Here is a 72089-nt window from a genome sequence, read left to right as displayed (position 1 = left end):
TCTTTATGCTTTTAGTCATCAGTATAGTTATGGATCCTTAAAATGCACTAACAAAAGATACAGAACTAAAATATTATTTAAAACCTGGGTATAACACAACATTTTTTTTCTTTTTAAAAAATATTCTCTGTCCATATTCATTCACTATGTACTTCAATAAAACTACAGTAAATCAACAGAAAATGTAATATATTTTAAAAGTATTTTATATTGTAAAAAGAATACTACATAAGGATCTTCCATCAATTACAAACTCAAAAGTTTTATCTGGAGTCAGGAATTTCATAATCTCTGTGAATGATTTCTCAGTGATTCAGTCATCTATTTAAGCCCTGAAGAATATAACTTTGTGCTACAAAAAAAAAAAAAGAAAAAGGCAGGCAATGGTTGAATTTTGTTTTATAATAACACTTTAAACCTTCTGTTGTCAAAATGTAACACTTTTTAAAGTTGTTATAGTGTTGAACTTCAGTATTATTGTTGGTTTTAATTAACCCTCCCTTTTAATGTCTTCAAATATCTCCTAGATGTTGACTCTATATAAGGCATTATTTTACGTGTATATATAGTAAATCTGTAGTCATATTGAATCCTAACTTTTATACTTTCTATTTCCTAAAAAATATTTTAAGAAATTTAGTAGGTCACAAAGAGATGGTGTTTGGAGAGTCCAACTGCCAGAAACCCAATCTGAGCTAACTTCTGCAAGAAGAGAAGCACCATAGCTGGAACGCAGGTGAAACAAGAACCATGAACGGGAACAGCCTCGTGATTCTGTATCTTATGTCTCTGTTCCTACCTGTCCTGCTTCCTCCTTCTCCCACAATGCAGATCAGTTTTCTTCACATAGGAGAAAACATGGTCATAACTGCTCCCAGTTTTCTATCTCACTACCTCAGGTACCGGAGACAGGCTTTCGTAAAGCTCTTTCTGGTACTGATTCTCCAAATCCTCACGAGGGACTCCTTGCCTTAGGTTAGGTGCTCATCCCTGGAGCAATGAACAATGTCCATGGGCCCACGATTTTGTCAGTGCCTTGCAGTTCCCAGTGAATCCAAATAAGAAAGGGGAGAAGTACATTTTTCTGGAAGAGGATATAGATGTACAGGTAGATTTCTCTCATTAAACTTAATTGACCTGGGTTTCAGTCTACCAGATTATATGTCATTTGTCAAGCGTTCAAAAATCAGTTCCACTTGAAAACAAATCAGAGAAATAGAAGCATCTGTGAAACTGACTTATTTAAGTCAATGGCAAAAATGAGATTCCATTAACAAAAACCAAGTTTAAAAACAACTTCATAGAAACATAAATTTCATATAAAGTAATGCAGAATTAACAGGCTGTTAAATAGAAGTTTAACAAAGATACCAAGAAAACATATGTCCTATTACAAAATGAGCTGCAAGGCCATAAAGCAGAATTCCCAAAGGAAGTGGTGGTAGAAAGTGAGTTTTGTGGCCCTCGAAGCCCTCACCCACATTGAGAGTAAAAGGGGTTGGGTTTAAAGAGGATATTTGGAGAGAGCTGCTGCTGTACCGAGGGCCCTCTTCTACTCACCCCCACCTCCCACCCAGGGGAAGGGATACCTGCCCCTCACCTGCAGCCTAGGGCAAGGAACTCCAGTGAAACTATCTGAGAAGTTTAAGTCTCACGGATTTTGAGGACACAGTGGTCTGCTGTCTGATTCATGTTTAAGAAGCGTGTGCTAACCATTCTCACAATAAAGTGAAAGAGAACCTGTTGTCTTAAGCAAGTTACACTCCCAGAGTTTGTGGAAACCAAGAATATATGAATATTTCTCCTGTACCAGAGTGGGCTGTGAAAAGAGAGCCAAGGTGGAGTTATCTTAGATTCTGCATAAAGGGACTAAAGTGCTGTCTGAAGAGATAAACTTCAGCAGAAAAAAAAAGGTGGAGACACCATCAGAGGTCTAGAGACTGAAGGAGACGTAAGTGACCAGCCAGGGAGAGTGCATCTTATCCAACAAGAAACTACAAAAGAGAGTTTCCCAGTATCTGGGTGGGACTCCAAAGAACCCAGAAAAGAACCAGTAAGACAAAGAAAGAGCTGGACAAGATGTCAGGGCAGAAAACTCAGTGCTGCTCATGACAGTATGAATCAGGTAAGAACTAACCCACTGGCCCTTTCCTCTCCTTTCTAGTCTATTGTGACTCCAAAGGGGTTAGCAAGCTAAAGAAAGTAAATCCTGCAAGGGGTTAAAAAGAGAAGCCAAACATGCCCTGTCTCTCATTACAGGCCTTTCTTTGTCCGCAGCAGGCCTGAGCAGAGGGAGAGGGAGACATTTTACCTTTAAATAGAGATTGAAATTTTGATTATACTGGGCCAAACATATTAATTACTTTTTTGAAGAACATTTTATTAACTGAAAGTGATAAGAAAAGTTGTGGTACTTGTCCTAAATTTCATCTAAAACAAGGGAAGAACCAGTCCCAAAAATGAGTTCAGAGTGACTCTGGGAAACGGTTACAAAGGCCTAGTAATTACACCCCACAAGTTATGCTTGTTTCCATACTTAAAATATTCAGCTACAGTACCACCTCACACCTGCTAGAATGGCAATCATCAAAAAGACAACCCGTAACAGGGTGCTGGCAAGGATGCGGGGCGGGAGGTGGGGAAGGGAGCCCTCCTGCACTATCAGTGGGAGGTGGTGGGTGTAGCTCAAGTGGTAGAGCACATGCTTAGCATGCAGGAGGTCCTGGGTTCAATCCCCAGTACCTCCTCCAAGAATAAATAAATAAGCCTAATTACCTCCCTGCCCAACCTCTCACCCCACCTCCCCCCAAAAAACACTATTAGTGGGAATGTAAACTAGTACAGCCACTATGGAAAACAATGTGGAGATTCCACAAAACATTAAGAATAGAAAATAGGATTACCATATGACCCAGTTATCCCACTTCTGGGTATTTATCCAAAGAATGTAAAAACACTAATCCAAAAAGATATATGCACCCCTATATTCATTGTAGCATTGTTTAAAATAGCCAAGATGTGGAAACAACCTGAGTGCCTATCAGTGGATGAATGGATAAAAAAGATGTCGTACACACACACACACACACACACACACACACACACACTCTCACAATGGAATATTACTCAGCCATAAAGAAAAATGCATGGTGATAGAAGGAAACTAAACTTTAGTGGTGAGCACACTATAGTGAAGACAGAAGAAGAAATATATGTTGTGCACATAAACTTATATGTTATCAACAAATGTTACCTCAGTAAAAAATAAATTCAAAACATATTCAGCTACAACTATCTCAGAGAATGCAGAAATATTTAAGAGAAATTAATGGAGGCAGCTGTTAGAGAAACATCCTAAATTCTAGATACTTTACATATATTATTCTCATTTAAGTCTCATCACAATCCTCCAAAGCAGGAATTCATACCCCTTTTTCACATATGTGAAACCTGACTATTAACAAGATTGAATGACTTTCTCAAGTAACAGAGTCATGACTCATGTTCATATTTATCTGGTCCCAACAAACGTGTACTTTCTAAACATCGTCTTAGTTCCCATTTCCTTCTCTTAGAGGTATTTAACGTCCAGCAAGTTTATCTAAAAATCTCTGAGCTCTAGTTTCTTTTGACAAGATTGGATTAAAAATGTCCACTTTGCCTTCCTCCAAGGGCTATTGGAAGAATCATGAGATAATATACTATAAGAGAAGAAGAGCAATACCTTATTGTTCCTTCTTTTGCAGACAGAAGAACTGTATTGGAGGTAATCATATTTGGGGGGATTATAAATCATAATATAAATTGTTCAGATACTACACTAAAAGCCATTATACCTTCTCTGAAGAAATATTCGAAGTAGAAATGATCTAAAAACATAACACCATTACCAATAAAAAAAAAAAACAAAGGTAGAGAATGGAGATCATGTGTTTTCATTTGCACCAGTGAATCAAAAAATGTATTTGGAGTATACAAATCATCGCCAACCAAATCATCTTGGTTAAAGTAATGCACATTGCACATGAATGAATTGGAGTAAAGCTGGCCACTACGTGCATCTGTTTGAATTTTCTTTGGCCAAATTTGTTAGACCTCAGAAGAACTTCCTGTTGTCTGCACGACATCCTGCACAGACTTCCTGGTAGCCTTCTGTGATCTGACAGGGTGAGTAACTGAACATTAACAACACTTCAGTTTGCATTGAGGCATTACCAACCTCTCCCTAGGAAAACAAAGTTTATAATAAAGGGATGATGACTAAGAAAGTCAATTACTATGAAATTACTAAATTTTTTAAAAGTGTATTAAAATATGCCTATTTTATTCTGTTCAAATGCTATTTAAGGCACTTAATCTTAAATACAAGGCCCCATTAGCCACCTGTGTTATATTAGAATTTTTTCAGCCATCTTAAAATTCTCTCCTTTATACCAACTTGTTATTTTTAAATGACCTATATAATTTCATTTCTGATTACAAAATGATACATATTTATTGTATGGAAAATAGCAGAAGGAAAAATACACATGCTCTCACTGTCTAGAGATTTAATTTAGATGTGTAACCTTTCAGTTTCTCTCTCTCCCTCTCTCCATCTCTCCCTCTCTCTGTCTCCCCCTCCCTCCTTCCTTTCTCTTTTGTATAACTGCTTTATTGCATATTCCTTTTTTGATTAAAGTAAACTCAGATTATATATACTATCTTGAATACTGGTTTTCCTAGTTGATATCCTGTAGAAAATTTCCCATTTCATTAATATTCTCCTATATCATTTCAGAGAACTGCTTAATATTGTACTGTGTTAGATTTAAACTAATATTTTGTTAAACATATTATTACAATTCTTTGCTATAATAAACAATGAAAAAATAAGCACTTTCTAAAAGGTAACTCTTTTTTTAATATCCATGATGACTTCCTTGAGATAAATTTAAACTGCTCCATTACGGCTTGTTCTGTTTTTGCTAAGTGTTGTCAAACTGCCTTCTAGTAAGTTTGGACTAAGTTACAGTTCCATAGACAGTTTTATTTAATTAAAAAATGCAAGTACAAGGCACTAGAATATTACAAACTTCCTTAATTAAAGAGATGAAAACTGTGTCTTACTTTAATCCACAATACTTTGAGTAGTATTGCTTTAGTTTTTACGTAAATCTACAATCTACTTCAGCAAAACTTTGTGTATCATGTAAGGCAGAGGCATCGGGGTTCATATTATTCTATATGGATATCCAGTTGTTCTAGAGCCATTTGCTGAAAAGACTATTTTCCCCCATTGAATTACCTTCGCACTTTATCAAAAGTCAGTTGACCACGTATGTGGAGGCCTGTTCCTAGGAGCTCTCATTTGTTTCATTGATCTGAATACCTATCCTTATGCCAATACCACCCTGTCTTGTTATGGTAGCTTTAGAGTAAACTTAAAATCAGATAATATGAATCCTCAAACTTTGTTCTTCAAAATTGTTTAGGATAGTCTAGGATATTGAGATCAGAGAACATACTTTGTATAATTTTTCTTCTTTTTAAGTGTATTGACCTCCTTTCTGACCTAGCATGTGGTCTATCCTGGAGAATGTTTCATGTGCACTTAAGAATGTATACACTGCTGTTTTTGAATGGTGTGTTCTATATATGTTAGGTCTAGTTTGTGTATAGTGTTGACCAAGTCTTCCATTTCCTTGTTGATCTGCCTAGGTGTTATATCCTTTATTGAAAGTGCATATTCAAGCATCCAACTATTATTGTTGAATTGCCTGTCTCCCTTCAGTTCTTGCTTCATATCTTTTGGGGCTCTGTTGTTAGGTATATATGTTTTTGATTGTTACATTATCTTGATAAAATGACATATTTGTTATGAATGTTCCTCTTTTATCTCATTAACATTTATTGTTTTAAAGTATTTTGTCTGATACTAGTATAACCACTCCAACTCTGTTATGATTGCTATTTCTGTGATGCATCTTTTTCCATCCTTTTACTTTCAATCTATTTCTTATCTTTGGATCTAATGCATGTCCCCTTACAGACAGTATACAATTGTATCTTTCAAAAATTTAGTCTAATAATCTTTGCTTTTGATTGTTTAATTCACATTTTATATTATTACTGACATAGTTGGATTTACACCTGCCACTTTACTTCTGTTTTCTAGATGCCTTGTGTCCTATTTGTTCCTCTACTCCTTTTTTACTGCTTTATTTTGCATTAAGAGAATATTTCCTACATAAAATGCTCACATCTTAATAGGGTGTTAGTCCTCTAAAGGATTTTTCTTTCATTAGTTCACTAAATACTCAAGAAACTTGTATTAAGATAGGCTATATTGCTCTAACAAGTAGGCCCAAAACTGTAACTGCCCAAATTTAAAAGTAATTATTTATAACTCATATAATAATAATACACAGGTGTTTCATGTCACAGGTAGCTCTCCTCCATGCAGAGTTTCAGGATATCTAATTTCAGCCCTAAAAGTTGAACACATCACTTCCATTCACATTCCATTGGAAATAACTTAGTCACATGTCCATCCTAACCACCAGGGATGTTGAGAAATGTTTAGATGTAGTTTAAGGAAGAAGAGGAGACTAAATTTTTTTTGGACAGCTAGATATCTCTAACTTAGTACTATAAAAAAAAGTGAGGAAAATTTTTCCTTTGTATAGTTCAATATTCTGGAATTAACTTTACAATTTACAAGCAAAAATCTGTAGGAAGTTTTATTTAAAAAAAAAAAGAAGCATTAAGCAATATATATTTTTGCAAAAGCAAAATTATAGTAGGCTAAAGTACTACAACGCCTTAAAAAAATTTTAGAGACTCACAAAATTTAGAGTAGGCTTTTCTTTCTAGGATCACCTGTATGAGCTATTCCACTAAAGACTTTTCTATTACTTTCTGCTTCATAGTGTGTCTGCTGCACCACTACTTTGGCTATGCTTACTCTATCCTTCCCTGGTGTGGCTCCTGTACTATGAGGTTATTACACTCATATGGCATTCCCTTGACATAATCTACTTTCTTATGGCACAGTGTTCTATTGATCTGACTTTCTCAGTGACAGGTTGAAATTTGATATTTTCAGACAGCCCTGTGTTTCCCTTAACCAGAGTCTTCTTTTAGCCATTCACAGAACCCACAGCTTTTGTAGAAGAAAGGGGCTTTTTCATATCCCTTCCTTTCAGATATTTTCAGTGATCATAGTTATTTTAAAGGAGATATAGCAGATGTCAGGTCAGAAATTAATTCCCTCCTCTTACGGCGTTTTCTCTCTGATTATAGACTAACTACCTTTGCTAAGGAAAAAAGTCTGCCAGGGCTTGCATCATAGTGTCTTCTAATAAAATAATTTTAGTTTTCTTAAAGCTCAGTTTCTACTCTAGACAGCAAAGAAAGTCAACTACACTAATAGTTCACAGGAAAATCACACCAATGACAGTTTTCTCTTGTCTTCCCAGTGATAGGTCAGAGAATCCCACCCCAAGTGTATTACTCTCAGCTATTCAGGAGTTGCTCCCCACCTCCCTCTGTAGTTTATTATTAATATTCCATCAGCAATATTATTAATATAATTAGTATCATTATCATTATTACAATTATGAACTGGGCAGAAAATCAAATTATCTAGTGAAAAGATTTCACTCAAACCCTGTAGCAAGTGAAATAATGTCCTTAGATTTTTTTTAATGTATGTGCATCCCACTTTACCTTTAATTTTTCTAAGTGAATAAGGAGAGGGAAGATATCAGAGCTTCAAGTATGGGACCAGCTCAGTAGATGCTCAATAAAAGTAAAATCACCTCCTAGGGAGCAACTTGTTAAATTTGTGGGGGAAATTTTTTCAACTACTTTTTAGTAAAAAATTAGCTTTAGAATAGTTTTAGATTTACAGGAAAGTTGTGAAGATAATACAGAGAATTCCCAGGTTTCCCCCATGTCCAGCTTCCCCCATTATTAACATTTTTAATTAATAGGGTAATTTGTCACAATTAAAGCAACGATACTGATAAACTATTAACTAAAGCCCATACTTTATTCAGATTTCCTTAGCTTTTAGCCTACTGCCTTTTTATTTTCCAGGATCCCACCCAAGATACCACGTTGCATTTAGTCATTATGTCTCCTTAGCTTCCTCTTGGCTTGACTGTGAGAGTTTCTCAGACGTTTCATTTTTTGATAACCTTGACAGTTTTGTGGAGTACTAACCAAGAATTCTGTAAACTGTCTCTCATAAATTATTTGGAATTCTTCTGCAGAGAAGATGTCTATTCTTCCCCATTTATTTATTTTGTTCAATCATTTATTTACATCAGTATGGACTCATGAATATTTATTTTATATTTTGGGTTATAATCCAATACTACTTCATTAATTTTGTTGCTTAGATTTTTCCAGCTTTGGTGATTGGGAGCTCTTTCAATGAAGTTCTGAGCCCCTTTGACAGATCTCCTTCAAAGAGTGCATGTGTGGGGGTTTTGGAGTGTTGCTTGATTTGGTTGTGTGAGCACTTCTTTACTTTCTGGCACTACAAGGTGCTTTAGGCTCATCATAGATATTTACTTCTCCAGTCCTAGAATCAGTTATTTCCCCAAGGAGTCCTGCTTCCTTTACTGGAGAACAGTATTAGAAACCAAGATCTGGGCATTAGGTATGCTCCTTGCTAACTACAAATGTTCCTTATTTGTAAATATCTGTATCTATATTAAGATAAACATGAGTTCTTACTGATGCCTCCAACACTAATCCTTACCACATAGAACTTTCTAGCCTCCTGCCCTTGTTTATCTATAAACTCCTGCTCCAACAGTGATAAATGTGGCCCCCCACCATCTGCCATCATTTGCTTAACTGTTACATTTCAGTATTTACATACAGTGGTTTCAGAATTGTTAACCATTGCCCCTGTGGGAAGCAACTTTTATTAACCAGAGTACAGTGAGTACAGTGCTTATGTGCAGTCCCTTTTCCCCCTAGTAACACAGACTTGTGGGAGAACTTCTGATTGTCATAATGTTTGTAGGGGTGGCTCTGACATTTAGTGGGAAGGGCTCAGGAATACTAAATGTCCTGAAATATGATCCACAATTCTGCACAAAACATTGCATACGGGCCTTTTAAATGTCCCACTGAACATTTATGCAAGTAAAAATCTGTTTACTATCTATTTTTGCACTGTTAAAATTTTCATTAAACATTTCAAGAATGTAGCTATCATGTAAATCAAAGGGAAATTATACTTCTTTTGTTCAGAATGTTACCAAGAAATGTTTGTCATTTTGGAAAACAATATCACTGATGGCAGCACTGCTTGTGGTATTTGAGCTGCCAAAGCAACATCTCTGTGTTACTCTGCACCTGTTGTTGTCACACGTGCAATAATTCTATGTATATATACAAATATGCTCATTTATCCTTTATTTCAAGATGTTGACTACAAAGAAAAAGTGTCTGAATATTCCACTGAATCTATTTTGTCTTACTTGGAGTTCTGGGTTCCACTGGAATGATGTAGATGCCAAGTTGTGAAATGTCCTACTTCTCCTAGAAACATGAGGAAAAGGAAATAAAATCCTTCAAACTACATTTCAGTGAAAACAGGAGGCAGGGGAAATCTGAAACTCAAAGTTGGGAACGAGTGCTGCCAAAAGTAGGGCCCCCGAGAAGCTGGCATAGGAGTTGGTGAGGCATGTCCTAGGGAAGAACAGAGGACCAGAAGCAGGAGATCTCAGAAAGCGCAACAAAATGTTGTGTTTCCGGAAGAGGGCCCTATGCGGAGAAGAAACTACTGTGGGCAAGACTGAAGCTGGATAGGACAGCACGGGGAGAGGCCAGCAGAGAATGCTCAGAGAACACTGCTGGGTTGGGGCTCTGAAGGGGCAGAATTCACAAAGGTGTCACACACTAAAACTTCTGAAAGTCAGTGCAGCAGCCTAGAAGGTGATTACCTTGTTTCTTGCTGATGAAAATCTACAAAGAATGTGTGGGAGCCCAGGAGTCCTAAACTAGGCTGGGTTCTGAGAGCAAGAGGGGATACGACTGTGTGAAAGGCAGCTATTTTAAGTTGTTCCCCTTAGCTATGAAGCTTGGAAAGCTATACTGGCTTCCCCTATCAACTCCATTGGGACTTCTAATTCTAACACAGAAATTTCCATCTCATTCAACTATGATTAACAAAAATGAGTATGCTCAGCATTTAGACTAAGGTATTACAGGCACACCTTGAAGATATTGTGGGTTCAGATCCAGACCACCACAATAAAGTGAATATCGAAATAAAGCAAGCCTGCACCCCAGAGTTTATAGCAGCAATAACCAACACATGGAAGCAACTTAAATGTCCATCGACAGATAACTGGATAAAGAAGTTGTGGTATGTTTATACAATGCCATAAAAAAGAATAAAATAATGCCACTTGCAGCAACATGAATGGACCTAGAGATCGTCATTCTAAGTGAGGTAAGCCAGAAAGAGAAAGAAAAATACCATATGATATTAATATGTGGAATCTAAAAAAAAGAAAAAAGAGGACACTAATGAACTCATCTACAACACAGAAACAGACTCCCAGGCATAGTAAACAATCATGATTACCAGGGGAAAGCAGGTGGGAAAGGATACATTTGAAAGTTTGAGATTTGCAAATGTTTGCCATATATATAAAAATAGATTTTAAAAAGATTAAAAAACAAATTTCTTCTGTATAGCACAAGGAACTATATTCAATATCTTATAATAACCTTTAATGAAAAAGAATATGAAAATGAATATACATATGTATATGCATGACTGAGACATTGTGCTGTACACTAGAAATTGACACATTGTAACTGACTGTACTTCAATTAAAAAAAAAAAGCAAGAATAAAGTTTTTGGTTTTCCAGTGCATATCAAAGCTAATGTTTACACTATACTGTATTTATTAAATATGCAATAGCATTATGCCTTTAAAAAGTACAGACCTTAATTTAAAATACTTCATTGCTAAAAAAATGCTAACCGTCATCTGAGCCTTCAGCGAGTCATCATCTCATTGCTGGTGAACGGTCTTACCTTGATGTTGATGGCTGCTGACTGATCACGATTGTGGTTGCTGAAGGTGGAGTGGATGTGGCAATTTCTTAAAATAAGACAGCAATGAAGTTTGCCACATCGTCTCTTCCTTTCACGAACTACTTCTCTGTGGCATGCAAGGCTGTTTGATAGCATTTTACCCACACTAGAACTTCTTTCAAAATTGAGGTCAATCCTCTCAAACCTGCTGCTATTTTGTCAAATGAGTTTATGTAGCATTCTAAATCCTTTGCTGTCATTTCAACAGTCTTCACAGCATCTTCACCAAGAGTAGATTCCATCTCAAGAAACCACTTTCTTTGCTCATTCATAAGAAGCAATCCCTCAGCGGTTCAAGTTTTATCATGAAATTGCAGCAATTCAGTCACATGTGCAAGCTTTACTTCTAATTCTAGTTCTCTTGCTTTCCACCATATCTGCAGTTGCTTCCTCCACGGAAGTCTTGAACCCCCTAAAGTTATCCATTAGGGCTGAAATCAACTTCTTCCTAACTCCTAGTCAATGTTGATATTTTGACCTCTTCCCATGAATCACAAATGTTTTTAATGGCATCTAGAATAGTGAATCCTTCCAGAAGGTTTTCGATTTCCTTTGCGCAGAGCCATCAGAGGAATCACTATCTATGGCAGCTATAGCCTCACAAAATGTATTTTTTAAAGAATAAAACTTGAAAGTTGAAATTACTTCTTGATCCATGGGCTACATAATGGCTGTTGGGTAAGCAGACATGAAAACAATATTAACATCCCCATCAGAGCTCTTGAGTGACCAGGTACATTGTCATTGAATAGTAATATATTGAAAGGAATCTTTTTTTTTCTGAGCAGTAGGTTTCAATGGTGGGCTTAAAATATTCAGTAAACCATACTGTAAACAGATGTGTTATCATCCAGACGTTGCTGTTTCACTGATAGAGCATTGGCAGAGTCAATTTAGCACAATTCTTAAGGGCCCTAGAATTTTTAGAATGGTAAATGAGCATTGGCTTCAACTTCAGGACACCAGATGCATTAGCCCAGCCCCTAACAAGAGAGTCAGCCTGTCCTTTGAAGCTTTGAAGTCAGGTATTGGCTTCTGCTCTCTAGCTGTCAAAGTCCTGGATGGCATCTTCCTCCAATAAAAGGCTGTTTCATCTACACTGAAATTCTGTTGTTTAGTGTGGCCCCGTTCATAATTATCCTAGCTAGATCTTCTGGATGACTTGCTGCAGCTTCTCCATCAGCACTTGCTGCTTCACTTTGTACTTTCATGTTACGGAGATGGCTTCTTTCCTTAAACCTCATGAACCAATTGCCCCTTATTTCAAGGTAACATTCCTACATATATTTTTAAAAGAAAAAATATAATGGAGGAATTGAAGAAAGACTAGAATAAACAGACAGAAAAAAATGGGAAACAGACGGCCAAACAACGGGAGGTTGTGACTAGATGACACAAAAATGTGAAGTGGGAATCGACATAACTCAAGAAAGGAACAAAAGAAAAAGACTAATTTTGGGTTTTAATTTGAAGGCAGTGGATATTAATGCTGCCGTCCTGAACTTGCCTGTCCTGGTTTCTCAACCTTTTTCCCTACTCAAGGAGTTTAAGGACATTTTGAAGATCTGTGTGGCCTTCTCTGCCAATGCTGCCTGCTCTGCTCTTCTGTTCTTACCTGTAGTAGTCAGCTCAGGCTGACACGACAAATAGCAGAGACTGGGTGGCTTAAACAACAGAAATAATTTTCTCACAGTTCTGGAGGCTGGGAAGTCCAAGATGAAGCTTCTGGTTAGTTCAGTTCCTGGTGAGGACTCTTTTTCTGGCTTGCAGACATCTACCTTATTATTGTGCTCTCATATGGTAGAGAGAGCAAGCTCTTCCTTTTCTTATGAGGCCACAAATCTTATCAGATTAGAGCCCTATCTTGACCACCTAATTTAACCTTACGTACCTCCTAAAAGCCCCATCTCCAAATACAGACACATTGGGGGTTAAGGCTTCAACATAGGAATGTTGGGGAGGGCACAATTCAGCCCATAGCATTACCCATCCTTGGAAACTCACTAGCCTTCAAAAACAACTTTTTCTAGACTTCCACACTGGAATTTTTATAAACAAAAATTCTTGGATGAAGCAGAGCAAATGATAAGCTGCCCAGCCTCATTTCTGTTCTAAGAGTCTAAAACAATCCCCCAGGACTTATGTTAGATCATTGTACTACTGTATATAATAAGTATATACAAAGAGCACTAGCTTTGTATCAACAGAACTGAATTTTAATTACTGTGTTACTTTGGATAAATTACTTATCTCTGAGTCTGTCTTATTTGTAATATTTATGAAATATTATGAAATAGTGGTTCCCTATTTTATATACATTTTGAGAGAATTAAATGAGACAAAGTATGTTAAAAAAAAAAACCTGGTGGGATTGCAATAAATTGCAGTTACCTTTTAGTTTATAAAGAAACAAAGATTCAAAAGAAACAAGTTCACTCTATGCAGAGTCAAAACTTAGTTATTAGTGGTAAGGGAGCTCTAACAGACTAAGTTAGACTAACAATTTATTTCCCTCTATCTTAGGAACATTTTAGGCCAATGTCCAAACTGACTGCTGTCTACCTAACATGAGAAGAAACAGGAAATAAACAATGCCCTCAAGTCCATGACATGGACCTCAGATGGAAAGAACCTTGCAGGTGAAAGACAAAAATGTCAGGTATAAATACTCTGCCTGCAGAGTAGTCAGTCATTGTGAAGCCGGGCCCCTCAAAGTGATCCAGCTCCAGTACAGTTCTCCCCTGTGCCTGCCAAGTTAAGACCTGGCTCCTTCCTTGCCAGACAATGGCTTACCAGGGGGCGACCACCTTGGTACATAAGTGTACATTACATAAATGATCTAGATCATAACCAGTATTACAGGTGCCTATTTTTGAAGTCTAAGTATGTCTTACTAAGTCCACATGTATTCTCGCCATACTGGATGGATTAATAAAATGAGACTTATATGGCTGTTCATATATTATGAAGCAGTTTCATATTCTGTATCTCATTTGGTTCTGAAAACAATTCTATCAATAAGGTTTATAAAAGGCAATATTATTGTCCTCACTTAAAAAATATGGAATCTGAGACTTAAAGATTAACCCAATCTCCAAATAGCAAAGATAAAGAATGATAGAAACAGGACTGGAATTGAGGTCTTCCTGAATCAAAGTATCCTTACTTCCTACCTCAGCACAATACACTATTTCCCCTAAAAGTATAATATTCTTACATAAGGTTTGTAATTTCCAAAAGACTTTCATATTCCTTATCTCATTTGAGCCTCACAAGAGCATGCATATGGCTACACAGAAAAGGAACATGAGACCTTGGGTCTGGATAAGGTGAAGGTTAGAACTGAGATCCGTGCATAAAGCTGTAAACCTCAAAGGGCTGTATCTGCAGATGAAGAGTCAGGTTCAATTTATAGCTATCTATCTGAGATGAAGTCAGAAATTTCAGAGGAGGAGAAAAGGCTCTCAAGTCCTCCAGTAACAGGGTAGGCGCCAGACAGCTGGCTGAAGTACAGGGCAGGTCTCTTCCCAGGTGCCAGAGCAGAGGGGAGCCAGACAGACTGCTCCCCCGTGTCCCACCATTCCCATGGTGGTGTATGGTGGACAGCTGTCAGTTTAGAGAACTATGAGGCTTCATGCTAAAGCTTCTACTGTTCTTCATACACCTGACTTGGCATAGCACCTGGCATGTATGTGTTGAACTATAAACCGACTGACCCCTGGTGGGAGACTAGTGGTGAGGATGTTCCCGCTGTTCTGCCAGTCTGGACTCCTTTTGTTCTGGGGCACATCAAGGCTGCTTCCATAAGGCTGATAATCACTAAGAACATCTAAGAAGGGACTCAGACAAGGCAGACACGGACACCCTCTGAACAGCTTCAAGGGAAATTCATTACTCCAGTTTCATCCATCAGTCTACCATGATCATCCCCAAGGAGATCCATCCCTTTATGAAAAATGGAAGTAGAGAATCATGCAGTGGACTGATTAACCCCCTGTAAAATTACAAAGAACTTGAAAAGTTCTTTATCAAAGATTTTTTCCACATACCTACAACAGATTCACTAATGTCTGAAACTGGATTATTGACAAAATTAGACCCTAATCTAGAAATGAGAGTAATAAAAATAGTCTGTTTCCTGAAATGTTACAGACTTTGAGAACCTTTGGGTGCTTTTGGGTTTTACAAGGGTTTATAACCACCTTTTCAGCATGTTATGATCAACATGCTATAATTTTCTCAACTTCTCTCTCCAAAGTGAATAGAATAATATACTGTTTTTTTAATACGCAGTCTGAGGAGAGTGAGAACACAAAGAAGTTTTGCTGTGCCTTCAGGAACACAGGCTTTGCACAAAGCTAGAGAAGTAGGTGCCCTGCTAGAGGACTCGAGCTCTTAAGGCTTACTGCTCTCCTGCGGACTGCGAATAAATTCCTGAACGGCCTCTGTGATTATCTGGGGAGTCCTTTACCTTTCTGTGTGAAGTCCAAGGATTTCTTGGAGTCAAAAATTTCAAAGGACACTTAATCCCAAGGATCTCCAGATCATCATTTCTGCTATGGTCCTTCTATCTTTAATTCATATTACTAAGTCTTTTGTGTAACCACTCCCTAACCTATCCAGTAATCTTAGTTATATCCTATAACATGCTCTTAACCCTCCGGAGACCATGAAACAGAATTTCACTCATCTGCATCACAGCACTGCAAGGTAACCCACGAAGGGGCAGATCTTTAAGCTCTAATGGTATCTGAAAAACTGCAGAAGGGTGCCTCAGTGTTAAATTCAACTTCTGACACCATAGATCCTGTAATATTGTCCAGGTATTTTCTTCTGTGGCAATCAGGCAAGATCTCTGGTGTTTCTTCAAGATTCACTCCAACTCCCAAGTTTCATTGTTCGAGGTACATTGTGATAACAATTTTTACATAACGGTTACCCCTCAAGCATCCTCAGTATCTAAAAGCAGGCCTAGACTCAACCTCAGAGAACTGAGAGGCTGTACCCTAAGGACAATGGGCTAAATCATCACTTCATCACTTCAAGAGATTTTATAAAATATCTAGGCCATAGCTGAGGTCCTGGCTGACAGTAGGCCTTCATGTAAAAAAGAGGCTGGCTCTGAGGGTGTAGCATGAGCGCAATCCTTAAAGAGGGAAGAAATGTTAGGTGATCTGTTCAAGGCACTTGCCTCTATAAACTTAGTTTCCTCATCTGGAAACTAGGATAATAATCTCAACGTTCTATTGTTAGAATTAAGCAAAAGGACCTGTAATAGTGCCTTGAAATAATACCTGGCACATAGTAGGTACTAAATAAAATGCATTTTAATTTTTTTATGTTAAAAAAGACAGCCTTTGACATTGACTTCTGATACAATAATTGGGTGTATTTAATCTAAAGAAAAGCCCTCAGAAGCCAGGATTTTATAACTAGGGGTATGGTAATAACATCCTCGTTGGCCTCACTGGCTCTACTATCCCCTCTTTCAATGGCCTTGTTCTGTTGTCAAAGTTATTTTCTTACACCAGATCACATCGTTATCACATACAATTCAAAGTTCAGGACTTGGCACCAACCTACAGCAGTAGCCTCACACCTCACTGTATCTTTCTATAAACCAGATGTTCGAAAATGACCAGGTTTCTTGCAACTTCCCCAGTGCTCCATGAGCCTCCCCTTTCCATGTCATTGCTCAAGCTGTTTCGTCAATTTGGAGTGCTTTTAAAAAGCCTATCTGCACAACCGCCACAATCTCTCAACTTTCTTACACATGCGCTTCCAGGACTTCACGTGAGATTGGCCTCCCTCCTTTCTGGCAATCTGTGGCTTGAAGTTCCACAATTCTCTCCTCTCCTACATCAGGTCTCAGCTCCTCTCCCTTGTATACATGGTTTCCGACTCTTCCCACCTTAAATGGGACTGGTCTGAGGAAAACATTCCTCAAAAACATCTTCCTCGCTAACTCCACATCAATCTTCTCATTACTTATTTGGTTTTCAGGGTACCTTGATACCAGGAAAAGATGTGCCCGGAGGAGGGGTGAAAGTATTCTGGTTAGTGGAAAGCATTAAGCTCCACTATAAATTAATAACCTTGCATTGTGATATAAATCAAGACTCAGTCTTGTGAGTAATTTCAATTAACCTATCACCAAGAAACTGATCAGGTTGAGAAAATTAATAAAGTCAGATTTTTGGATCAGCAAGGCTAAGGCTCAAAGCCTGGAATCTAGCCTGTTTAGCTAGGCAGTTCTTCATTTGAGGCCTACGCTGGCCAACCAGCCCATTGCCACACTCTTTTTCAACTTCAACAAAGAATGGGATTTTTTTTTTTTATATAAAACTAAGGAGAGAGATTTAGAATTTCAGTTGATTCAATGAACTAAGTTGAAGTAAAAATTATTTCAACAAGTATGAAATAATGGATTTAATTTTAAAAACTCTCTCAAACGTTTTCAACCAGAAGATAAAAGAAAATTCATCTAATGCTGATTTGTTCTCAGTGCTGACTTCCTGATAACATCTGAAAATATCAAGAATAAAAACGAACCAACAGTATTGATATTTACAAATAAAAGTACCCAGAAAAGTAAGCAAAATGTTATCATTATTCCATCCACAATCTGATAGAAGGAATTATGAAATCCGTGTTCCATTTTGCTTAAAAAAGGAAAACAGACTTTGATCATTCACTATAACATCATTTTAAATACACTGACTCTGCTTTTAGCGTATAAAACATTTTCAAACTCTGCTTTTAAAAAATTTGTTTAAATACAGAAAGGTTAACACAAATTGCTACAACTGACCAAGTGTTTTATAGTGTTACTATGGTTAAGTTCAAACTCAACAAAAACAAATTTCAAGTTAATACTGAGGGAGAGAGGTTGGAAATGTAAATTGAATTCTGTGGATATGAAGGATTTTGAATTATTAAAGAACGTTACCAAAATGATTATTTACTTTATAAATTTTATAATAGATAAAGAGAAAATATTTTAATAATTATCTGATACTTCTTTTCTTTCAGGAAAAGATAAATTTCTTTTTACAACCCAAGTATTATCTTGCAGTCAAGTGATTATAGTAATGACAACAGTTTGATATTTATCTTCTAAATTAATCCCAAATGTCCTTTCACTTTTTCATAAGTCACACAGCTGATGCCTACTGCAGGAAGCACCTTTATGATGTTTGGGGTGAGACCCCTGAAAAACCCCCTTTTTCCTTCTTTGTTATATATATCTTGAATGAGATGAATCATAGAAACTGTTGCTCCTTTTTCCTTCAGTGCTATAAATTGGAAAAAAATTAATATAATTCAATATTTAATCTTTATACATTTAGTCAAATGGTTAATAAGAATTTATAGAGGTTGCAATTACACCTCTCTCCCTACCTACAGAATAGTCCTGTGCAGTCCAAATGGTAGTCGCTAGACACATGTAGCTACATATTTAAAGTTAATTAAAATTAAGTAAAACTAAAAAATCAGTTTCTCAGTTGCACTAGCAACAGTTTAAGTGCTTGACAGCCTGTGTGACTAGTGGCTACCATCCCGGACAGCACAATATAAAATATTTCCATCACTGCAGGAAGTCCTATTGGACAGCACTTGAAATTCTTTCATAAGGGACCTTAAAGGAGTATCTGGAACTCGGTAATGACATTATAGTTTGATAGGGGGGTGGATGGATAGAGAGATTCTCCACCTGAATTGCAATATAAATAAATCCAAAAATCTTACTAAAAAGGGGAGAAAAAGAATGTAAAAGAATATCACTTACCATATGACCCCTTGAATAGTTTACTCGGGAAGATAAGAAGATTATGTTGGGGTTTTTGTCTTATTGAAAAGTGACAGCGGGGGGAGGGTGAAGCTCAGTGGTAGAGCACGTGCTTAGCATGTACAAGACCCTGGGTTCAGTCCCCAGTACCTCCATTAAAAAAATAAAAACCCCTAATTCCTCCCTGTCAAAAAAAAAAAAAGTGACAAAGGTGTTCTCTTAACATCTAAATTCCTAACATTTCAATTGAGAGGAACAAAACAGAAAGCCTCCTTTCTGCTTAGTATCTCCTTGCTAAGTAGATTGGAATAAAAAAATACTGCATTCAATTCCACAAGTACTATATTAAGTTCCCAATGCAGAATATATGACAAAAAGAGCAGAACTAGGGGCAAATTATATGTTCATACTGAGTAAATGCTGATTCAATTTGAAGAAAGCAAAATCTTTTCTGTTGTTCTGCTCGGTACTTCCTAATCATAAATTCTATAGAGATCAATCATCAGTAACTGAAGGAAATGTGTAGAATTCCAAATAGAACTTTGGAGAGGAAATAAAATATAAAATTCACAAAAGACTCCACAATAAAACAATAAATTCAAGATTCATGCTTTAAAAATCAGAGAGCTAGCTTCCGATTTATTAGTTGTACAGTTTTTGTTTTTGAAATCATTAATTTCTACTCATTTAAAACAACTTATTTTTAACTACTTTTTAATTTAGTTTTTATTATCACTTCATTAAACTTATTGTAAATAATTTTTTAAACTTATTATTACTTCACTTAAAAAAAAAAAACTCACCTTGAGCCTGCATGCGAGTTCTAATAAGGTTCAGAGGGAAGCTGACCATTTGACCACAAGTGTGAGACAATGTACCACATCCCAGCAAAATCATTATCCCAGGGTCTAGAGAGCCTCTTGCATAATGTTCTAGCCAATAATTCTTCAAAAACTGGCAGAGAAGAATAGTAAATATCCTTTAACTACTATGCAAGTCTAAGTAGAATAAAGTTAATTGCTCTCTCAATTCCAATAAACATTGAATAGCTTCTTGATTCAAGAATTATAGAGACCATTTTCATAGATGTTACAGAGATACTGTCTATGAAAATGCTCTAAATGTTATCTCCATTTTATAAATTTTATAAATGAGAAAACAAATTCAGAGAGACTAAGTTATCAGATCACAAAGCTGATTACTGGCAGTCAAGCTTGGTCACTTGATTTTAATAACTGTTCTTCCCAAAATCTTTACGAAAGATTGTTCCTCTTCTTCCTTGTACAAAGGGGACAATCTCTGCTGCCCCATCAGGCACAGGGTGCACAGATGTTTTCAAATAAACATATTCAAACAATCTCAGTTTGAGTTCTCCTGTGTTTGTTCTCTGTGCATGTTTTGTTTATTTTGTTTTGCTTGATTGTTTCAGTTTGTAATAATATTCAAAGACCAAACCAAAATTCTGGAGATTCTCAGAGAGACTAATGGAACATTGTAGAAAAGACTGCATAATCCACTCTAGGTTAACAAAACCACATTTTCTCAAATTTTAAGAAAGATTCATCTTTCCAAATTTGCTTTTCCTTGAATAAAAGTGGCTAGAAGAAATTATATAGAAATAATGGGTTTAAAATATCACTAGGTGCTTTTAGAATTACTCATTTATTAAAGGATACAATTATATACTGAGGAAATTACTAAGAAATGTATAATTTGATGCTTCTTAAAAAAATAAATTTAAAAATGTCCTTACTCAGCGTGCATTTACTACAGTCATGCAACAATAAAGAGAGAAATGTGTGATGGCACTCTATTATGATAGCAAAAAGATATTTAACTGTAGAAATAAAAGAATGGAGGGAGCTCAACATAAACAGGATTGATGAATTTATTTTAATAAGATCACAGAAGCAAGAAAGCAAAAAAGAAAATAAATACATGCTATAATATTCAATACTTTTAAACTTCTACAAAAATGTAAGTATATTTCTTTAAATGCTAAATGAAATTAGCTATTCGCATAATAGTGGTACCACTTGCCAAAAATACCACTGGGCTTGTGCCTAAAGAGCTAGCCTTCCTGTACTGAGAATGAATTTAAGTTAATCTAGTCATACACTCTCACCTCATCCTTATGACCAAAAGATATATGGTTAAGATGGTCTACCTGAAACAGATATATGGCAATAAAAGTGAAATGAATGGCTGAATGGGGAGTAATCTACACTACACTAGAAGGAGATCTGCTATCTCTATGCTGCCTCTCCTCTCATAGTCCCCAGTTACTCTTCTCAATTCTCATTTTCACAACTGTGCAGTAAGACCTCAGTTTTCTCAGTCTTAGCTGTACATCAGATTCTTCTATGGAGCTAAAAAACCTGAATCCCAGGCCTCTTCCAAGTTAAATCAGAATATCTTGGGATATAGTCCAAGAATCTTATTTTTTAAAAGATCCATGTTCAGGTGATTCTGATATGCATCCAGAGTTGAAAACCATTATTTTATCAGCATTTAAGTCTTTAATTATTTCTTTCAGACCCCGCCCCTAGAACTATGGCTCCTATTCCTATAGCTTTTAATGTTACTTGTAATTCACAAACATAGATATTTCCTAATTCTTCTTCATGGGGGTGTTTCAAGTTTAAAATCATTGATGGAGTAGAAAACTGGGAGACAAATTATAAAGAGAATAATATCCTAGGTAAAAAATGAAGTGACAAGTGCAGGCAGTGAAATGTTTAGTATTTGGGTAATTGCCACAAATAGCTCTGGAGTATGTTCAGCTCAGTTTGAGGGTTTCTTCTTTTTCTTTTTTTTTCAATTGAATTATAGTGCCTTTACAATATTGTGTTAGTTTCAGGTGTACAGCAAAGTGATTTGTTATATATATTCTTTTTCAGATTCTTTTCCATTATAGGTTATTATAAGATATTGATTACAGTTCCCTGTGCTATACAGTAAATCTTTGTTGTTTATATATTTTATGTATAGTGGTGTGTATCTGTTAATTCCATGCTCTTAATTTATTGCTCCCACACCTTTCCCCTTTGGTAACCATAAATTTGTTTTCTATGCCTGTGAGTCTGTTTCTGTTTTTTAAATAAGTTCATTTGTCTTTTTTTTTTATATAGTCCACATATAAGTGATATCATATGGTATTTTTCTTTCTCTTTCTGGCTTACTTCACTTAGAAGGACATTCTCCAGGTCCATCGTTGTTGCTGAAAATTGCATTATTTTATTATTTTTATAGCTGAGTAGTATTTCATTGTATAAATATATCACAGCTTCTTTACCCAGTCACCTGTCAATAGACATTTAGGTTGTTTCCTTGTCTTGGTATATTGATGTATATGTGGCTGTCCAGCTTCCCCAACATGGCTTGCTGAAGAGGCTGTCTTTTCTCAATTGTATATTTTTGCCTCTTTTGTCAAAGATTAACTGTAGGTGCGTGGATTTATTTCTGGGCTCTCTGTTCTGTTCCATCATTGATCCATAGGTCAGTTTTTGTGCCAATACCACACTGTTTTGGTTACTGTAGCTTTGTAGCATTGTCTGAAGTCTTGGAGGTTTATCTAGCTTTGTTCTTTTTCCTCAACATTGCTTTGGCAATTCTGGTTTTTTTTTTTTTTTGTCTTTTTTTTTGTGGTTCCATGTAAATTTTATGATTATTTGTTCTAGTTCTGTGAAAAATCTCCTGGGTAGAGTAATAGAGATCACATTAAATCTGTAGATTACTTTGGGTAGTACAGACATTTTAACAATGCTAAGTCTTCCATTTCAAGAGCATAGGCTATCTTTCCATTTCTTTGAATCATCTTCAATTCCCTTTATCAACGTTTTACAATTTTCAGCATGTAGCTCTTTCACCTCTTGGTTAAGTTTATTCCTAGATGGGGTTTTTTTGGACACAATTTTAAATGGGTTTTTTTTTCTGTTTCTGATATTTAATTGTTAATTTAAAGAAATGTAACATATTACTATGTATTAATCTTGTATCCTCCTACTTTGCTAAATTCATTTATTAGTTCTAATAGTTTTTGTGTGGAGTCTTCAGGGTTTTCTATTACAGTATTATGTGCATATAATAACAATTTTACCTCTTCCCTTCCAATTTGGATAACTTTTATTTCTTTTTCTTGCCTGATTGCTGTGGCTAGGACATCTAAGACTATGTTAAGTAGAAGTGGTAAGAGTGGGCATCCTTGCTTTGTTTCAGAATTTAGGGGAATGTATTTTAGCTTTTCACCACTTCAGCATTATACTGGCCATAGGTTTGTCATAAGTGGTTTTTATTATGTTGAGATATTTTCCCTTTATATCCACTTTGGTTAGAGTTTTTATCATGAATGGATGTTGAATTTTATCAAATGATTTTTCGGCATCCACTGAAATGATCATGTGTTGTCTGTCTTTTCTTTTGTTGATGTGGTGTATCACACTGATTGATCTGCATATGTTGAACCATCCTTGTGACCCTGGGATGAATCCAACCTGATCATGCTTATGATCCTTTTTCTGTGTTGTTGAATTCTGTTTGCTAATATTTTGAGGATTTTTGCATCTATTTTCATCCAAGATACTGACCTATAATTTTCTTTTTTTTTTTTCTGTAGTGTCTTTGGTTTTGGTATCAGGGTGATGCTGGTTCGTAGAAAGGTCTTTAATTATTATTACCAAAAACTCATTCACACACAAAAAAAACCCACCAAACAAAAACTTATTATTAGAACATCAGATGACTAACATATAAAAAAGCCAAATAAAACAATTCAATTTACTTCTTGGTTAGAAGCTACTTCATGAAGTCATTTATAACCAGATTTTTAGAATAAAAACTAGTATTGAACCAAATTTTCAAATCTAACACATAATGTCATATTATGAGAATAAACTCACCTCATAAACAGCAAGATCTACACCTGCATAAGGTATAATGCCTAGAAAGTTAGGAATGTAACCTTTGCAAAAGGCTCTAACACCTTCTTGTTTCAGAAGCTTCTTGCCACAATCAATCATCCCTGAATACTGTCCAGTTTTGCCTACAGCCAGTCTGGTTTTCAGAACCTAAATGTGAAATAATATAATAAAAACATATTGATCAGTTTCACTCAACTCTTATAGCAGTCTAGTAAATTGCATTATATCACAACACTTACTGATTATCATAGAAATAAAAAAGAGAGCGCTTTAAACATAATTTTAATTTTTCACTAAATGACTCAATTATGAACAACTGATACAGTACAGAGTTTTTAAAAAATTATTTAAATATGAAAATATATTTAATTATTGTGGCTTTGATTGATACACCTACTCAAACCCCTTTAATGTGGTATAAGTCAACATACTCTGAAACAAATCATTCGAGATAGCATTATAGCTTTAAAATAAAGCAACTATAGCCAAAATCCAAGTTTAAAACTATTTAGTCATCGTAAAATGAAGAACCAATATGGAAAACACATTCTATATATGCTTAAAATACATACTCTGGGAACTATTGTAACAGTGAGGCCTATAAGCTGTAATTCAATATAACTTGGGTTCATTTTGTGCTCATAAAGTAATAATATAACAAGGGTTATGAGGACAACATAGGTTCCAGTAGGCTGTTAGAGATGTAACTCAGACATAACTCTCCTAAACACTTGGCACAGAACCCAGACAGCACTTTGCCATCCTCCTTTCCCTTTCTCCTGTTTTCCACCTCTCAAGTTGTCAGGTCTCAAGGCAGCTCTAATGTGAGTCAATTTCTCCTCATCAATTATCACATTTCAAGCTCTTATTATTACTTCCCTGAATGATAGCAACATCTTGTATCTAACCGTCTCATTTCTCTAGCCTCTCTTGCTCTAAAAAACTTTACCAGGATTATACTTCAAGATCCACTGTCTTTAATACCTTCTCATTTTTTAAGAAATTAAAATTAAATTTCTTGAGTTGCATTCAAGAGTCTTTCTGATCTGGCCCCAACCCATTATTTATGGTATTGCCCTATCCAAACCTAAATACCTACTCTTTTATCTCCGCTCCTTTGCTCAAGTCATTATTTCCACTTAAAATACATTTTTCCCCTGTCATGTCTGAATATCCAAATTCTAAGCCAAAGTCACATACTCTCTTCATGTACTTCATGAAATCCCTGACTGGAATAATTTTCCCCTTCTGAATTTCCATAGCACCTCATATCGATCTTTCTTCTAGAATTTACATTTCATATTTGGATCATCATTATTAATGTACATGTTTTATCTCCCCTCTAAACTATAAACTCCGTGACCAAAGTGCCCAACTGACTCATCTCTGTATCTAGTTTAACTACTTTAAACTTTGTGGGTACACAATACAAATTTAATTTGATTAATGAATAACTGATTCTATCAATCAATTAAATAATCAGTCAATGAAATTATTTATCTTCTTGGCATATCTATAAAACTACCTTTATCCTAAAACAAGATATTAAAAAATCCAAGTCCTACTGACACTTGATATGAGACGCAATCCTGTAGGTATAAAGCTGTTTATTGTACAAAATCCTGATCTGGGATTCATTTATTTTTTATAAATTATAATTCACATTAAAAGCATTACTTTAGTTAAAATTTTATAATAATACATACCTCCATGGGGTAAATACAGGTCTGGGCAGTTACACCAGCCAATGAACCAGCTATAAATCTTTCCATAATTCCTATTTTAGCATCATCAAAACTAAGCCATTTCTTATACTGTATAAATAAAAGTATTGAAATGTATAACATTACTGAGATGGAATATATATATTGTTTCTAAGTTTACAACATTAATGAGTAGTAAAAATTATTTTTAAAAGTATTTCAGACACCAAACATTAGCATCTAGTAGAATACTTGATTTTAATTTTTATGCAAGTAATTGTCTAAGATAATAAGTAATAAGACAAAAAGATAATAAGTAAGACCCCTCTATTTGGCCTCCTTTTCCGTTTTTTTTTTCCCAGAATAAGTTAGCAATATTAAATCACTTATGCTACTAATGAATGTAGTATTTCATAAAGGGCATGCAAGTAACACGAAGGTCAGGCTTCACAGGAACTAAACCAAGTCAAGCTTCTTGCAGACTGAAACTGGAAATTCATTTAGGATCCGAGATAGCTTAGCAAGCAGGTTGTCTTGTCACGTCCTGGGCAAAACGCTTTTCTGTTTGCCTCTTCTGGTGGTCTTCCATCAGTATGATTCAGCTGCTCTCTATGAACTAACTCCCTGGTTCTCAGATCAGTAACTCCCCATCAGAAGGTGTGACTGGTTCAGTTAATGTATCAGAGTGCCATCTGTTCCCAGTACCGATTACCTTTTTCTTCCTTTTGGTAACAGAGTTGACACCTACAAACCACATATTCGTCTTCTCACTCGCAGCTAGGGTGTGTGGCTAAATGACTAACTTTGGCTAATGAGATGTGAGGGAAAGCTGGATATGTAAATCCTGAGACACTCCCTTAAAGATACTTGTCCTGAACTCCTCTTTCTTCCACCTGAGAAATGGCAAAGACGGGTGCAACCTTGGGACATGTGTATTGAAGATGGCAGAGCTGTACTGCTAGCCCTGGACCACTTGCCATTACCTTATTTAAGCTAGTGTATTTTGGACTGTCTTTGCTACAACAGCTTAGACTGAACCCTAATAAGTACAGAAATTGGTCACTAGGTGGAGGGTGATGCCATAACTAAAACCTAAAGTATGTGGCACTGGCTTTATTACCAGGACACAAATACTATAGTCTTAGAAGGTGATCTTCCCATTGCTTTGTGGAAATTCTTAATAAAACTGCCTCCTGTGATAACTGGGAAGGTAGACCATGTGCTTTTTGAGCTTGAAGTTCTAAGAAAACCGACTGTAAAACCTCAGAATGTTGGGCAGTGTTGCCTGCTCCTTGCTGCTTTTAGGAAGATCTGAGAAATGAGCTAATGCATCTCTCTGCTTGTCTGCCTTGAGGTCTTCTCCAAAGCCAGTTTGCAAGCAGAGGTGGAAGGGAACAGAGCTCTCCAAAAGGAGTTTTCTTTGTCTGGCTTGGCAGTCAAGAAATGAAGAGCTTCCAAGTCAGAAAAGCCACCAGCTTTGGCGCTCCAAGGGAAGGAAACAAGATTGTCCTAAAGAGTTTGCCTATCTGCAAAATTCAGATTGAGGATGTTGTCATATGATATCAGCCTATGTTTTCAGTTGACATCAACGTAGCCTACTATAAAAATGAGAAAAAGAAGGAATGACTGAGCACAGAAGCTGGAAAATAAAATATCAGGAGAGATATTTTGGGATGTAATTACTTCATGTGGTATTGACTGGAAGCAAACAGACAAATATAAGAAGTTTTTGAAAGAAAACCCATAAGCATAGCCTATACAACCCTGTATTTTATTGATCTCTACACCAACTCTCAGGCCCCTAAACCTAAGCAGGCAGACAGCTGGCCACAGCAGACATACCCAGAGCCCAGCATCACATCTGGAAAGCTCTGTGCAGACTCTCACTGGAAGAACCCTATCCAAAGCAAAGTCTCTCATCTCTCTACTTTTCTGCCTGAGGGCCTTCTCCAAAGCTATGGTAAACTGTCCAATCAAGAATTCTGGGAGAGTTTACGTCCAAGAGTATTCCTCAAATAATTTGGGATAGAAACTGGTAGATGAATGTCTCAGCTCCCTTCCTGAGATAGAAAATTCTGGATTAGGCCTCAGACAGCCCAATGAAGAAATACAGCCTTTGTTCTTGGAATAAATAGCATTCTGGCCAAATTGCTGTAGGACCTGACTAATACGGACTGGAAGGAGCCAGTCAAACATATATAGGAAGTAGATCGTAGGAGTGTTGAGTAGTGGAGGTTTGGGGATGGAATATATTGCTGGAAAGGTGAGACTTTATTCAGGTTGAACACTCTCTAAGGACACAAACCTGAAACCTGTCCTAATATGCTGCTGGGCTGGATCTTTAACGCTTGGACATAATTATGCCTGACAGCAAATGAGGCAGAGATGCCAAAATCTTGGCAAAGTGCTGAAGAACGGATCAGTAGACTCAGGAAGGTGGAAACATTAGAATGAATTTTTTTTAATTTGTGTTTTATATTTTGGGGGGAGGAGGTAATTAGGTCTGTTTGTTTGTTTTTAATTTAATGGAAGTACTAGGGATCGAACCCATAGCTCGTGCATGCTAAGCATGCACTCTACCACTGAGCTATACCTTCCCCACCTAGAAAGAATTTTATAATGAGGCTGGAGAACCTACCAGTTGACAGTGTTTCTAGGATAAAAGGAGAGTCCTTGTTGAGCAGCTCAATGATAGCTGTTCTCAGGGTTGATGAGAACAGCTATCATTGAGCTGCTCAACAAGGACTCTCCTTCCAGCACAGAGGATGTTGCTATGGAACTAGGTTCACTAGTATCAATGAGGATGGTAAATTCCAGAACAGATGGTAAATTCCAAATGGTGGCACTTAATCATCAGAAGCAAGATGAATATAATCATCTTAAGAGATAAGCCCAGGGTTGTAACCAGGGTACCCTGACCCACAGGGATAATCTGGTGGCTAATTGCCCATGGACTTCCTAGGGGCCAGATAATGGGCTATACTCACACAGTACATAAACACAGACCAGAGTACTGTTGGACTTGTATAACCAGACAAAAAGAATTTCACCCGGACCCTTTGCTGCCAGCAATCTTATTTAATTTCTTCTAGCCATTTGCTTTTCCACTCTCCCAGAATACTATTTCATACCTCCTCCTCCTTCCTCACATCTCATCTCCAATGTATCTTTGCTTCCCATTTCACTGAAGAAACTGAAGCACCAGGAAGAATGCTTCCACAAACCTGCCTGCATCTGTGCCCACTTAGTAGAGCGTCTCCTCTGACTACTGAGGAAGTGCCTAACCAAGGCCAGCCCTTCCAGGACAGCCAGTTCCCATCTTCCCTCACCCTCTCAGAGACTCAAGGATAATCTCCTTGCAGTACTCTCCCCTCTTTCCTGTCATCAGTGGTTCCCTCTCTACTGTATCATTCCCCTAAGCATACAAACATGCTGTTGCCTCTTCCATTTTTAGAAAAGTCTCTTCTCAATTCCACATCCTCTTCCAGTCACCATTCCATTTCCCTTTTCTCTTCACAGAAAAACTTCTTGAAAGAGTTGTCAATTCTTAAACTATCCCCATTTTCAACCCTCTATTTTCTCCATAGCATTCATCAACATCTGGTGTACCATATACCTTATTTGTTTATCGGTCTCCTCCAACCTATATGCTAACATAAATCCTATGAAGGTAGGTAGGCTTTTTCTCTTTTTTCTGTTTTGTTTGCTGCTATATCTCCAGCACCCAGAACAAGGTCTAGAACACATTAACTGCTCAAGAGACATTTGTTAATGCAAGAAATATTTGTTGAATGAGTAAGCAAATCCCTATTTCAGTAAGAGATGCATGTTTTTAAGATGCGCGTTACAACTAAGTCTAGTATTCTATTCATCCATTCATTTGCTTTTCAATGATTTAGGTTGAGAAAGGATATTATTTATATTTTACATTTTCTTAAAATTTTGAGGTCTTCTGACCTTTTCTGTGAACCAAGTTTCTACGAAAAGAATCAATTTAATGATATATACTATAAAAATGTTTAAAGAAAAGTAATTACTACAAGATATACAGTGCAAATGGAAAACTTGAGATGCACAGAGAACATTCAGACTCTTATGTGATGTCAATAACTTATATTGGTTGAAAATAAATACAGCTCATCTCAAAGTGAATTATTTAAGCAAAAGTAAATTCCTAAATCAGATTAACAAATTTTAAATCAAACATTCAAATTGTTCAAAGGAAAAGCAATACTGAAATGTTTTGTGAGGGCCTCTTACACTGTGACACTGAAATTCAAAGAACTATAATAGAAAATATGATAGATTATATTATACTTAGAAAGTAATCCATGGAACACCTCATGTTAACAAAAATGAAAATGCATATGAAAGTAGCAAAAATGAACAAGCATAAACAAAATCACTTATAGTCACACTGACATCTATTGCTTGCACACTCCAATTTTCTCTTTCATAAAAACCTACATTTTAAAATTAAATTTAAAATTGGATCTTTATTATAAAATTCCACAGACAATAACACTTTACCTGTTCATAGGCCCCGACCTTGAGTGCTGTCTCAGGTACAATTTTTAAAACATTTATACCATTTCCTCTCCAAAGAGAACGAACTCCTCCTTCTTTTATCATCTGCTCAAACCCAGCTGACAATTTCATCTTCCTTGACTTTAAACTATGAACCTAGAAATAAACAGCAAATTTATCTATTTTTGAATTTATTTTGCTGGTATTATGGCATTGACATCATTATTGCTATTAAATAATGATACATATGTGTATAAATTCATGATCTTCAATACCACTTTTATTTTCCTTTAGAGACATATAAAGTTGATACTTAATTTTTTGCTGTCCCCAAATACATATGTTAATTAACCTCACATATCAAAGAAAAGAATAAAGAAAACTGGAGTAACTTAGTTTCCAGATAATTTTCTCATATACAAGATGTGTTACTCCTGCTAAAATATTACAAGATTATTTATTAAACAGTGCACAGAAATATGCACTGAAATGGATGAAAACACACCATACTTTCAACAGTGGGTACTTCTGGGTAGAGAGGTGTTATGGGTTGAATTGTGTCCGCCAAAATTTATATTTTGAAGTCCTAATCCCCAGTACCTCAGAATGTGACCTTACTTGGAGATAAAGTCTTTACTAAGATAATCAAACTGAAGTAAGGTCATAAAGTGGGCCCTAAAATCTAATTTGACTAGTGCCCTTATAAAAAGAGGAAATTTGGACACAGAGGAAACAAGTGAAAAGACATGGAATATGCTCATCTACAAGCCAAGGAGAGAGGCATGGAACAGATCTTTCCTTCACAGCTCTCCAGAAGAAACCAACCCTACCAACACCTTGATCCCAGACTTCTAGCCTCCAGAACTGTGAGACAATAAATTTCTGTTGTGTAAGCTAGTCAGTTTGTGATATTTTGTTACAGCATCCTTAGGAAACTAATACACAAGGATCACAGGTCATTTTAATATCTTCCTTGATATTTTCTGTATTTTCCCATTTTTCTAACATATTAATTTATAATAAGAAAAATGTTATTTTTAAGAAAGTGAAAAGAAAATTAAAATATTAATAAAATACCCTCCTGTCTATAACATAAATATTATAGAATAATAATGGGAGAGTGAAATGGACATTCTTATCTATTGTGGGCAGCAAAAGTCTGGAAAACCATTTAACTATATAAATGTGTATATATATAACATATATATAGCTGTTGAAATGTTCTTAAATTTCTCAGAATTCATTCTAAATAAATAATCCTGAATATGAAAAAGAGATTCATAAACTATTACAAATATTAGCGTTTAAAAAAATTTTTTAAGTACAGTCAGTTACAATGTGTCAATTTCTGGTATACCGCACAATGTCCCAGTCATGCATATACATACATGTATTTGTTTTCATGAATATTAGTTTTAAAATAGCTTTAAAAGAGTTTTTAAAACCACCTACATGTCCAAGAATAGAAAAAAATGATAAATAAATTATTACATCCATGTGAATATTACACAGTCATTAAAACTGTATTTAAAGAATATACAAACATTCAAAATATTTGAAGAATATTTTATGTAACATGAGAACATGCTCATGTTATACTGTTAATCACAAAAACTATAAACAGGATATAAATTATTTATAAAGTAAGCACTACTATGTAAAAAGTATATAGGAAAAAGGACAAGAAGAAATGCACTAAAGTGTTAATAATGATCATTTTGGGTGGTGAGAAGATATGTAACTTTTCTACTTTCTACTTTTCTGTTTTCCAGATATCTCTTAGTAGGCATATATTCATTTGATTTAAAAAATACAATTTTTAAAAGACCAAATAAGTGACTGCAGGAAGTTTAATGTGGCTTTGATAAAACAGTAATAGTGCTATTTATTCATCTTATTTCTCCACAAAAATTATAGCTCCCACATCTGGAGCGCTGACTACAGGCCAGGCATTATGCTAAGTACTTTATAAAATCTTATTTAATCCTTAAAATAACCCTGGTATTATAATCCTCATTTTTATAGACCCAAGATCAAATAACTTGCCCAACTATGAATTAAGGAGCTAAGTCAGAATTCAAACCCAGGGCTCTCTGACTTTAAAGAGATCTGCTCTTAGGCTGTGGTAAACTACCTCTAACCACACAACACTTGTCCTTCTCCAGTTCACAGTGCTCCTTCCCACTGTGTGAAGCTCCCAAAGAAGTACTTTAATCGATAAAGAGGACAAGTTCCAGTGAACCCATTTCACTGTCAAATACATGTGTAAAGGAACACTACGAGATTCAATCCAGAATGGCACGAAAAGGGCAGAGGCTCTCCTTCTTCTTGCTTCTCATTGCTCTTCCCTCCCATTTCTAACCCATTTTTCATCTAACATAGTTCCTCTTCTTTTTCATTTAATTTCTTCTCTGCTTTCCTTTTCCATCTTTCAGTCTCCTGTCCTCGTCCTACTCCTGTCCTTCCAGTTCTCTTATTCCTTTCTTTTTTTTCACTCTTTCTAGCAGTACTCCCCTATTTGCTCCGTACTTTTTCATTCTGTCTAACCCACTGGCCTATTTTCATTCGCTGGCAGAACTGATAATCCCTACTCCATATCCCTACACTACCCACATGCACCTTTCTGTCTGGCACAGAGTAAGTACTCATACGTGACCGTGTCATCATCATCACACAGGTATGCTGCTTTTGTCTCCGTAAGGTTCTGGGGTATAAGGAATATGCTTTTCACCCAACACCTAGCATATAATAATAGGCATTTAACAAATACATTTTCTTTCTTTATTTTTCCTCTGGGTCCCTTGTCCACTTTTTCATCTCCTTATATGTCTCCATTTCTGTGTAGCTCTGTACTGTGTCCATATATTTTTCCTTCACACCTCATTTCTTAAAAATTTTCTAACAGACCGAGTCACTGAGGAAGCTCGCTTTTCTATTTCTACCTGCAAAAGAGGACTTTCAGTTCCTGCTCTTTCCTAACAGCTAACTGAATTTAGTCACCTGACTTAATAAACATAGGTTACATATGGAATCAAACATGCGGAAGAATGGTAGGTTATTTGCCTTACTATCTCATGCCATTCAAAGTGTATTCCCTACACTTACCTCATTAAATTAAAAGGTTTTTATTTCCATTGGATGCATTAACCAAAATATTACCATATATTTATGTGAGAAATAATAGGCAGAGAGGAAATGATATTTACTCCTTGGTGTTCCCTGGTACTACGTGTATCCTATATCTGGGTATACAGCATTCATTTCACGTTTTATTATTACTTGCCTAATCATCTATTTTCCCTGATAAACTTTAAGTTCTGTAAGTATGGAATGTTTACCTTGCTACCATAACTCCCAATGCCTACTGTATATTAGTAGGACCTAAGTAAATATTTGTGCAATGAATGAATGAAGTCTTTGGAAATAAAGGCTTCATTCATTCATTGTATCTTTCTAACAACCTTTATTTTCCAATAATGACATCCATATAAGTGTATTTCTTTGTTAAGATGATTCAAATCTTTTTTAATAAGGCAGAAGTATAAATAAGTTAAATAGTTCTTAATTGTGTAACATAATAGTTATTACATAACTAATTCACATTGTACTATAATAATAACTATTCAGTTCTTTTTTGTAGTATCTTGGGGGTGATCAGCTGCTTCAAGGTGAAGATGAACATTTCCTTCCCAGCCACTGGCTGCTACAAACTCCTTGAAGTGAATGATGAACACAAATTTCCTATCTCTGAGGGAAGTATACGGCCATAGAAGTTGCTGCCGATGCTCTGGGTGAAGAAGAATGGAAGGGTTACATGGCTCAAATCAGCAGTGGGAATGACAAACAAGGTTTCCCCATGAAGCAGTGTGGCCTGACCCATGGCCATGTCCACCTGCTACTGAGTAAGGGGCATTCCTGTTACAGACCAAGGAGAAAGAGAAATCTGTACAAGGTTGCATTGTGGACGCCAGTCTGAGTGTCCTCACCTTTGTTATTGTGAAAACGGGGCAGGAGGAAATTACCGAACTAACTGATACTACTGTGCCTCATTGCTTGGGGCCCATAAGAGCTAGCAGAATCTGCAAACTTCTCAGTCTCTCTAAAGAGAATGATGTCCACCAGTGTGCTGTCAGCAAACCCCTGAACAAAAAAAGTGTGAATCCCAGGACCAAAGTGCCCAAGATTCAGCACCTTGTTTCTCCGTGTGTCCTACAACACAAACACTGCCATATTGCTCTGAAGAAACAGCATACTAAGAATAATAGGGAAGAGGCCACAGAATATGCTGAACTTTTGGCCAAGACAATGAAGGAAGCCAAAGAAAAAAAAGCCTGGAGCAGACTGCCAAGAGATGGAGGCTGTCCTCTCTGAGAGCTCCTACCTCTAATTCTGAGTCAGTTGAAAATTAGATTTTCTAAGAGTTACAAATAAATACAATCAGACAGGAACCAAAAAACACTATCCATTATCCATTACCAAATATCACCAATGTTACAAAAAAAAAAAAGACAATAAAACACCAAGGTATGAAAATTTAATTACAAACTTAAATCCACTTCATTGTGAATTACTAATTTTTATATCATCACAAAGAAAGTATTCAGCAAAAATTAAATTTTAACTATGATACTTAACAGATTAAGCCATGCAGTATTTTATAACTACTGTTGACAATCCATTAGTCAGTAAAATAAAGGTAATTAGATAGCATTACATCTAATGAGGTATTAGTCAGTAATACACTCCAAGGAACTTATTTTCCAATTTTTAGAAATATTCTTAGTACTTAGGTAGTAGAGTAGAACCGTGCTATTATGTTGGCATTGGGAGCTAGAGATAACTAATAAATTAGATTAATGGTATCTTACTACTTTGTTAGCAGGTTTAATTATAGTTCTGAAAAAACTTCTAATAGAGTGGTTCTATTATTATTCGAAATAAAATTAGTTTTAAAAGCATACAAGAATCTTTAAGAAAATTAAGAAATATTTCAATATTGAAAATAAGAAGATTCATGTTTTCAGAAAAATTTTAAACTTCAATGAGAAATAATATGAAATGTGCCAAAACACTTCTTCTGAAAATTATCAAGAATTTTTCAAGTTAGTTTCATGCTTAAGGGCTGAAGTGTGCAAAGTACCTGCATCATGACTTTCAAGCGGTCGAAAGGTGCTGTGCATGTCCTTGCAACTCCGCCAGCTATCCCTCCTGCCACCAGACGCTTCCACCAATCTCCAGAACGCATTTCTTGTTCAGTAAAATCATCTGGAATAGCTATACTCTCCCCTATGTCAACTATCTGATAAAATGTAAAAAAGATTTAGACAATAAAGTGTAAATACATGATAAATTTAAAAGATAACTTTGTTCACAGACCAAAAACCTGAAGATTATTTTTTGTATCTCACCTTCTACTAATGAAGATTGACAATTTTCTTAGCACTTGCACTAGACCAAATGATTTCTAACAGCACATTCACATATAGATTTAATGTAAAATCAATTCCCATAAAATTGGAGTTTTTAATTTCAAATTCTCAAACTATTTAGCTTAATCACTTCATGAAAAAGGTAAACACTCAGTGTGGGGATGATGTCTTAGTCACACACCATAGTGTCTGCCACACAATAGATAAGGAATAAATCTTTATAAATTTTCCCCATTTTGTTTCAAATCCTCTCAAATTCCCCTGCACAAGTCCTTAACCTGAGTGAGAATTCAAGAATAGCATATTATATGCTTTGATTAATTTCTCTCTATTATTTACATTGCCTCTTTCTTCATATGCCAATTTTCTTTTTAAAAATCTGAACTCTAACAAGTTTTGCATTTCAGTTTATTTTCAGTAATCATACATGATTTTGCTAAAACTATCCATTTTTGCTAAATGTTGAGGTAGCGTGGCTCAATAGAAAGAATGCCAAATTGGACTTAGAGGATCTAGGTTCCATTACTTGTCAATCATGGTGGACAAGCCACTTCTCTGCTTCTTACTTTTCCCACCTTCATTTATTCATTCACTGAGTGTCCCCCTTTCCAAGCACCATCCCACCTCTGGACCTTGGTTCTTGATTTTTCCCCCTGACTAGAACATTTCTCGTTGGCTCTTTTCATGGTTTCCTCCCTAATACTTAGCACAATCTTAATTAGTTCATTTCACTCTATTGCTTGCTTTCTCCCCTGGAAGGTAAGGCTAATAAGAGCAGCAAACGGGTCTCTCTTGTGCACTGGTAAGACTAGCACCTTGGTCAGTGGAAATAGTGCTCAGTAAGTGTTTGCTGAGTTAATGAATTAAGGTGCAAGGACCTGGGCTATCAGTAATGCAATGGTACAGAATTAGTTTCTGCTCTCTAGGAGCTCACAGTGTAATAAGACAGACTGGAAAGGAAACAAGTAATTATAATACAGAGTAATAAGTACAATAACAAAGCACAAAGAAGTGTCTTAAGAACTTAGTACAACGTTGCCAGGACAGTGGGCACAGGTTGGGTACTTCTGCTGGGGAATGGAGCCTGAGTGGGACCGTCAGGGAACACTATCCAGGTGAAGTGTCTTAGAAGTAGTAAAGAGGCAATATAAATCCAGGCATTCTGACTTCAGAGGCCACCTTCCTGTCCATCATACTCTACTACATGTCTAAAGAAGTAGGAATTTAACCAAAGGAATGTTTTAGTCAAAGAAAATAAGTCTGTTTGAAGATATTACATACTCTAAGAACTGCAAGACTGTATGCAGGGGTGGAAGAAGGATAAAGGAAAGCTCAAGATCTCAGAATAATGTTGAGGTTGCTGGCTTGGTCAACCAGGAAGGTGGTGGCACTATTCAGAGAAACAGGAAAAGAAAGCTCTGGGGGACAGATGATGTGTTTGAGGTGTCCAAATCGATGTCCAACAGGTGCCTGTGTATGCAGAAGGGGTAAAGACAAGATTTGAAGCAATTAATTGGCCTATACTTGGTAATTCAATCTGGGAAAATAAGTTGGATGGCCTAGAAAAATATATACATAGAGTGAAAGACAAAGAAAGCTGAGGACAGAACATAGAAGAAAATTAAGATGTAAGACACAGACTGAGGAAAAGGATCCTCAAGGGAGACAGGAAAATAATGACAGAGCAGTGGAAAGAAAATCAAGAGAATCCAGTGCAAAGAAAGCTGGCTGGAGAGAACATTTGAAAAAAAAAAAAAGAGTGGGAAGATCTAGAAAAATATCCATTGAACTTAACAATGGAAAGACTGGCTTGGTGAAAGAATTTTCATCAAGCGGAGAAAGCAAAACCAGATTGCAGTTGGTCGGGAAGTTAATAGTAAATGCAGCTGTGAAGCGAGAAAAAAAGGTAAGGCAGCTAGAGGGGACATCAATAGGACTGTATTTTTAAAGTGGTACTGAGTTAAATATGTTAAACATGTGACTTTTAAATACAAGAAATAACAGGGATAATGCAGAGAATAAAGCCTCTGAGAAGGAGAGAAAAGGGATTCAAAGTACAGGGAGAGATTTTAATTTTAAAATTGGAGACGTCTATTTGTTACGACAAGATGGGGAAAAGGAAATCTTAGGGGTAGGTAAGATGCATACCTGAGAAACGAGAAAGCTAAAGCAGCTCTGAAAACCATGTGTTAAAGATTTCACAACAATCCAAAGTAAGAGAGAGAAACAAACTTCTGTTCTGGCTAAGCCACTGTGTTGGGAGTGGGGAGTCTCTTTACTACGGTAGCTTAGCCTTTACCCCAGCCACGACAGCAGAGACAGGTGTTTTAGATTGGGCATTCAGGAAGGCCTCTCTGAGTAAGTGGACATTTCATCAGGGAGCTGGTTTAAGTGAAGGGGAGAGACACGTGCAAATCTGGGATAAAAACATTCCAAGTAGAGAGAAAAGGAAATGCAAGTCTCTGAGGCTTCAATGATCATGGCAGATTTGAGAAATGGCAAAATGGCATAGTCACAGGCACAGAAAGAGCTAGCAGAGCAATGTGGTACGAGATGAGGTTGGAGAAGTAGAAGGAAGCCTAATTAAGTAGGGCTTTGAAAACTACAGCTAAGGCTTCAGATTTTGTTTTCAATATCATAGAAAGCTTTTAGAGAGTTTTTACATTTTCATAAGATCACCTGGCCTCTGTGTGGAAAGACTATAAGGGGACAGGAGTGGAAGTGCGGAAACTATTTAGGGAGCTGTTGTAACAGTTACATAAAGAAAAGACAGTCGCTTTGAAGTGGGATAGCCATAGAAGTGGTGAGAAATGATCAGATTCAGGATACACTTTGAAGCAGAGCTGTAGGATTTCCTGATACATGTCAGGAATGAGGGAAAGAAAGGATCAAGGATGATTCCTAGGATTCTGGTCTGCTAACCTGTATGATCACTGAGTTGGGTTAAAAAATAGATTGAGAGGGTGGATTACTGGAATTAATCATTCTGTTGTGGACAAGTTAAGTTTGGATAGTCTATTGGATAGCAAAGTGGAGTACTCAGTAGGCAGCTGGATATACAAGTCTAGAGCGGAAAAGAGGTCAAGGTTAGAAATATCAATTTGGAAGTCACCAACACAGAAATTGTATTCAATACCCTGGGACTGCAAGAGATTGCCTAGAGAGAGAGTGTAGCTAGAGAATCAAAAAGGTCCAAGGACTGCCCTGGAATGCTAACGTATTTAGAATTCAGGTGCATTCATTTGCCAGGGCTGTTATAACAAAGTACTACAAACTCGGTTGCTTTAAGCAGCAGAAATTTAATTGTCTCACAGTTCTGGAGACTAAAAGTCAAAAATTGAGATGTCAGCAGGGCCATGTTCCCTCTGAAACCAGTAGAGGAATCTTTCCTCACATCTTCCTAGCTTCTGTTGGTCTGTTGGCAGTCATTAGTGTTCCTTGGCTTATAGCTGCATGACTCCAATCTCTGCCTACATCTTCACATGGTGTTCTTCCCTATGTGTCTCTGTCTTCACATGGTTGTCTTCTTACAAAGACACTGGTCATATTAGATTAGAAGCCCATCATACTCCAGTATGACCTCATCTTAACTAATTACGTCTGCAACCACCCTATTTCCAAACAAGATCACATTCTGAGGTACTGGAGGTTAGAACTTCAAAGAATCTTTTTGCAAGGATATAGAATTCAATCCATAACATCACATAGAAGAGGAAGAACAAAGGAGACTGAAAAGGAAAGAACAGAGTGGCAGCAAGAACCAACAGAATGCAGTATCCTAGAAGTCAAGTAAAACAGGTATTTTAAGGATGGAGTGATCATCCAAATCAAATGCAACTGAGAGAGCAAGTAAGTTGAGACGTGAGAATGGACTACTCGAGTTGGAACATGGAGGTCATTGCTGATCTTGACCAGCTTCAGAAGTCACTGAAAAGAAAGCCTGTGAAGTTTCAAGGCAGAATGGGTCCTTTTCTTTTCTCTTTTTAGATTCTGCATATGAGTGATATGATATAGTATTCTTCTTTCTCTTTCTGGCTTATTCACTTAGAATGATGATCTCTAGGTCCAACCATGTTGCTGCAAATGGCATTATTTTATTCTTTTTTATGACTGAGTAATATTCCATTGTATAAAAAACCCACAGCTTCTTTATCCAGTCATCTGTCAACAGACATTTAGGTCGCTTCCATGTCTTGGCTACTGTATATAATGCTGCTATGAACACTGGGGTGCATGCATCTTTTCAAATTAGAGTTCCCTCTGGATATATGCCCAGGAGTAGAATTGCTGGATCATATGGTAAGTCTGTTTCCAGTTTTTTGAGGAATCTCCATAGTTTTCCATAATGGCTGCACCAAACTACATTCCCACCAATAGTGCAGGAGGGTTCCCTTTTCTCCACACCCTCTCCAGCATTTATCGTGCATGGACTTTTTACGATGGTCATTCTGACTGGTATGAGGTGATTCTTCATTGTAGTTGATTTGCATTTCTCTGATAATTAGCAATAATACTGAGCATTTTTTCATGTGCCAATTGGCCATTTGTAGGTCTTCACTGGAGAATTGCTTGTTTAGGTCTTCTGCCCATTTTTGGATTGGGTTGTTTGTTTTTTGTTATTAAGTTGTATGAGCTATTTATATATTCTGAAGATTAAACTTTTATGAACTCATCTACAAAACAGAAACAGACTCGCAGACATAGTAAACAATCTTATGGTTACCAGGGGCAAGGGGGTGGGAAGGGATAAATTTGGGAGTTTAAGATTTGCAAATGTTAGCCACTATATATGCAATGTCTTGAACTATATTCAATATCTTATAATAACTTTTAATGAAAAAGAATATGAAAATGAATGTATGTATGTATATGCATGACTGGGACATTGTGCTGTACACCACAAACTGACACATTATAACTGACTATACTTCAGTTACAAAAAAAAAGATAGGATGGGATCCATCAAATTATTTTCAAAATCATTCAAATTAAAATTACAATGATATTTAATATTCACAAAATTGTCAAAACCTTTAGTGAGACAATACCAACTATTGGTAAGGAAATAGAGCAGGGGTAATTTTAATCCATCACTGCTGGAAACAAACAAACCATAAAAAATTTTGTAAAATACTTTGATGTTACCTAGTGAAAGTGAACAAACACTCTACAAAACAGCAATTCCATTCCCGGGTGTATGCCCTAAATTCCTAGAAAAAGTCTCATTCATGTACACCAGCAGACATGATAAGAAAGCTTATAGCATCATTACTTATAATGGCAAAAATCTAGAGAACACAAACGTTTAACAACTGTAAAATTGATAAACGAAATACATATATTCATACATTGGTATACTATATGAGAGAAAATGGATAAAATACAATCACATACATCAATATAGTTGAATCTCAATAAACAGAATGTTAAAAAGCCTATAGACTTCAAAAATAGGCAAACTCAAATATATTCCTCATACATACACAGGTGCTAAAACTATAAAGAAAAACTAGAAAAATACTGAAAATTCCATATATTGGTTAACTCTTGGTAAAAGTAGAGGGATATGACTGAGGAGGACACAAAGAACTTCCAAAGAAGAATGCCTATTTCTGAACCTGTTAGTGAGTACACTAGTACTAATGATATAATTTCTAATTGTAATTATGTTATTTATTTTTGTATATGTGCTATTTATGTCACAATAAAAAATAATTTTATCAGAATGAAAAGGAAGTCTATACTGATTTCTGTGCCACTTGGCATGTGTTACTGCCAGACCAGCTCTTACTTTCAGATAATAGCACTGAACTATGATAGAACATAAGACTAAGTTCGGTGCAATAGCAAAAAGAAAAAGAGAGGGAGGATGTGATGACAGTTTAAATAGGCAACTCTTCAGAAAAGAGTTGCAATGAAAGAACGCAGAGACACGGGCAATCACTAGAGGAGGAGGCATGAGGCATGGTCAAAGGTGTATTTTTTAAGGGGAGAAATTGCAGTATTTTTGTATACTACTGGGAATGACACAACAGAGATGGATAAATTGAGTGTGACTGAGACTGTTTGTTCAACAGAATCCATTCTCTTTCTTTGTTTCAGTAGTAGTACAACCCAGTCACATCCACATTCTGAGTTTTGCCTGGCCACTCAAATAGAAACAATATTTCCAAACTTCCTTAGGGGTTTGGTGTAGACATGAGTCTAGATTTTGGCCAGTTGTCAGGAGCAGAATTAATATGTACAACGTCCACTTCACATCCTTAAAAATGAAGCAATGACCAGCTTCAACTATACAGACAAGGATAACACCTTGGGGAATGGAAAGAACCATTGGATTCATCAATACCTTCATTAAACAGAGGTATCCTACCAACTTAAGGGAGACTTACTATTACCTGAACAAGAAACATATTTCTATCTTAGTTAAGTCACTGTCTTTTGGGGTGATGTTGCTAAAGTTCCCTATCTCATATATTGATGATGCAGGAGAGAATGGACAATAGCAGGGACACAGTAAATGAGTAGATGATAGGAATCCAATCCAATGCCCAAGAGTTTGACATGGGAAATTTACCATATACCACACCATAAATACGACATCAGTGAGGTAGAAAGAATACTTATGCTATAGAACGGGTGCCAGGGAGGAACCCTATGTGGATGGGTCCAAAAAAAGAGAAGGACAAAGAATATTTAGAGCAAACAGCACACTCTATCTCACTGGCTTACGGCAGTGTTATAACTTCAAATTTTGAGACACCCGGGAAATTTCAGAAAGCATCTCCTTGATCAAGGCATTATAAAATAAGTAGATACAGTTGAGTTAATTAACTGTTCATCCAACTGTAATATATTAAGGTAATGGTATTATGGTGACAAATAATAATAACACATTTTAGTTGCCACGTCCTTATTTTGTGCCAGGACTATTCTAAATTAGTGGTCTGTTAATTAATTTAATGTATTAACAAAAGAGAAACCTAGTAAATCATGTATTCTTGGAGAAGATGAAGAGATGACCAAGACCTGCGTCCCTAGAACACCAGCTGACTTTCTCCTGAAGCAGAGGTTTTGCAGAGGTGGTATTATAAGCAAACACACATTGTTTATTATAAGGCAAACAGAATTCAACAGAACATTAAAAAGATCACATACCATGATTAAATGGGATTTATCACTGGGATGCAAGGATGTTTCAACATATGCAAATCAATAAATGTAATACACTACATTAACAGAATCAAGGATAAAAATCATGTAATTATCTTAATAGATGCAGAAAAAGCATCTGACAAAATTCAATACCCTTTCATGATAAAAAATTTCAACAAATGAGGTATAGAATGAATGCACCTCAACACAATAAAGGCCATATATGACAAGCATACAGCTAACATCAAACATACTCAAGGGTGAAAGGCTGAAAGTTTTTCCTTTAAGATCAGGAACAAGGTGATGGTGACCACTCTTACCACTCTTATTCAATATAGCAGTGAAAGTTTTAGCCACAGCAATTAAGCAAGCAAAAGAAATAAAGGGCTTCCAAATTGGAAAGGAAGAAGTAAACTGGCTCTTTTGCAAATGACATAATTTCATATATTAAAAAAAACTAAGGATGCCATAAAAAAACTGTTAGAACTAGTCAATGAAATCAGTAAAGTTGCAGGATACAAAATCAACATTCAGAAATCACTAACAATAAAATATCTGAAAAATAAATACAGAAAATAATCGCTTTCATAATAGCATCAATAAAACACTTAGAAATAAAGTTAACCAAGGAGGTAAAAGATCTATACATTGAAAACTGTAAGACACTGATGTAAGAAATTGAAGACATAAAATGAAAAGATATCCCATGCTCATGGATTACAATAATTAATACTGTTAAAATGTCCATACGACCCAAAGCCATCTATAGATTCAATGCAATCCATATCAAAATTCCAATGGCATTCTTCACAGAAATAGGAAAAAATCCTAAAATGTGTATGGAACCACAAAAGACCTCAAACAGCCAAAGCAATCTTGAGACAGAAGTACAAATCTGGAGGCATCACACTCCCGGATCTCAAACTATACTACAAAGCTATAGCAGTCAAAATACATAGTACTAGCATAAAAGTAGACACAACATAACCCAATGTGACAGAATCAAGAGCCCAGAAAGAAATCATTCATAAATCATTCCTACAACCAACTAATATTTGACAAGAACACTCAATAGGGAAAGTATAGTGTTTTAAATAAATGGTGACAGGAAAACTGGTTAACCACACACAGCAGAATGAAATTGGACTCATATACCACTCACAAAAATTAACTCAAAATGGATTAAAGAATTAAAATGTAAGATTTGAAACTAAAAACTCCTGGGAGAAAGTCCTCGACATTGGTCTTAGCGATGATCTTTTGGCTATGACACCAAAAGCATAAGTAACAAAAGCAAAAATTAGTGCGTGAGGCTACATCAAACTAAAAAGCTTCTGTACAGCAAAAGAAACAATCAGCCATATGAAAGGCAACAAATAGAATGAGGTAAAATATCTACAAATCATATATCTGATAAGGGGTTAATATCCAAAATATGTAAGGCACTCACACAATTCAATAACCAAAAAAAAATCTGATGAAAAAAACGGGCAAAAGAACTAAATCGATATTTCTCCAAAGAAGACATACAGATGGCCAACATGTATATGAAAAGATAGTCCATATCTCTAATTACCAGGGAAATGCAAAAAAAAATCACCATGGAATATTACCTGACACTTGTTAGAACAGCTATTACCTAAATTCTGGTGAAGATGTGGAGAAAAAGGGAATCCTTATACACCGCTGGTAGGAACTTAAATTAGTACAGCCACTGTGGAAATCAGTATGAACTACTAAAAACAGAACTATCACATGGTCCAGCAATTCCACTTCTTGCTATTTAACCAAAGGAAATGAAATCAGGATCTTAAAGAGGTATCTGCACCTCTGTGTTTGTTCCAGCATTATTTATAATAGCCAAGATATGGAAACACCCTAAGTGTCCGTCTATGGATAAATGAATAAAGAACATTTGGTGTGTATACATATACACAATGGATTATTATTCAGCCATGAGAAAGAAGGAAATTCTGCCATTTGCAACAATATAGATGGCCTTGAGGGCATTATGCTGAGTGAAGTCAGTCAGACAGATAAAGACAAATACTGCATAATATCACATATGTGGAATCTAACAAAGCCAAATTTATAGAAACAGAGTAGAATGATGGTTGCTGGGAAGTGGAGGAAATTAGGAGATGGTGGTCAAAGGGTACAAACTTTCAGTTAGAAGATAAATACATTTTGGAGATCCAACGTGCAGCATGGTGAATATAGTTAACAATACTCTATTATATACTTGAAAGTTGCTCAGAGAGTAAATCTTAAATGTTCTCACCACAAAAATAGAAATGGTAATTATGTGAGGTGATGAAGGTGTTAACTTACCCTACTATGGTGATCATTTCACAGTATATAAGTGTATCAAATATCATATTTTATACCCTAACTTACACAATGTTATATGTCAGTTATACCTCAATAAATCTGGAAAAATAGACAAGGATATAAGCAGACAAGTCATAGAAAAGAACATGTGAATACCTAATATTTCTATGAAGAGATGTCTGAAATGCATTAGGAATCAAAGAAATACACATTGAAACAATAAGATACCCTTTATACCTAACAGAATGGCAAATATTAGAAAACTGGGTAATACCAAGCAGTAATATATGTAGAGAAATATTTATGCATTGCTGGTGGGAGTGTAAGCTGGTATAGCAAGCCATTCTGAGAAATAACATGGCTATATTTTATAAAATTAAAACTGGATATCCTAGGAAATTTTACAAATGCATTACTCCTTTTGACTCAGAAATTCAGGTAAAATTCTTTAAAGTACACAAGAGGAAGGCATTTTTTTGTGGGTGAAGAGTTGAAGAAAACCTATAAATCTATTACCAGGGGGATTTTAAGTGCATACTATGTTGTAGTCAGAAGCAATAAACTAGATGAATGCATAACAACAAAAACAAATCTTAAGATCACAATGTAGAGTAAATAAAACAAGAAATAAATGTAGCCCTTAGACAATACTATGTATGTAAACTAAAAACACATGCATGAAACAATATTGTATGATTCCTAAGAATATAAACACAGTCAAAAATACAAAAGTGACTGTTATAATAAGTAACATTTTTGAGCATATATATAACCTGCTCAGTCTTTTTCTAAATACATTAACTACTAATTTAATTTTGAAACTCTTACCATTATCATCCTCCAGTATATAATTGAGGAAATTGAGGCACAGAGGGATTATATAGCTAGTGGGTGGTAGATGTGGGATTTAAACCTAGGCAATCTGACTTCAAAGCCTTGCTCTTAGACTGTCCCTATACTGTATATGAAGAGAAGGCAAAAAGTCACAAGGGTGGATGCTAATAGTATGCCATGAAAACTGACTGACAACCTGCTGCACCTGAGATCTAAAAAAGAAAAAAAAAAGCTTTTAATTACAAAATCTCATTTGTTCCTCACAACTCCTGGTCAAGTGCTTATATAAAAAGAGCAGATAGATTATATATTCGATACTTTCTAGTTCTAAAATTTTTACTCTCAATCTTTGACTTTACATTTCCTATGATAGAAGGACAAATGAGTATATTATGTCTGAGGAAAGAGAGAAGCATTTTCTTTTTCCGCTTTTCTAGGACAGTTAACTATATCAGAGTAATTTATTCTCAACACAAACTAGGCCCTGTCAGCAGACTGGTATCTATTTTAAGTTTTAGGCTTTAGCAAACAAACAAATTGTGGAAGCTGTGTTTGTACATGTAATACTAACACTTCTTGCTAAATGAGTAGAGCACTATTAGGAGAGATTACTGTTACTTTAGCAACTGAGGCTGGAAGTATTATAGGGATTATATGATCATAATAAATGCTATGACATTTATGGAAAAATTAAAATAAAGTAAAACAGAAAGTAATCTTACAGTAGAACGTTTCCAGAAATGAGCAATTTCACTGATACTTGTTGCAGGATGAAGGTAAAAGTAGTACTTCCATTCATCCCAGTCTATTGTCATTGTTCCATCACTATCAATGCTGAAATTTAAAAAACATTTATAACAAAGTTAGCACCGTTATAAAAATTAATTAAATGCTCCTTAAGTATTTATTATAGAAGCCACTACTTTGGGCTTCATGAATATTACTGTATTTTCATATCTTTAATAGATTTTATTTTTTAGAATAGTTTTAGGGCTGAGATTAACACACATATATTACTATGGATAAATTAGATAAACAACAAGGATCTACTGTATAGCACAGGAAACTATATTCAGTTTCTTATAATAACACATAATGGAAAAGAATCTGAAATATATATGTATATATATGTATAACTGAATCACTTTGATGTACACCTGAAACTAACATTGTAAATCAACTACACTTCAATAAAAAACAAAATTTTAAAAATAAAAAAATCTGTATCACAGCTATTAATTTCATTAAAAAAAAGATTTTCAGAAAGTCTTTTGAGAAGATTTATTGAGATTTATTGTATAATCTTTGAGAAGATAGTACAAAGAATTCTCATATATCCCCACATCCAGTTTCCCCTAATGGTGACATCTCACACTATTATGGTACATTTGCTACAATTAGGAAACCAGTGTTGATACATTATTATTAACTAAAGTTCGTACTTTAATTCCTTTGTTTTCAACTAATCCCTTTTTTTTTGTTTTAGGATTCCACCTGAGATACCACATTCCATTTAGTCATCATGTCTCCTTAGGCTCCTCTTGGCTATGAAAGTTTCTCAGACTTTCCTTGGTTTTGCTACCTCTAACATTTTAGAGGAGCATTGATCAAATATTTTGTAGAATATCCCTCTAATGGAATTTATTCTGTATTGCTTTTCAATTATTTACTTGTGTGTATTTCTCTCATTCCTGCCTATGATCTTTTAAAAGGGAAGACAATTTCTAAGTCACCTTTATATCTCTAGCACTGAGCACTCAATAAATGTTTGTTGAATGAATGAATAAATGAATAAAACTGACTGAAGTTTAACCTTACACATTTTGACTCTTCTAGTGGTATTTTCCCCCGGCTCTCTTCTCCCTACTTATTATACCTTTTAAATCAACCTTAAAATAACCTTTTATTTGTGAATTTAGAGAGAAGATTCACTTTTTACTGTGCAAAATTTAGGATTTACTAAAATTTTAAGCATCTTGAATCAAAAAAACCAGCAGATGTTTAAAATCTGAGTAAATGGTAGAATTAAGTGAAATAGTTTTTCAATAGCATTTTTCTAAATGGAAATTTTAAAAAGCAAATTCCATTCTGCCAAAAGAAAGATTAACACAATTTTCAGTTCCAGCCAAAGCACCAAATAAGAACTTATCTTCCCACTATAAGCAGTTACGAAACTGGATACAATATATGAAGCAACTCTTTTCAAGCACTGGACTACAAACAGGACATGGTTAAGATACTTGAGAGAAGGAAAACACATGAGCTGAGCACCTCATTCACTCTGGTTCCTCTCTGGGGACACTCTCCAAACTGTAGCATAGAGAAGTAGGAGCTAAGACAGAGAGCCAGTGGATAGAATTAACAGAGACTGGAGCTGAGGGCTGTTGGGGGGTAGGAATTTACACAGCAAATTTTGGAGGGTATTCTAGAAACCATATACGTATCTCTTTGCATCTTTGGCCAAATAGTAAACTGAATGACTGCATCAGTCTCACAAAAATAACTACTAGAGGGCTGTGAGCTTAACGGAAATTCTACAGCTGAGCAATGTCAGAGTCAAAGGAAGGAAGGGTTATTACATACAAGGAGAAATGAAAAAAAAAGCCATTGACTTTTCATCAGAAACAATGCATCACAGCAGACATCACTAATGGTAACTTTAAAGTGCTGAAAGAAAAAAAAACCTGTCATCCTAGAATTCTGTATAAAACAAAATATCTGAAAAAAAATGAAAGTAAAAGAAACATTCCCAAATAAACAAAATAATCACAAAAATCATCAGCGGCCAGTAAGCCCCCATCTCAATCTGCTTTCATTTATTACACTGTACTGTGATCACCTGGTATTATCTCCCCTGTTAGTCTGAAACCCTAACACAGAAACTTTGGATTGTTCACAACTGCATCCTTTCCACCTAGAGCTATAACTAATGTTTATAGAAGCTTTATAAATAATTTCTGGATAAACCATTGCTATTGGAGATCCATAATTTATTTTAGATTATGATTTAGCAGCATTCCAAACAGGGCAGTAACATGCAATTTTGTGTGTAATGGCTTTTGTATCTTTTGTCACATACATACAATGAAATATTATTTAGCCATAAAAAATAAGAAAATCTTGCCACTTGAAACAACATGTATGGACCTTGAGGACATTATGCTAAGTGAAATAAATCAGACAGAGAAAGACAAATACCATTTGACATCACTTATTTGTGGAATCTTGAAATAAGAAAGAGAGAGAGCTCATAGATAGAGAAAACAGACTGGTGATTGCCAGAGGTGGGGGGTTGGGAGGTGGGTGAAATGGGTAAGGGGGTCAAAGTCACAAAAATTTAGAAGTCGAGAATATAATATACAGCATGGTGACTACAGTTAATAATACTATATGGCATACTTGAAAGTTGCTAAGAGGGTAAATCTTAAATATTCTCATCATAGAAAAAAATTTTATAATTACGTATGGTGACGGATGTTACCTAGACCTATTGTGGTGATCATCATGTTATACCCCTGAAATTAATATAATGTTATGTGTCAGTTATCCTCCAGTTTAAAAATAGGTAAATTTAAGTGTTAACTGTAAGAAAGTGTTCCTATCATGAATAATAATAATAGTAATAATAATAATAATAAATAAAATAAGAAAGTGGGAAAAAACCTTCATAAATAATGGATATGTTTACAGCATGAATTGTGGTTATGGTTTCCTGGGTGTATTATACCTCCAAACACATAAAGTTGTGTACATAAATTAGGTACTTTCTGTATGTCAAAAAAATTAAAATTAAAAAAATTTTAAATCAATTGCTTAAGAGAATTACAACTATTCTTTGAACTAGAAGTAGGCAGAATTTTATCTTGTAGAGTTTATAAGAGAATGTTTTGCACTTCAGTCAATAGCATTCACAATTCAACAAATTTCTTAGATATCTTTCTTATAAGAGTGTCAATAAAACCTGATGTTATCAAACCTAAAAAGAAAGGAAGTGAGAGAGGGAGGAAGGAGAGAAGAAAGGAAGAGTGGAAGAAAGAAACTACATTTATAGCAACCAGTTTCTAACGTGGAATATTAAACAACAATTAAAACTACTAAAAATAAGGCTAAGGGCTGACCTTTGTAGAATCTTTTCTGCCTGAGCTTCAGAAATATGTATACCCAGTGATTTCAAAGCATCAATTATTTCTGAAGTTTCTATTACTCCTTTAAAAAGTGAAAAAAAGTCAAGTTAAAATATCTGAAAATATAACAAGGCAAAATATACTTAGAATGCAATAGTCTTAAAAAGCCCACGAGCTTTATATTTATAGGCTTATAATCCCATATTCACAACCCAAGGCCTAAAAAGCTCTAAAAACTAAAAGACTTTTTGTAAATTTGGCACCAAAATTGATTTGATGGCAAAACCTTCCTTAAGCTGTTATGAAGTTAATTTTAGTCAATTATTTATCTAATTTATCGTGGTTATTCATTTGTTTCACTGAAGAAAAAGTCATGTATACAATTGCACAGTGGTGCTCCAGACCTCACTTGGAGTATGAAGTAATACATCACATATGCACAATTTTACTTTTCTAAAATTCTAATTCTAAATTTCAAAACATATCTGGCCCCAAAGGTTTCCAATAAGAGATTATTAGACCTATAACAGATATTGATTATACTTACTTGGAAAAAAATTGAAAAGCTAATTCTGAAGACCTGATTCATTGGCATAAAAATAAGGCTACTCAATATTTTATAAGGTTACCTTTAGAAAAAACAACATTCTTAAAATACAGCACAAAACTCTTTTTTAACACAAGCATATCCTATGTTAAATAACTCAAATCAACTAATATACAAGCCTACCATGTATTTCAATCTCACATTGCTGAAGAAATCTGAAGGAAAAATTAAGTATTCCATATTGTCCTCAAACCTTAAACTACATATCTAATCATGTCACTCCCCAAGTCCAAATATCTTTGATTCTTCCCTTGTGTAAAATAAATCATTGAAGATATCTAGTCTTTTAAAATATGAAAACAACTTTTCAAATAAACAACCTAACCTACTTCCTGAAAGAATTATAAAAAGAGCAAACAAAACCTAAAGTCAACAGAAGGAAAGAAATAATAAAGATCAAGGAGGAAATAAATAAAATAGAGATAAGAAATAGAAAAAAATCAATCAAACCAAGAGCTGGTTCTTTCAAAGAATAAACAAAGTTACTTTGGAAGGTGGTGGTGATTTGAAGGGGATGAAAAAGGGATGCTTCTGAGATGCTAGTAATATTCTTCTTAATCTGGATTCTGTTTTCATGTTGTCTTTTTGCCTTGGGAAAACTCATGAAGATTTTACTTACAATTTATGCACTTTGTTATATATATTATACATCAATGAAATCTTTCCCCCAAAATAGTAAGTTAAGGCCAAATTTGAAACACCATATTAACTAGCTCTGACCTTGTCTGACAGTTCTCCAATTCTGCCACTGTTCGAGCTATTTTCTGCTCAGAAAATCCTTTCTTCAGGATAGAAAGCCCAAAACATAAAACTATGCATTTTACTAAACCTATGACAAATAAGGCAAGAATATACAATGGAGAAAAGACAGTCTCTTCAATAAGTGGTGCTGGGAAAACTGGACAGAGACATTTAAAAGAATGAAATTAGAACATTCACTAATATCATATACAAAAAGAAACTCAAAATGAATTAAAGATCTAAATATAAGACCAGCTACTATAAAACTCCCAGAGGAAAAGATAGGCAGAACACCCTTTGACATAAATTGCAGCAATATTTTTTGGATCCGTCTTCTACAGTAATGGGAACAAAAGCAAAAATAAACAAATGGTACCTATACGAACTTCAAAGCTTTTACACTGCAAAGGAAACCATGAACAAAACAAAAAGAAAACCCACGGACTGGGAGAAAATATTTCCAAATGATGTGACCGACAAGGGATTAATTTCCAAAATATACAAACAGCTCATACAGCTCAATATCAAAAACAAACAAACAACCCAATCAAAAAATGGGCAGAAGACCTAAATAAACATTTCTCCAAGGAAAACATACATATGGCCAACAGGCGCAGGAGAAGACACTCAACATTGCTAATCATTAGAGAAATGCAAATCAAAACCACAATGAGGTATCACCTCACATCAGAATGGCCATCATTAAAAAAAAAAGTCCACAAATAATAGATGCTGGAGAGGGTGTGGAGAAAAAGTAACCCTCCTACACTGCTGGTGGGAATGTATATTGGTGCAGCCACTATGGAGAACAGTACGGAGATTCCCTAAGAAACTAAAAATAGACTTACCGTATGGTCCAGCAATCTCACTTCTAGGTATATAACCAGAAAAGACAAAAAACTCTTAATTCGAAAAGCTACATGCACCCCATTGTTCACAACAGCACTATTTACCATAGCTAAGATATGCATTGGGCCTTGAAAGTTTCCAGCTAGTGAGTTTGATAGTACATCAGCGCACATGCATTCTCTTGTCTCCATTGATTGGCCCAAGGCCTGGAAAGCCTCCTGGGGCACAGAAAGGGGTGGAAAAAACTGAATCCTAGTATCAATGTTTAACACATATTAAGTGTGAGATGAACTGAGAGAATTCCAAGAGGAACAATGATGTCAGGAAGGACAGGAAGGGAAAAGATGTGATGTAGTGAGTCAGATCCAATAATAGGATCTGGGGGAAATGTTGGCTCCAGGGTCAGTGGTGCACACAAGATACCAGAAATTACCCCATCCCAGCCAGTCTGGAAGCACCTGTACACTTTAGGGGAAAGTGGCAGTATATTCATATGAATTGAAAAAGCGGTACTCTGAGGCCCAAAATATTCTGATATTGGACACCTTCTGATGAGGCATAGTAAGAGGGAGGAGTGTATTAGTTTCCTAGGGTTGTTGTAACAAAGTACCACAACCTGGGTAGCTAGAACTACAGGAATTATTGTCTCACAGTTACGGAGGCCAGAAGTCCGAAATGATGGCATTGGCAGGGCCATGCTCCTTCTGGAGATGCTCGGGGAGGATCTGCTCTATACTTCTCTCCTAGCTTCCAGTAGTCTCAGCTATTCCTTGCCTTGTAGACGTATCATTCCAAGCCTGACTCCATCATCAAATGACCACTTCACATCAGCTCCCTCTGTGCACATCTGTCCCTGTGTCCAGATTCCCCCTTTACATGACATTGACCTCATTTTAACTTGATTACTTCTGTAAAGACCAATTTCCAATTAAGGTCACAGTCTGAGGTACTGGGGCCAGGACTTCAACATATCTTTTGGGGGGAAACACAATTCAATCCATAACAGAGGAGATATTCCCTTTCCCACCCACAAAGAGCATCGTGGCCAAAGAAAACTGGCTGAGCTCTACACAAATGTGGTCACTGAGGCAGCAGCCAGGTGGTCCCTGACAGCAGGCAGCTCAAGCAGAGCAGCACCTCTGCAGGGCGGCTGGAGCCTGAGCTCGGCAGTCCACATAGGCGACAGCCCTGGTGTCCACGGTACAGTGTCATACCTGCTATCACAGCTCAGGTGCTCAAGATATAGGAAGCCAGTGGGAATTTGGACAGCAGCTCTAATAGAATGGTACCACTGCAGGACTTTGGGGGCTGAGCTATGATGTTCCAGTTTGACTAGTCAAGATAGAAATTAAAAGATCTGTATTTCCAATCACTGTATTACTTTGGATTGCCCTCTTGCCTCAGAAAGAGTATTCTCTATTATTACCAAGAGCTAAAAAGAAAAAAGGCACTGATTTTCAGGGACAATAGCAGTAGTTTTTACTAATGGCATTCTCATTTCACTGATTATCTGACACAGTGGATTTTCAGCTTACAAATATGATCATGGTGGTAACCAGTAATAAAAGAGTGAAATTCCAGAACAGCATAAGAATAGAACTATCAGTCTTAGACCAACAGCAAATGATGACCTGATTTACAGACATGAATAAGCAGTACTTCTTAAGCTTCTGGGTACTATTTTAGTAGGAGGACCCAGAAAGCCCTCAACTTCCTTCTGGAAAGTGAATGGAAGCCTGTAGCACTGCAATTTGGGTATTAAGGTAAATGCAGCCACTTTTGAGCTCACAGGTCACTGAAGCCCGTGACGTTCAGGTTATACTTTGTCTTACCCAAGAACTCATCAGTAGAATCCTTAAAACATCTTTTCTGGTTCACTTAGAATTTTTCAATTAACAAAAATCAGATTTAACAAAACTTAAAAATTAACATATATGTTTCTTAAATAGGGTATAATTAGTTTGTAATTCCCCATGGTGAATTAGCCACATGTGGATGCAGAAATGGTATTATATTTTTACATTTAGTCTCTCTGATTTAAGAGTCTATAACAACATAGTAGAGTATTCCTTTTCTATGCAAATCAGCGTGAATACTGATCATATGTATAAGAGTGAAATACTGGAAACATCCTAAATGTCTAACAATATGGGAGTCATTAAATAAACCTCCTCACCAACTGAGTATTTTAGTCATTGAAAATTATCTTTGTGAAGACTATTAAAAGAAGCGGAATGCTTACATTCACATTAAAAGAAAAAAGTAGAACACCAAACTATACATACAGCATGACTACAATTTCATTTAAAAAGAGAGAAACCAAGAAAGACATAGAGACAAAAAGTCTAGAAGAAAATATTAAAAATATATTAAAATGCTGAGTCTGATCTCTAGACAGCAGGGTTACAAGTAACTTTTACTTTCCTTTAGGAGCTTTTCTGTGTTATATAACTTTCCTACAACTGAAATATTTTCAAAATCAACAAGAAAACAAGAAATGTAACTTTTTAAACTACCATTATACTTTCAGCTCATTTATTGCAAAAAAGTGAAGAGGTCTACTCACCAAGTCAAGAAGTTTTAAATTCAGAGGACAAAAATTATTTTTAAAAGGTTAACAATACAGAAACGTTGATACTAATAAATATAGTTTATATATTATTCTTAGAAATTAAAAAATTACTGCTAGACAAGTGATAGACACAATAGAACCTCTGATATTAGGAGTGGAGTAAGTTAAAGGCCAATAAAAATATACTTATTACTGATAGTGGTTATTCATGTTAAGCTAATTGTGGATAACACACACACACACCATCATTATTTCTGTCCAGACTATTAAATGCCAGCCTCATTTTTCTCTCATGTTCTTTAAGGTACTGCATAAATTCTTCGAAGTCCAATTTCAAATCATCATTGGTATCTCCAGCTTTAAAAATATCCTACAAGAAAAAAGAAACTCATTACAGAGACGTATTGCAGGTAAAGCTACTATACCATGCTAACATTGGCACGTTTCACTCATACCTATTATGACTTCTATCAGCATCCACTGTCCTCGTTTCTCAGTCACCACTACAGAGCTAAATACATCAGGTGATTTTTAATTTGCACAATACTAAAGTCGATAGCCACCATCTCATTCCAAATAATTAGAAATCTTACATGTAAGTATTTACCTGAGGCAAACAATGAATGCCAAATATCTTGAGAGAATAAAGATACTAAGATACATATAGTCTTTGCCATCAGAGAGTTTACCCTCTATTAACTAAATGGGATAAAATATGTGGAATTCTAGAATGATCCACAGATTAATGATTTGAGATCAAGCCTTAGGAAGCAAGAGTGTATGTTCAGATCTCACCGGGGTATTCTGTTTTTCTAAATAAAAAATTAATCATCATAATTTCAAAATGTACATCATATATATTTCCAGAAGACTCCTACCTCAAAGGCACAAACCATTTCTTGTTCATTTTTGTACCATCAATGTCTGGCATAAAGTATGACATTCAAAGGCCCTTAATCAACCTCCATGGAGTTAATAAATACTGTGAACTGGGCAATGGACTAGGTTCTAGAGATTAAAAGACAAGAAGACACAGTCCCTGCCCTGAAGGAAGTGACAGACAAGTAGAGACCATTCACATAGCCAAAGAGAATTTGTTAGGTGACATAATAGGAATGTATTCAAGGTACAGTAGAGTTTGGGGGGATTCAGGAGAGCCTTCACAGGGGAAGAGGGCTTGAGCTGAGACCCGCAGAGAAAAATTGGCATCAGCTGGGCAGACAAATGGGAAAGGGCACTCCAAGAATATGTGACAGTATTTGATTAGAAAAAACACAACATTAATGATATGGATAATAATAATAGCTAATATTTATTGAGCACTTACTTCTCAGCACTTTATACGTACAGACTCATTTAGTCATAACAATCCTAAATAGCTGCAATTTGCTAAGGACAAAAATGCAAGGGAGAAAAGGAGGAGATAAGGTAGGCAGGGGAGAGATCATGACAGGACTTACATGCCACGAAAAGGATTTCAAATTAATTCTGTAGGTAGTGTTTCCCAATGAGTGGAATACATACGGTGCTTACATGGAAATAGTATTAAATAACACTAAATCACAATGAGAAAATTATTCCTGTTTAATTACCTATAAATCATTCTGATTACATCATGGAGAACATCTCAGTTTGGGGAACATGCCTCCATAGTTACCAACTTTAAAAAAAAAATCATAGTAGAGTAGCCCCTCTCCCTGCCCATCTAAGGTTTCACCTTCTGCAGTTTCAGTACCCATAGTCAACCGTGGAAAATAAATGGAAAATTCCAGAAATAAACAATACATAAGTTTTAAATTGTGTGCCGTTCTGAGTAGTATGATGAAATCTCACTCCACCAGGCTCCATCCCACCCAGGACATGAATCATCCCTTTGTCCAGGTATCCCGGCTGCCAGTCACTTACTGGTTGTCTAGGTTATGAGGTTGCCTGTCAAGGTATCACAGCGCTTATGTTCAGGTAACACTTATTTTACTTAGTAATGGCCCCAAAGCACAAGAGCAGTGATGTTGGCAATTTGGATTTGGCAAAGAAGCCATAAAGTGCTTCCTTTAAGTGAAAAAGTGAAAGTTCTTGACTTAGTAAGGAAAAATAAATTGTACGCTGAGGTTGCTAAGGTCTACGGGATGAACGAATTTTCTACCAGTGAAATTGTGAAGAAGGAAAAAGAAATTCATGCTAGTTTTGCTATAGCACTTCAAACTGCAAAAGTTACAGCCACAGTACGTAGTAAGTGCTTGGTTAAGATGGAAAAGGCATTAAACTGTACAATAAGATATTTTGAGAGAGAAACCATATTCAAATAACTTTTTCTTACAGTATATTGTTATAATTGTTCTATTTTATTGTTAGTTATTGTTAATCTCTTACTGTGCCTAACTTATAAAGTAAACTTTATCACAGGTATGTTTTTGTAGGAAAAAAACAAAGTATATGTAGGGTTCAGTTCTATCTGCAGTTTCAGGCATCCACTGAGGGTCTTGGAACGTATACCCCAAAGATAATGGTGGACTACTGTACGTTGTTTGTTTCCATTTATATGAAACTTCCAAAAAAGGAAAATTTACAGAGACAAAAAGCAAATCAATTGTTGCCTAGGGGTAGAGATGGGAGTTGAAGCTGCAAAGAATGGGCACAAGGGATCTTTGTTTTTGAACTGACAGACATATTCCAAAAGCATATGGTGGTAATGTTACACAACTGTATAATTTTTTACTAAAAATCACTGACTGTACACTTAACAATAGGTGAATTTCATAGTATGCAAATTATACCTAAATAAATATATTCCAAAAAATTAATACATAGATCTTAAATGTTCTCACCACACACACACACACACACACACAAAGGTAATTACATGAGGTTTGATGTGTTAACTAACCTTACTGTAGTAATCATTTTACAACATATACATATACAAACCATCATGTTGTACACCTTTAACTTGCACAATGTTATATGTCAATTATACCTCAATAAAGCTGGAAAAATTAATGCAGTAAAAGCATTTAATTATGCACAGTATTCTTTCTTTATTCATCATTTTCCCTTTATCCCATGTTTTCCTCTTTCTTAGATTTATTTTTCATTTTATTAGAACTCCATTCTCAAGAAGTCTCTCCAAACTTTGAGGGTAACAAACTTGGTATATCCCAAATTGGGTTTACTTTAAATGATAGTTTGGCTAGATTTCAGCTTTTAGTTTCCAAATAATTTTCCCCACACTCGGGGATCTCATCCAATATCCAAGCTCTGCATGCATAACGCCAACGATGTTTATCTCTAACCCTGACGTCTCCTCTGAGGTTTAGACTCAAATACAAAACTATTACTTGATATAGCCACTTGGATTTTTTAAAGGAATCTCAAATGTCCAAACAAAGAAAGATTTATTAATCACTTGCCCCACCTCACTCCTCTGCAATTCTGCCTAATTTTAGCAAATGGCACCACTATCCATCCAGTTGTTCAAACCAAAAATCCTGGAGTCATTCTTGAATTTTTCCTTTACCTCACACTCCATATCCAATTAACCAACCAATCCTGTCAGCATTACTTGCAGAATACATCACTATGGTAAATTCTCTGGTACACTGCCCACATCCCCCCACGGAATGAGAGTGGCTGAGAGTACTGGTGACTGACATCTCTCAGTTGAGCCCCTCCCTTCATGTTGTCCAGGGCTGAAAAGACTCACCATGCCTAAAGTCACTCCCTGGAGCAGCCCACATTCACTAAATGGGGGAGCAGGTGAAGGAAGCAGGGACAGGCAAAAAAGGCCTGGCCCTCTTGCCTCAGGACAAGACAACTCTGAAAGGCTATCCCAGATTCAGAGTTCCTCTTGAATTGTCTAAAGCTTCTGCTGCAACTCCATCACAGTTCAATTTCTCCCTCTGTCCAATCCTGCTTCCTCTAGCTCTCACAGGTATTAACCCGAAGAGCACTCCCCAATAAACTTCCTGAGTATGAATCTGAGTATTAGAGGCAGTTCTCATGGAATACAACCTTTAACAGCTGGTACCAGAAATGGTCCTAGGAAGCAGACCCCACATGATACACCATCACTGGGGCTAGATGGTGACCTGGGATGGAAAGACAATGTGCTAGCTGATGCAGTATCTCAGCTTTTAAGGAATTCAGGAGAAATACTAATCATAATAACTATGGAATTGGATGGATGTTGCTGGAAGCATCAATGCACTGAACAAAAGGCTGAGAATGACACAGCGCCAAAAACATGGTAGATAGATAGATAGATAGATAGATAGACAGACAGACGTATCTATATATATGTGATGGAATATTATTCAGCCCTAAAAAGGATTTTGGCACATGCTACAACATGGATGGACTCAGAAGACATTATGCTAAGTGAAATAAGCCAATCACAAAATGACAGATACTGTATAAGTCCACTCATATGAAGTACATACAGTAGAAAAGTCATAGAGTCAAAAAATAGAATGATAATTGCCAGAGGCTGGAGGGAGGGAGCAATGGGGAGTTATTGCTTAATGGATATAGATATTCCATTTTAAAGATGAAAAGAGTTACTGAGATAGATGGTGGTGATGGTTGCACATTATGAATGTATTTAATACCACTGAACTGTACCCTTAAAAATGGTTAAGATGGTACATTTTATGTTACATAAATTTTATCACAATTTTCCCACCCTCTGTCATAAAGCGACCTGATCCATCTCCATATTCACAGAGCATCATGCTGGTCCACTATATTGATGGCATTATGTTAACTGGACTAGATGAACAAGAAGTAGCAATATGTTAGAGGCCTTGGTAAGATACATGCCCTCCAGAGGATGGGAAATAATAGTCGATGAAGATTCAGGGGTCTACCACATCAATTAAGTATTTCCAGAACCAGTGGTCTAGGGCATGTCAGGATATGCCCCATCATCACTACCACCAAAATAAAGGGCAAATGCTTGCATCTCACACCTCTCTAAGAAGGAAATACAGCATCTGAGGCCTCTTTGAGTTCTGGGGGTATATTTCAAAACTGAGAAAGCTGCTCTGATCCATTTCTGAGGAACAAGAAAGGCTGACAGATTTTAATGGGGTTCATAGTGAGAAAGAGTTCTTCAACAGGTCCTAGGCATAGAGCAAGCAGCCCTGCCTCTTGGGCTACCTGATCCAGCAGACTCTATGGTATCAAAAGTGTCAGAGGCAGGAAAAGATATTGCATGCAGTTTATAACAAGCTGTAAAAGGAGAACCTACAGCAGAAAACTGTAATAGTTCCTGGCATGCTATGGGGCCCTGGCAGAACAGAGTGCTTATAGCCAGGATGGATTATCATGAGTTGAGTTCTATCAGAACCACCAGGTGAGAAGTCTTGGTAAGCCAAGTAGCAATCCATATGATGGAACAGTACATTGAGATCAAGCACAAATAGAATCAAAGAGCATAAGCAAGTTACACAAAGACTGGTCCAGATCTCCATGCCCCACCCCTGTTATACCATCACCTCTCCTTAAACTCATTCCTATAACTACAGGAAGGTTCATTATGATGGGCTGACAGAGGAGGAAAAAAGATGAGCTTGGTTGGATGGGTTTCTGATTATGTGAGTGAAAACTGAAAATAGCCTGATATACACTATAGCACCACTCAAGAATAGTCCAGAAAGACAGCAATGGGGAAATTGGCCCAGTGAGAAGAATTTCAAGTAGGGTCTGATCATTCACTTCACAAAGAGAAGTAGCCAGAGATAACAATATATAGAAACTCACGAATAGTGGTGAGTACCTTGGTTGGGTATTAGTGGCCTAAAAGGGAAAAAATTGGAAAATCAGAGACAAAGAGGTCTGGGGAATATGCATGAGGATAGATCTATGGGAGTGAAGATAAAGTAAAAATATTCTCACATTATATGCTTGTGGGAGCCCATGATTGGGTTAACAAATTGTAACAGATCCCAGCCACTTATCTCCTTAAAGAGCAAATGTGCTTAGTAACCGACTTGCTTGCATGGTTGAGGTTTTAGCAACAACCCAGGCCCTCGGCTATAAATGCTGGGCAGGCCTGCTATTAGATAGTCATCTATCCCCAAAACAGCCTTGGGCTGGAATGGTAAACAAGTTATAAAAAGCTGCAGACTCAGAGGTGAGAAGGCTGGTTAGCCAATGACAGGTAAGATCCCCTGAGAGGGGCAACCTAAGACAGGCACAGCCATCTGAGTCCAAGAAAAATGTTGTTAAGCAGCTGATTCTCATATGTTCCGCCCTGATAAGCTGAAAGGCTCAACACGAATATGATTTACCAATAAGGTTCTCCTGACCTCGAGCCAAACACCAACAATAAACAAAGCCTTGTACTCATTGTGATCCCACCCTGTACTCCCTAAATACCTGCATTCCTCCTTTGACTGTACACAATAAATACGGGAGCGTTTGAGAGGCTCATGGAGTTGGCTCCCGACTCCCTCTCTCTCTCTTGACTTTTTTCCACAAAGTCTCAAGTAATTCATTCCATTTTGGTGGGACTTCTGCCAGCCAGAACCCACAACTGGTGACGAACCCACATATGGTTACTACCATAGAAGAGGTTAAGAAAAAAAACAAAAAAACTAAGTAGACAGAATGACTGAACCAGTTGAGGTCAGCCAGACTCTCTCATCAACTAACATAATGAACACCAGTGCTGACACAGTGGGCTCTTGAATGGAGCAGCCATGGTAGTGGAGATATAGGCTATTCACAGTGAGTATGGGTCCTACTCACCAAGTGCCTAATACAGCTAATGCTGCTGTCAAGTGTCTGAACTACTAGAATGAGAAAATAATACTGAGCCACTGACACCACACCATCCTTTCAAGGAACCTTCCAGCCACTGAGCAACACATTGATTACTCTGAAGCTATTCCACCCTGAAAAGTGCAGTGTTTCATCTTGAGTGGAATTGACACATATTCTAGGCATGTGTTTGGCTGACCTGCCTGCACAGCCTCAACCAGCAGGACAATCAAAAGTTAAAGAGTGTTTGATCTTTCAGTATGTGCTTATGTATCACACTGCACTGGACCAAAGGTCCTATTATACTGCAAAGGGGCCATATAATGACACTAGGACCCACAAGTCGTAGCACATAAAGCACTACACAGAAGCCGCTGGCCTGACATAGCCACAGAACAAAATAAGTGGTTCTCTTCCAAGTGACAGTTTAAAGATGATACCCTTTGTGAGTGGAATACCATTCTCAAAAACATAGTATATATCCTAAATGAATATTCACTCTAGGGTTCTATATCCCTACCATTCCTCCCTGATTCCTACCTCTCCCTCAAGTTTATTCTCTGATATTCCTTCTCAGGTAAGAAGGAGCCTAAGATACTTGACAGGCTGAGACGCAGTGTCCTGGAAGTCTGGCCTAAGAAGGAAGTAGAAACAAAGACTATCCTAAGAGATGGGGCCCAGGGACAAAATAAAAATAAAACTATGTAGATGGTTTGATTAAGCTATCAATCTGAAGGAACTAGGCAGAGTGGGAGGACACAGGACTGCGATAATAAGATAAAAATTAAATCAGAGCAATACATTTTGGAGCACAGATCTCTCAAGGAATTTCCTGGGCCATGGGAAGGATTTGGACCTCCAGTACACACACACACACATACATACACACACACACACACAGGTAGCTGAAACTAGCGCGGTAGTATCTGAACACTTGTTTTGCATTGATAGAAGGGAAACAATAATTGTTTTCTCTTGATATCCTGAAACTTCCTTCTAAACAGTTTTTAAATAATCAAGTCAAGACCGTACAGAGAAGGAAGACATCTTTAATTTATGCAAGGTACTAAAACAATCAGCTGAAGTGTAAACCCATGGACTATGGTCTAACTCCCCCTATGCTTCGGTGGGGATGTCAGAAAGAGAGGGCAGCTCTGGGGACCCGCCTGTGACTGCCGTTTGGAGAAGATCCTGAAGCGTGAACCCTGGGCCGTGAACGTCCCAAAAAAAGGGAAGGTCTTGGGCTCCTGCATTCAAAAAGGCTAACGTGGCCCCTGAAATTCTGTGCAGGTTCAGTAAATGTTGAGCGAGTCACCATAAACCCACTCAGCATCTCCCGAAAAGCCCAGGAGAAGGCTTTGGTCATAGTGGAAAGTGGCTGTTTTAAGTGGAAAGTTGCTGTTTTAAGAAGTTACTGTTTTAGTGGAAAGCGGTTGTTTTAAGAAGGTGGAGAAGGTGTTTCTCCGGGCTGCGGTACTTACCCTGCGTGAAGGGGCTCAGGGAAGGAAGCCGACCCTCGCTCCAGGGCCCTGGGGAGCAGTTCTGGAAAGCGCGAGTCTCACTTCAGCCTCTGCCCAGTGTCTCCAAACGCGCGGGGCCACATTCTTGCGGCCACTCACCTTCTCCGGGTGCAGGCCAAACGAGGAGCTCCAGTTTTTCAGGCCCTCCCGGAGCTCGACGATGTCCAGCACCCCGTTCCCGTCGTGGTCCAGGTCTTGGAAGAGCATCTCGTACTGGAAGTAGTCCTCGTCGCTGTGGCAGGTCGCCGTGGGCAGCACGAAGCCCCGCAGCCAGCGCAGCATGGCGGGGCGCGGCGCCACCGGCCGCCTCTCCTCCCAGCCCCAGAGAGGCCGTCCCGCCCGCGGCCGCGCCACCTGCCGCCGCTCGACGACGCCGCCGCCGCCGCGCCTGCGCAGGGCGGCGGGGCCGCGCGGGCGGCGTGGCCGCTGGCAACCGCCCCGCGGAGCCGCCGCGGTTCCGAGCCGCCTGGGCCGCGGCGACGCGCGACGGCCGGCCTGCCCGGAAGTCGGAGTGAGGCGCCAGACGCGGCGGCAGCCAGCGCCGCCCCGGCCTGCGGTCGAACGGGGTTCGCGGGGATCTGGGCGAGAGGAGCGGCCCCCCGAGGCGGTGTCGAAGGAGCGCTCGGGCGTCGAATCTCCCGCCGCAAGCTAAGCGCCTGCAGCCGCCGCCGAGTTTCTCCGACCTGCACCTCCGGCCGGACCGGCCGGCGCCCCAGGGTAGGGCGCCGCCCCGCAGTCGGGCCCCGCGGACTCCGGCGAGGTGGTTTGAAGAGGGCGGTCCTCCTGAGGGGCCTCCGCCCTCGGTCTCGGTCTCCCTCTTTCCCTCCCTGGGAACCTGGGGTTGTTTCCAAGAACCTGCCTCCGCCTCAGCTCCCACTTTCTCCTTGATCCACTGCAGTCTCATCTCAGCCACCCCTACCTACCTTACTGGGCTTTCTCCTCACAAAATCCGTAGTACGTTTTTAAATCTTCGCCCTGTTTAATCCCAGTAGTTTCTGGCCACGCCCTCCGTCCTGAAACACCTTTTCTTTCATCTTCCGGAACACCAAGCGTTTCTGCCATTCCTCAAGCTCTCTCACAGGCTCCCACAAAGGAGCCTGAGATCAAAAATTGAGGCTCCAGAGAATTGCAGTAGACAGGGTTGACGGATTGTGTAAAAACCTAGTTCTCTGATTTGTTGCACTGAAGCTTTCCGTCCCCAATCCCTAGTCATGTCCTTTGAAAGTCGGTGGCACAGTCTAATGACAGGCCCAGATCAGTGTTTTAAAAAGTACTTTGGGGGGTCTGGGTATAGCTCGGTGGCAGAGCACATGCTTAGCATGCACGAGGTCCTAGGTTCAATCTCCAGGACCTCCATTAAAATAAATAAGTAAATAAATAAACCTAATTACCTCCCCCAAAATAAACAAAAACAAATAAAAATAATTATTTTTTTTAAAGAACCAAGGTAGAATAGTCAGCCTCAGTAAGAAAGAGAGACACTATCTTGAAATATAACTGATACTAATGATGCTATCTCAGGGTGACATACCACTTTTCATGTGCTAGGGCAGATCTAACCATTTTAACATATATTAAATTTAATAGTCATAAAAACCCCATGAGGTAGGTCCTACTATTATCTTACAATTCCCTTGTTTATTTTTTCTCCCTTGGTCATGTTAGTATGACAGAACCACCCTGCCTAAAACCAACTATGCCTACTTCATGTCTGCTCCCATGCAGCAAAACGTGGCTGAAAAACTTACACCCATACTGACCTGTCTCATTTTAAAATCATGATCGTAAAATCTTAAATGGGCCTTTCTTTTCCCCCTGGAATGATACCGTATCTCCCTTGTCCACTTACTCTCCCAACATACCAAAGACCATTATTTCATACTTTGCCCACTGTCCTAAAACTTCTAAAACTAGATGATCCTAAAATTCATATGGCAATGCAAGGGACTCAGAATAGCCAAAACAGTGCTGAGAAAAAAAGAAACAAGAGGACTCATATTTTTCTAATTTCATACTTACTTCAGAGCCACAGCAATGAAGACAATTGTGGTACTGGCATAAGGATAGACATACGGATCAACAAATAGAATTTGAATCCAGAAATAAACCTTTAACATGCATAGTCAATTGATTTTCACCAAGTGTGCCAAGACCATCCAGTGGAGAAAATAGTCTTTTCAACAAATGGTATTGAGACAAATGGATATCTACATGCAAAAGAATGAAGTTGGACCCCTGCCTAACACCATATACAAAAATTAATTCAAAATGTAGACCTAACATGAGAACTAAAACTATAAAACCCTTAGAAGGAAGCATAGATGTAAATCTATGTTCTTGGATTAGGCAGTGGTTTCTTAGATATGACAAAAAATGCAATGGTAACAAAAGAAAAAATAAATAAATTGGACTTAATCAAAATTTAAAACTTTTGTGCTTCAAAGGATATTATAAAGAAAGTATAAGACAACCCATGGAATGGGAGGAAATATTTGCAAATCATATATCTGATAAGGGATTTGTGTCTATTATATACAGAGAACTCCTACAACGCAACTATAAAAAGACAATTAGTAATAGATGATGGTACCACTTTTTATTCACAAGGATGGCAAAAGCAAAAAGATAAATAATAACAGGTGTTGACAAGGATGTAGAGAACTGGGACCCTCATTCACTGCTAGTGGAAATAAAATGGTGTAGCCACCTTAGAAAACTGGTAGTTCTTACCAAAAAAGTTGAACATAGGGTTATCTGATTTCCCAGCACTTCCACTCCTAGATATATTCCAAAGAGAAAGAAAACATGTCCATACAAAAACTTGTACTTGATTTCATACTAGCATTATTCAAAACAGTCAAAAGGTGGAAACAGCCCAACTGTCCATTAACTGATGAATGGACAAACAAAAGATGGTATATCCATATAATGGAATAATATTCAGGAAAAAAAAGAATGAAATATTGGTAGATGCTACCACATGGATGAACCTTGAAACCATTTTGCTGAGTGAGAAGAAGCAAGTCATAAAAGACCATATATTGTATAATTGCATTTATATGAAATGTCCTGATTAGACAAATCTGCAGAGACAGAAATTTGTATTTTTCAGGGAATGGGGGAGTTGGGGCTGGGGAGTGACTGCTGATGAGTATAGAGTTTATTTTTGGAGTGATGAAATGTTCTTGAATTAGATAGTAGAGATGATTGCACAGCCCTGAAGACACACTGAACACTTCAAAATGGTGAATTATATGGTATATGAATTATATCTTAATAAAAATTTTATGACTAAAAAAATCCTGTCATACATGGCATTCCTCTGGTCAGAACCCTCCAGTAGGTTCCCAGTTCACCTAGAGTAAAAATAAAGTCCTTTCTATGATTTGCAAGCCCCTGATAAATCTGGATCCCCACTCACTCTCTGACCTCATCTCCTACTAATCTCTTCTGGCTCAATCCAGCTGTACAAGCATGCTTCCACCCTAAATGTTCTTCCTGTGAATGTATGCATGGCTCAAGCCCTCACTTCTTTAGCGTCTCTGCTCAGAGGTATCTTTTCAGGAAGGCCTTTCAGTCCCTAATGCTGTCTACTCTCCTTCCCTACTTTGTTTTTCTCCATAATCCTATCACTAACACACCACGTTTATCAATTGTTTATTTTCTATCTCCCAATGAAAGAATGTTGAGCTCCCCAAAGACCCTCTCTTTTGTTTGTTGTACCTAGAACAGAGCCTGTTACATGCAACTCAATAATTATTTACTGAATGAATAAATCTGCATTTTTAAGGTGAGAGAATTCAGGCACAGAGAGGTTAAGGAAATTGTGAAGCCATATCTGAACTCAAGCAGTCTGAGCCCATGACCCTAATTGCTATCCTAAGCACTGATAAGAATTAAGAAGTCTGGTGGGGTGGAAGGTACTCAGGATTAGCAAGAAGGGAGGAAGTTGGACAAGGAAAGTCATGCTTGATGGTCTATCAGAATCAGCTACAAAAGTGACCAAAGTGAAACTGGACACTACTAACATAGAAAGTAGGCCATTATTATTTTGTAATCCTGCCCCAACCCCCCAAAAAACAACTTACTTACATTCTTCCTTTTGTTTTTTCTGAATCAAGTAACTATAACTGACTTGGAGTAGCTAATTATTATAACCCAAAATTATTCACAAGGAAACCCAGAACAAAAGTAACATGAGCCAAATCAGACTGCTAACCCTAGTTAAAATGGGAAGTAAAACAATGTCATTCGATCGCCCCAGTGGTCTGGAGATCAGGAAAGAGGTTAAAAAAAAAAAAAAGCAGATCTGCAAGTTAGTAATATACCAACTATAATGTAACCCAGTAACAGATGGAGTCACCAAGAGAGAGTGGTTTGTGTGCAAGGAGTGAAGAGGGAAGATTAAGGTCAACACTTACAGGAAACTAGCTTGCGATCCTGAGGAAGAGAAGCTAGCAAAACAGACTGTAAAAAACATATTTTCTATTTAGTCATTTTAAAATGTATTTTTGATTAAAATTTTTTCAATTGTATTATATTTTCAGATCTAATAAATCTGTTTTAAGTCCATCATAGAAACAGACTCACCTCATAAAAAGTAATATCTACGCCTGCATACAGTACAACAGTCAGAAGACTAGGAATTTAGCTTTTGTTAAAGCCTCTAATCCTTTCAAGCTTCCAAATCTTCCTGGCACAATCCAATATCCCAGAGGACTGTCCAGTTCTACTTACAGCCAAATTCATTTTTAAAACCTGAATGTGAAAGAATGTTATAAGGTCATTGGTCAGTTATCCAACCCAGGGCAGTCTCATAAATAGTGACCTACAGAGCTCATCCACTGCTACAGAATTAAAAAGAGAAAACAATCATAGATCAATGACAGTATATCATACAGTAGGAAATATACAATTTCCTACTGTTCCCTGGAATATTTTAGTTTTGCATACAAGTATTTTACAAATACATTGCTTAAACGCTTTTACCAAATTTCTGAATTTAACTTTTTAGGAAGCTAGAGTATCTGTATCTGGCTCTTACCTTCTTTGTGTCCAAATTACATAATAGGATAGCCAGAGCTATTGTACTGTGGCTCAGATAAGGAACCCAAAAGAGAATATAAATTGGTGCAACCACTATGGAAAACAATTTGGAGGTTCCTCAAAAACTTAAAAGTCCATTGACCCAGCAATTCCACTTCTGGGTATAACACCCAAAGGAAGTGAAAACAGGATTCCAAAGGGATATGTGCACCTCCGTGTTTACTGTAGCATTATTCACAATAGCCAAGATACTGAAACAAGCTAAATGCTCATCAACAGATGAATGGACAAAGAATATGTGACACATACAGATATATATACACACACAATATAATGTTATTGAGCCATGAGAAAGGAGGATATCCTGCCATTTGTGACAACACAGATGGACTTCGAGCACATTGTGCCAAGTGAGATAAGTGAGACAGAGAAACACAAGTACAGTATATCATTTACAAGTTGAATCTAAAGAAGCCAAGCTTGCAAAAACAGAGAAAAATGGTGGTTACCAGGGGATGGGAGGTGGGGGGATAAAATAGATGCTGTTTAAGGGTACAGGCTCGCAACAAGCAGGAAATAAGCTCTAGAGATCTACCACACAGTATAGTGAATACAGACAACAATCTTGCCCTATAATCAACCACCTTCCTAAGAGGCTAGAATTTAGTTATTCCAACCATTAAAAAGAAAGGATAATTATGAATGTGATAGAAGTATTGCTATAATGCATAAATTTATCAAATTAACATGTTGTACACCTTAAATTTACACAACATTATGTGTCAAATATGTTCAATTAATAAAAGAACCTGAAAGTAAAGCTCCTACAACCTCCTTGCCCAACCTGAGTATCCTAATAAGCTGGTATTAGAATTTCACAAACATCTACACATGTGCATATAAACACACACCTCTTGTGAATAGTAGAGAGTTTTTTAATTAAAAAAAATGTATATGACAGCACACACACACAAACACAAGTTAACATGAAAAAGACACCCCCCACCAAAAAAAAGTAGAGGAAAGACAGACTAAGGAATTTATCCAAATAAAAAGATATTAAAGAGACCTGACACATGATCTTGGATTGGATCCTGAACCACTTAAAAAGAAATTATTATAAATTTGACACAAGATTGTAAAATGACTATAACTCAATAAAAAAAAAGTTTAAAAAAAGAAAGAAATTATCATAAAGACTAGACCATTATTAGAACAAGTAACAATGCCATTTGAATAAGAACTGTGGATTAGATGATAGTACTCTATTGTTGTATTTCCTAATTTTGATAACATACAAAAGAAAGTTCTTTGTTCTTAGGAAATTCACAGTGAAGTTTTTAAAAGTAAAAGGGGCACAATATTTCCAACTTTCTCTCTCTACATCTCTACATACACACACACACATATGTATGGAGAGAGAATGCACAAATGAGGCAAAATGTATATTGGGAATTTGTGTAGGGTATCTAGGGTTTCCTTGGACTAATCTAAGTTTAATTTGAAATTATATTACTATAGAAATGTATCCTCCCCGACCACAAAAGAACACAAGCAGAACTCCCTACCGTATACATATCTTGTACATTTTTGTTCTAAGATTTGTCTTTGCTAAGCCACAACCTCTCCACTAATCCTGGCAATGCAAAAGCTGATACAACATTTCTACCAGGTATCTGGAACCCTTGGGGAAATGACAGAATGGACTGGAAAGGCTAAAAGGAGCAGACACTAGGCAAAAAGGAAAACATAACAGAAGAGCCTGTCAACATTGAAGATTAGTATGAGAGAAAGAGCTGTAGCTCTTTACCAAGTGTATGGGTCTCGATTTTATGCTATTTATTCCTTTTTCACTGAGAATGCTATAACAGAAATGTTTATGTGGGAATCTCCTTACCTCCTACTAAATCAATTGCCTTAGATGCCAATGTGGAACTATATAATCTGAAGGAAGTACTGCTTATCCTAGATTATATACAAATATGGTCAGACACATACACAGGTCAGTTTAGACCTTGAAGGGAAAATAATCTTAAAATTTAAAAACCGTATGCAAAATCTATGTTATTTTTAAAAATTGGATGTTTCAGCCTTATAATTACGAAGGAGTAAAAAAGTGTCAAATCACAGAAAAACATATTCAAAATATATTTAAATTACTTACAGCTGCTCTGACTCATAGCTCTAAAATTAATCACTTTTGTGTTTAATCCAGGGTCTCTGTGTTTTCCTTGCAGTCATTAATTTAGAATTTAGAAAAAATAAAGAACAACATAACAAACTGAAGACTTGAAAACAAGTATAACTAAATTCCTCAGAGGAATTCAAGAGTGTGTTGCAACTAGGAGGATGGTCAGTATTCACAAATCAGTCAGTGTGATGCACCACATTAACAAACTGAAGAATAAAAATCATCTGAATAGATGCAGAAAAGGCTTTTGACAAAATTCAACGTCCATTTATGATGAAAACTCTCAACAAAGTGGATATAGAGGGAACATACCTCAACATAATAATGGCTATATATGACTTACAGCCAACATCATACTCAGTGGTGAAAAGCTGAACGCATTGTATGGTGACAGATGGTAACTAAACTTACTGTGGTGATCATTTTGCAGTGTATGAAAATATCAAATCACTACGCTGTACACCTGAAACTGACATAATACTGTAAGACAATTATACTTCAGGGGAAAAAAAGAAAATTAGTAACAAATGTTTTTTAAAAAGGAATATATTGTATCTAGGTTGGAGGAGGAAAGCTAGGCATACTGAAAATTAAAATTTGCATCATTGAAAAAAAATTCAGCAGACTGGCTGAAGAGCAACATGGAAACAGCTAAGAACTAAATTCATGACTGGCATACCAACTCAATGAATTCTCTCAGAATATAATTCAGGAGGGTAAAGAAAGGGGAAGTATAAGAAAAAAGACTCATGGGCTTTTGGATGATATCACCAGTAATTCCAATAGACATCAAATGAGAATTCTAGAAGAATTCTAGAGAGAAGTCAAAAAAAAAATCCAAAATTTAATACAGAATTTCTCAGGGCTGGGAACATGCAGACATTTTCGTTAAAAAAGATCCAAATTAACTGAGTAATATGAAGAAAAACAGTCCAATACCATTTCATGGTAAAATTTCATAAAAACAAGGATTAAGAGAAAAATCCTAAAAGCTTCCAAATTCTTAGAATTAATAAGAGTGCTGTAGAGTTGTTGGATACAAGCTTAACTTAAAACCCACGAGTTTTCACATATACCAGCAATAAACATTAGCAAACTATAATAGAACACATTAACAGCAACAAATAGCACAAGGCATAAAGTAACATAAAAGCCTCAAAATGTGTAATACCTGCATAAGAAAATGACAAACATTATCAGAGTATAATGAAAGATCTAAATGGAGAGAGACACATACCTTGTTCCTGGGCAAAAAAATTCAATATTGTAATAGTCATTTCTTCCCCCCAAATTCATTCAGTACAATTAAGAGTCAAAATCCCAGTTGGCTTGTTTTGTGTGTGTGTGTGTGTGTGTTTTAAGAAGCTTGGCAAGCCTATTCTAATTTCATATGGAAGGTAAAATGCAAAAAAAAAAAAATTAAAAAAACAGCAAGAAACTCCAGCTTAAATATCATGGCTCTGGTGACACAACTCTGTAACAGATTTTCCCTACTCAATAACTGCTAATAATAAGAGAATTGTGGCTCATTTGAAAAAGATTAGCCATACTTTTCACTACAGATAGCAATTACATTTTTTTCAACAGCAATTACCTCTAAGAAGTAGATAAAAGACTATGCAGTAACACCAGCCAAAGAAGCAGAAGCAAATTTCTCAATAATTCCTATATTGGGTCCTTCAGAAGAAAGATACTACTTGAACTATATTAACAAGAGTTCAAAAGTATGTTAGTGCTCAAAAACCCCAGAGGGCATGCAACTTATTCAATATCAATGAATACCTGGGCATTGAATTTATAGTTAAAAACTGCAGTGCACAGTACCGAGTACCTGAATATTGCCATGCACATTAGATAGGAGGTCTCAACCTTAACTGTA

General features: G+C 36.7%; 1 protein-coding gene and 1 pseudogene across 2 annotated transcripts; one reads left to right on the top strand and one right to left on the bottom strand.

Annotated features, from left to right (window-relative positions):
• Nucleotides 1-16423: 16423 nt before the first annotated feature.
• LOC102526993 (mitochondrial adenyl nucleotide antiporter SLC25A24-like) lies at nucleotides 16424-63300 on the bottom strand. 2 transcript variants are annotated; one of them, XM_072968093.1, is made up of 10 exons: nucleotides 63073-63299; nucleotides 54938-55064; nucleotides 49920-50007; nucleotides 46524-46635; nucleotides 35193-35351; nucleotides 30056-30208; nucleotides 25529-25636; nucleotides 23802-23969; nucleotides 19707-19857; nucleotides 16424-18409 (listed from the first exon to the last, which is right to left on the bottom strand). In XM_072968093.1, the coding sequence occupies exons 1-10, from the start codon at nucleotides 63253-63255 to the stop codon at nucleotides 18231-18233; spliced, it is 1428 nt and encodes a 475-aa protein (XP_072824194.1). In that variant the 5' UTR covers nucleotides 63256-63299; the 3' UTR covers nucleotides 16424-18230. The 2 variants fall into 2 exon arrangements, with proteins under 2 accessions (XP_072824194.1, XP_072824195.1); XM_072968094.1 differs by lacking the exon at nucleotides 25529-25636 and having other exon boundaries at nucleotides 63073-63300.
• LOC102541660 (small ribosomal subunit protein eS6-like) lies at nucleotides 33727-34461 on the top strand (annotated as a pseudogene).
• Nucleotides 63301-72089: the final 8789 nt, after the last annotated feature.

The sequence above is a fragment of the Vicugna pacos genome, chromosome 9 (assembly GCF_048564905.1).
Source record: "Vicugna pacos chromosome 9, VicPac4, whole genome shotgun sequence".
Classification (NCBI taxonomy): Eukaryota; Metazoa; Chordata; class Mammalia; order Artiodactyla; family Camelidae; genus Vicugna; species Vicugna pacos.
Note: the sequence above shows the minus strand (reverse complement) of the source record. Positions and strands in the feature narration are given on the sequence as shown.

Bases quoted from the DNA above. Each gene is read 5' to 3' on its own strand.
- LOC102526993 (XM_072968093.1), bottom strand. From the start codon at position 63,255: ATGCTGCGCTGGCTGCGGGGCTTCGTGCTGCCCACGGCGACCTGCCAC. The intron at 50,008-54,937 runs GTGTGTGTGTGT...CACTTTTTAAAG, and splicing joins TCTGGACAGAAATAATGATG to GAGTAATAGAAACTTCAGAA. The intron at 23,970-25,528 runs GTATGTATTATT...TTTCACATTTAG, and splicing joins CCTGTATTTACCCCATGGAG to GTTCTGAAAACCAGACTGGC.